Source organism: Hibiscus syriacus, unplaced genomic scaffold (genome assembly GCF_006381635.1).
Source record: "Hibiscus syriacus cultivar Baekdansim isolate YM2019G1 unplaced genomic scaffold, ASM638163v2 tig00004072_pilon, whole genome shotgun sequence".
Taxonomy (NCBI): Eukaryota; Viridiplantae; Streptophyta; class Magnoliopsida; order Malvales; family Malvaceae; genus Hibiscus; species Hibiscus syriacus.
The window spans coordinates 654958-727046 of record NW_024061998.1 but is presented as its reverse complement, the minus strand read 5'-3'; the positions used below and the strand labels follow the sequence as shown (position 1 = coordinate 727046).

At 33.1% G+C, this 72089-nt stretch overlaps 4 protein-coding genes and 1 long non-coding RNA gene across 8 annotated transcripts; 2 read left to right on the top strand and 3 right to left on the bottom strand.

Moving 5' to 3' along the window:
- Window positions 1–9248: 9248 nt before the first annotated feature.
- Window positions 9249–12068, bottom strand: LOC120188878. The gene is made up of 2 exons (XM_039192261.1): window positions 11847–12068; window positions 9249–9516 (listed from the first exon to the last, which is right to left on the bottom strand). The coding sequence occupies exons 1-2, from the start codon at window positions 12042–12044 to the stop codon at window positions 9379–9381; spliced, it is 336 nt and encodes a 111-aa protein (XP_039048192.1). The 5' UTR covers window positions 12045–12068; the 3' UTR covers window positions 9249–9378.
- Window positions 12069–12186: 118 nt separating this feature from the next.
- On the bottom strand, window positions 12187–17884 carry LOC120189870 (protein PHR1-LIKE 1-like). Its single transcript, XM_039193020.1, has 5 exons — window positions 17754–17884; window positions 16154–16471; window positions 15878–15954; window positions 15737–15773; window positions 12187–12362 (listed from the first exon to the last, which is right to left on the bottom strand). Exons 2-5 carry the CDS (start codon window positions 16467–16469, stop codon window positions 12187–12189), a joined length of 606 nt encoding a protein of 201 aa, XP_039048951.1. The 5' UTR covers window positions 16470–16471; window positions 17754–17884.
- Window positions 17885–30896: 13012 nt separating this feature from the next.
- On the top strand, window positions 30897–34745 carry LOC120188545. 4 transcript variants are annotated; one of them, XR_005522428.1, is made up of 11 exons: window positions 30897–31109; window positions 31569–31661; window positions 31813–31872; window positions 31948–32224; window positions 32297–32370; window positions 32455–32511; window positions 33006–33287; window positions 33375–33470; window positions 33728–33811; window positions 33971–34100; window positions 34187–34745. It is a non-coding gene; the product is annotated as an uncharacterized LOC120188545 (long non-coding RNA). The 4 variants fall into 4 exon arrangements; XR_005522426.1 differs by lacking the exon at window positions 34187–34745 and having other exon boundaries at window positions 30901–31109; window positions 33006–33106; window positions 33237–33287; window positions 33971–34167; XR_005522427.1 differs by lacking the exon at window positions 33971–34100 and having other exon boundaries at window positions 30900–31109; window positions 34187–34740.
- A 7465-nt stretch (window positions 34746–42210) lies between these two features.
- On the top strand, window positions 42211–43814 carry LOC120189199 (60S ribosomal protein L11-like). The gene is made up of 5 exons (XM_039192522.1): window positions 42211–42283; window positions 42393–42500; window positions 42593–42635; window positions 42731–42926; window positions 43402–43814. The coding sequence occupies exons 1-5, from the start codon at window positions 42281–42283 to the stop codon at window positions 43598–43600; spliced, it is 549 nt and encodes a 182-aa protein (XP_039048453.1). The 5' UTR covers window positions 42211–42280; the 3' UTR covers window positions 43601–43814.
- Window positions 43815–45945: 2131 nt separating this feature from the next.
- Window positions 45946–47573, bottom strand: LOC120188535 (receptor-like protein 51). Its single transcript, XM_039191937.1, has one exon. It carries the CDS (start codon window positions 47504–47506, stop codon window positions 46172–46174), a length of 1335 nt encoding a protein of 444 aa, XP_039047868.1. The 5' UTR covers window positions 47507–47573; the 3' UTR covers window positions 45946–46171.
- Between the last annotated feature and the right edge of the window lie 24516 nt (window positions 47574–72089).

Below are 72089 nucleotides of genomic sequence, written 5' to 3'. Positions count from 1 at the left end.
CTCGCAAACACCAAAGATGTAAAAGTACAAATTTGATACATGCGTATCACAAGGCTCACATCAAAGGAAGAAGTAATAACTCTTCCAAATGATCCACTAGTCCAAGCATTGGAAACGAAGACCAGAACAATAGCAGACTTGCGACGACTTTTTGAATGAGATTCTGATCTTATTTGGTCAACATGTCTTATGGATATACAACTTTCTGTCTCTTATCTTTCAACCGGTTCTTGAATCGCATCAATCCGATATCGGGAACTCAAGATACGTTCATTTTAGCGAAGACAACTCATGCAGAAATTCCTATACGAGACTAATGTGTAATTTTGTAAATATTACGAATTTTCAATATTTATATTGATTATTTGTAATATAATTTAATATAGGATGATGCATTATAGTTTTGGATTAGATTTATTATTTTATTAGAAATTAAGGTTAAGTTAAAATATTATTTTTTTTATTATTATTTTATTAGGAATTAAAGTTAAGACATGTTTAGTTTGTTATTATTTTATTTATTAGTTATTTAGAACCTTTAGAATTCATCCCCTATATAAAGGAGGCTTCATTCAACTTTGTAAAAAAGATTTCTTTGATTAATAATACAACGAGAGTTCGTTTTTGCAAGTGTTGATTGTCTTGTGTCTTCGAAGCTTCTTCTTCTGGAGTTCTTTCAAGTTCTTGCGAGAGAGGTTAATCTTCACACTCCAATTTGTATCTTCATCGCGATTATGAGGGTTGGTTAGAGCCATATTATTGAGTTTGCATTTTCATTGCGATTAGGAGGGTTCGATAGGACACTTAGGGCCATATTATCGAGTTTGCCTTTCCATTGTGACTAGGAGGGTTCGATAGGACACTTATCCATCTATTTTTCACAAATCCATCCTCACCATCATCATCTTTATCGTTCACCTTCATAAGGGAGCCACCTTCTACTATTTATCCCCTTTGTTCGTCATTGAGCATAGAGCTTTCTAGGTTTGATTCTTCAACAAGAGCAACGTTCATTAATCCGCCACTGCTTCCCCTATCAATTGGTATCAGATTTGGGTTGATTCTTGGAAAGAATCAAGCAATCTTGTTTGTTCTTGCACACAAAACCGCCAAGGTACCCTAACGGAGCTAGTTCATAGAATATTAATCATTTCAGGTTCTTTTTGTTTAAATTTAATTTAGCTTCAAATCATTCTTGTTAGTTAGTTTTTTTTTTAAAAAGGCCGAAAAATCAAAAAGCCAAAAAAAAGTCACAAAAATTGAAAACTTGTAAACGAAGGAATTTAGGGCTGATTTTATCCAGATCTCATATTTATCCTAAGAGTAATATCCAGCCCAAAATTTACTCCAATCAAAGTTCATTAGAGCCTTCAAATACATCATTCAAGTTTCATCGGCAGATTCGATATAGAATCTTGTCGAATTTCTTGAAAATTTTACAGGAGGAATTTAGTGGTGAAAATTTCCATATTGAAACTAAATATATTTAATATCATTCACACACAAAATAACAAATTTTGGAGATCAATAACATCTTCGAACAAAGAGATCACGAAAAATTGTATGATTGAGGACTCACCGTTAAACAGAGTCTATTGGATACTAATGAAGGTATTTGGTTCTAAAAATTTGCATGTAGTTTCTAAACACATTGAACGACATTCAAGAATTTTTCCATAATTTTTGAACTTCTTTAAACCCCTCAAAAACGTTTCTCAAGTTGACCCATATTTTCAAGGTTTTTGGTTTGGTTCTTTTTTTCTTTGACTCTTAGTGCTTTAGGTTCTTTTATTTTTCCTTTTTATTGTTCTTTTACATTATCTTCCTTGTGTTAGTAGGACTAAAGAGTTTGCATACTTCTTACTTCTTTGCATTCTCATTCTCTTGGAGTCTAAGCCTTGTTTGGTCTCTTAGAGCTTTTAGGTTTTCTTATCGCCTTTGCTAGTAATCAAACTCCGATACGAACTGTGGAAGACTACTTGGCAAAGTGAGTTTTAAAGAGTACAAGATCAGTTTACTTTCCTCTTTTTGTGTTACTTTCTTGGAGTGACTTGTAAGGTTTCTTGCTTTGTTGAATTTTCTTTCTTTTATTTTTATTTTACTTTAAATTTTCTTTTGAGTGTTATGATTTCAAGATGGGTGACAATAACAACGAGACACTTACGGTTATCTTAGCCGCACTTGAACGACTCACAATAACAAAAGCTAAAGTCCGCACCATCAAACTTCTCAATTTTCACATTCCCTTCGTCTGCAGCCATCGCTCCCACTCGAATCTGGCTTTGTTTGGATCATTTCTGGCAATTATTGCGAACCACCGTATATTAGAACACCTCCGTCGATAAATTCGTATCGCCGACAAAATTTTACTATTCATGAAATTCACTATTCACGTGAATAGTAATAAATAGTAACCTCGCAAAAAATTGACAAAATTCATAACCAAAAGCTCTGATACCACGAGAACGAGTAATTTCCCTATAACCAGATTAGTGAGAATGTAAAATAAAAACGGAAAAATAATACCCGAAATTGATAACGGAGTTTAATCAATTGTGCTTACGTCTCCGGACTGCTACAGATCTTTTACTAAAAGAGAAAATTTACAAGTGTTTACAAAACACTCATTACTCACAAGAAACTCTCTAGTATTGGGAGAAAGAAATGATTTGAGATTTTGGGATGATTTTGAAGCTAAATGAACTAGGATATTTATAGTTGAAACTTAGGGACTAATATTTGAAAATACCTTAAAATACAATGATTAAAGTGTGATTAACCCATTTTAAAAAATCAATAAAATTTATTGCACCTTGACTTCTTGCACATTTGGTGCCTACCTTTTGAAATCTTGCACTTTCCAATTTCGGTGGAAATCAATTTCCAACACACTGCTCATTTCCTTCAATTTCAAAGTGCGATGAAAACTTCTCCCATAAACCAACTGATTACAATTGCTCTATGCACCGATAAAATTTGACGCCACACAAGCCTCTGAAAAACAATGAGCTTACAAATTGACACTTGAGAAAATTGAATCGACCACCTTCCCTATCCCTCAAATCAGAAAATCTTTACGGCTAAAGAAACAATCATCAATCTGATTCTTACTCTAATCCCACCCCCACCCCCACCCCTACCCCCACCCCTACCCCGTTAATTATCCATGAAGAAATTCTCATAACCTACCTCAGCCTCAACGCTGCAAAATTGTGTCTATTGTTCTCCTTTAAAAAGCCAAGGACTCTCCAACCGAAACTTCCAACAAAGCTAACCCTCGTACCGCTTCCTCTTCTGAACCTAGAAATTGTATTCCCAAACATTTGCCTAATTCCAGCGTTTTTTATTCCCCTAACAATATCGACCTTCTGGCTAGAATATCAGAGTCTGATATGGACCTACCTTCCAATTCGGAAATTTCCTTCTCAATGCCTAATTACAGTGATTTTATATTTAGAAATGTTCATAAAAATTATTTGTGTGAGTGAAAAACGATTGTAGCGAAAACAAACGAAGGCATCAAAGAACAAAGAAGAAGTCGAGAGCCAATGCATGATCCACATTGCCGTTGAACGCAACCATAAACGTTAAATGCACGGTTATCTAAATTCCCTCTGCTCTCTTATGCAGAATCCATATTATATCCAAAGTGTATCTTATTCTAACCTTGAACTAAATTATAGGGGTTCAGTTGGCTTCGTTAAGGAGCGTGAGCAACTTTTTCAATCCCTGGAAGCAACAATATTAGTGATAATTCCATGTCAAAGTCCGCCATTGAATATGAAGATGGAAACCGTGGAGATGAAATAAAAGCAGAAAGCAAATCAGGTGCAGCTGAAGTTGAGGTTAATGTAGTACACAATCACGTCAACTTAAAGATTCAGTGTCCAACACGCTGGTCAGTTGGTGCCAGCAATTGTCACCCTGGAACGTCTTAGATTAAAAGTTTTGGACCTCAACATTGCCACTTCCCAAGCATCTTTTCTTTACTCAAGGTATTGTTCATTTTCTAAAAAAATGTTTTGCTTTTGCTCAAACCCTAGTTTCAAAATTTCTCAACATTTGTCTTGTTTTCTTTCTGGGTTGTTTTGTTATTTTCTGGGGTTGTGTTGGAAATGTCAATGGCAGATGGACGACGACTCTGAGCTAAGATCAGCGGATGAGATTGCACCAACAATTCATCAAATATTAAGTTAATTCAAAGCTACAATGTTAGAATAAATATTGTGTTAAAAGGATAAAAAAGAATTCTTATATATTAATTTACCCTTATATAAATGAATTCTTACCTATTACAAATTTTAAAAAAAATGAATTAAATTAGGTGACCAAAACAAAACAAAATTTTAAGTTTAGCGATGATTTTTTAAAAAATAACTAGTTGGTGATCAAAATAAAACCACTTAAATATTTGAGTGACTAAATATGTAATTTACCCTCATTGTTTTTAATAGAGTTAACGATTTGAGATAAAAGAGATAACGATTTAAACTTCTGAGTACAAAATGTCCAAAAATACTTTAAGAGCAACTCAGTACAAATGATAAATTTTGGGAGAAATGATGTATTTAAACCTAAATAAAAACAAAACATAAAAATTTTAAAAGTATTTATACAAAAACCAAAACTCCGAATATGATAAAATATAATTCAAAATAGCAATAGAGTTTATAGACTAAACTACTAACAAGTCTTATGAATATATATATGACCACTGCTGTTAATCAGAAGTAATACTTTAAAAAATGATGTTCGAATTCCTTTATTGACAGTGCTCCTCTAAATGATCACAATCTACAAACCTGCGGATAGAAATATTAGACTAAGTTTTGCAAGTCCAACAATAGAACACAACATCATTGTACCACAAATCAGGAATATCATAATATCAAAATCAAACGCATCACGCATTCCATATTCTTAGAAGTACAATAGCTCAAAATCGAATAACTATGTATTAAATGCAAGTGCGTACAAAAGCCCCAAAATCAGTCGTGCTAGTACATAATGCAGCTGTTATACTCCACCTCTAAGGCATACCAATTATACTAGACAATCTCAATGTACATACAATGGACACTTTTATCAAAATCATATATCATTCAATTAATAGAAGTATCCATATTTACTCATATATCAAATATCATACAACAGTGCATTGGACAGTTCATACTCGAAATTATTCAAATATCAATTAGCAAAACAGTATGAAAATATATAAAAATATATATTATAATCGATAATTATATCAAAATATCATAATACAATTTAAATATTTTTCTTTCCAAATCATTCGTGGTTGGCTTATCGCAAGTCTTCCTCATATGATATATATATAATATTAGTAAGAATGCATTCACCTATATACTTAGTTTTCAAACTTTATTTAACGATATAACTCTCACTTTTGCATTTTTTCCCTTAGCTTTTAGCTTGCTTTGTTCTCAATTTCAATCAAGATCGACCATCATTTACGAAACATATACATTTCAAAGTACATGTTAGTATCTTACTAACATAGGCGCATATTAGCATAAAATTTTTAAAAATTCTTTCAATACTTATTCGATACTAATTCTATTTCACACGATCAATGCCAACCTTTACACTTCAAAATACAACTTCAAGTCTTTCAATATTCAATTCAACCAATAGTTTGAATAACATTTCCAATTTCACAACTCAACCATTAAAATAATTTTTTTTAGAATTTGTCTCAACATTTCCATAATATTCAAAATGATCTCTTGCCATGTAACTTCAAATTCAAACTTCTAATAACATATTTAAACATGCCAATAATCCATTGAAACATTGCAGATCAACTCCTAAACATTTTCCACTTTAAACCCATATTTTTTTATATTATGTGTGGTCTCCTAACCTTTATAAACTTTCAAATTGGTCCAAATAATATTTTAAAGCTTGTAAAATCATTCATTCACCATTTCTAACGTTAGGAAATTTGAAGTATGAACATGAAAATGATGTACATCAATTTAAAATTTGCATTAGAAGAATCTATTGGATTTTTTTTTGAGACCTTAGGTATTTAGGGCATTAGGATTGAGTATATTCATTATTTTTAAACTTTGATATCAAGATTGGTGAATCTAATAAGAAGAAAGTGTTGTTGCTTGTGCATCGCTCTTTGGTATAACTGTTGTTGCTTGTGCACCATTGATTATTCAAGGGACCGAGCTTGACTCTCAGGAGTGTAAAACATTATTAATAAGGAGATTCATTTATTTGGTATGTATGTCAAATTTATTATGTTTCAAAGTTGAACAAAAAATGACAATAAATCATTAATGATGAACACTAATTGAACTTGATATTCGTGTATTAAAGCATATACATTATGTCACTTGGAAAGCATGACACATGCCATAAGTATGTTCATCTATGATTTATTCCTAAGTTTTCGACAAGTGCACATTACTTTTTCACTATGTCATTGTCAGTATGAAACATGTAAAAGGAAAAACAATTTGTAGGTTGCATTTGGGATGCTTCTACTTGGCCTTTTCTTTGTAAATATTTTTTATAACTTTAGGGATTCACTCAACTTATTTACGCTCCATTTTTAATTATACTTTTCAAAGAAATAAGCATTTAGAAACTTGTGATGAGTCCTTGATTGATCCTTGGCAAGGTAATTGTTGAAATACATAATAAGCCTTGGTTTGAAATCAGATTAGTGGCAATGTGTGCACATATTGGGAACTATACTTTTATTTTGGTTTGTTTTTATACTTTGGATTCTTAATAAGGATTTTAATAAGGTTTTTGGATGGTGTTTTACTGTGAGGGTGCATGTTTGATTTCAAGTATGCGTTATTGGATGATAGTTTTATCTAACTTTTGTTAGTATGCATGTATATGAAAAATTCTATAAAATTGGATCAAATATACTAAAACTAGTTATATGTTGATAATATGACTTTGGAAAGATACAATCATGTATGAAATTGACCTTATTTGACTTATATTGCCTAAATAGACTTCAATAGTAGACATTATAGACATAATTGAACCTTTGATTAATTAAGCATGGTCAAGTGTGAATTGGTTGTTGTAAATCATGATTACATTGTGTTTTCACTCGATTTGACGTTGCAAGCATATTGATCATGCATGCTCATTAACTTCATAGACAATTAAGAGTTGGTTTGCTGGCTCGAATATACATGTCCTATATGAATTTTGAGGTTTTCTAGGCAAAGGTTTGATCTATTTGTGTATAGGATCGGTTATTAGAATAAAAAGGATCGATCTTTTTGTTCGATGTAGCAATAGTGAGAGACCGATAAATGTAGTGAAATCTAGGGAAAATTCAAGGGTGAACACGAAAAGTTTGTTTATAGGGAAATTAAAGGGTCGCCTAGGGTTTGTCTATAAGGAAAATTTGAGGGCCGTTTAGGGTTTCTAAACACTACCCAACTCCCTAAAAATATATTTATAATTTTCATGAAAAAAAGTTTAAAAATAAACATGAACACTACATAATCATAAAAATGTAGACGTCAAAAGAAATCAAAGTATGTTTTTCACAAACATTTAATACTGAAAGAGTCGCATTGATATTTAAATCAATGTTATGTATTACTAATGAAAGAAATGGGTGTGTGACGGTCTTTGACGATTCATCTTTTTTGGCTTTGACGGAAAATCACATTCGATTGTCGATGATAAACAATAAAAAGGTCGAAATAGATTTTTTTTCAACCTTGTATGAGGACTTATATACATGCTCTTAGTGCAAGTATAAGGTTTAGGTGATGATGGTTATTTTTATGTTTGTAGGCTAAATAGATTAACAAATTAGATAGTATATTTAGTTGATTGTGTGAGCTGGTCAATGATCATGTCAATAGTATGTAGATTGTCGGAAGATACAAAATTATATATAGAATTTATAGAACTCGGGAGATTTTGAGGTTCCATAGGAGGAGGAGATTTAAAGGAGATTTAACACTTGTTCTTCGACGTGAGGGGATATTATAAAGTAGCTTGAATAAAGACTTGCAGAAGAAAGAATTTAGTGCATTAAATAACTCGTTTCTCAAACACCGAAGTTATGATTGACTTTGACCGGTTGGAAGCTTGTACGCGTCTCGCTCTATCATTGGCGTAGAATGGAGACATGGATTGTGATCGTTGTGAAAAGTTGCTTCCTTCTGCTATTTAAGGGGAAAGTTGGGGGATAATCACAAATTTCCTTTCATTTTCCAATTCTAGAAAAGTTTCTAAAAAAACACTTTTAAGATTTTTTTTTCTTTGAAATTTCTTCTCTACTCTTCTTGATACAACGAAGAAGGGAGTTGCGGCGGGAGTAAGAAATCTACAAAAGAAAGTAGCAAATCAGTTGCTTATGGTGGTTGGTGGCTCTATCAAGTGTAAACCCGACCAGAATGAGGGGAGGAAGTTAATCTTGTGTTATGGTTTGTTGTGGATGAACTATGAGTTCGAGTTCACAATCCCAATGGGAACTCGCTGTCGGATTAACTATGATGAGCGAGAAGATGGGGGTCGAGGGAGGTTCTAACTACCTTTCTTTGCATTGGAGGTTGGGTTCCATCTCTCGGTGCATGACTTTGTTAAGGAGGTGTTGATCACCTATGAAGTGGTTCCGGGTCAACTAATCGGAGTTTTCTGGTGGATAATCATTGGGTATTTGATCATGTGTCGGCGGAGAAAGTGGGAACCGTCTGTAGGTGTGTTGCAGAGCCTCTTTATCTTGAGTGAGGTGGCTCAGAAACTTTCCCAGGTCTTGTAAACTTCAATACAGAAGCATGCCAAATGGTTGAGATGAGAGTCCCTCGTAAGGTGGAGCAACAAGAAAAAATTTGGATTGGATCGCTAGAAATAAACAAAGGTGACCCGATTTTCTTTCCATGGCCCCGTCAATATAGCACTTCGCGATTTGCCGCATGAAAGGGTGTAGGTGTGTAGTTGACGAAAGGCATAATATCACATGTTTACCCTAAACTTTAGTCCAGTCATGCATGAATGCATATGCGTCAACATGGCTTTCAATTGGTAAAAAAAGACACCAAAGTCAATGCATGAATGAGTGAAGAACATGTATATTTGTGAAATCACAAACCTTGCAAAGGTTGACAGCTCTATCTCATTCAAAACTGGTTTAAGCTTAACAGAGAAAATGAATCAAAATGACAAACAAACACTATTGTTTATTAATTGGCTCTAGGGGAAGTACTTAAAAAAACCTCACTTGGTGTGCATTTACTTTTTACATGGTCAGATCCTTAATTAAGTGCTCACCCCCGTTCGGCCTTGGTGTGGGTAATTTTCTTTTTATCCTTTTTTCTTGTGGTGGGTAAATATTGAGGTTATGAAAGTGAAAGGTGTGTGCTAATTTCCTTGGGGGCTTTGCAATGGCTCGTTGTTATTGTCCTCCTCCTCCTCCTCTTCAATTGCAGTTCTTTGGCTCAGTCTTAACTGAAGATCCGGCAACCACTCGCTGTATTTATGCTTTTTATCTTGCTTCAACTACATTTCAAACAATGAAAACAAAGGAATTATTTCAAAAGCAACATTTACCATGCATTTGATAAAAGGTTTTATATTTGATAAGCTTACGATGAATAAATTTACATGTCCTTACTGAATTAGGTCATGCCATATTTTTTAAAAATAATTTTTATAATATCACATTCTTAAAAATAAATATTTTATTATTTTTCTTTAAATATTTAAATATCACATTGTTAAAAATAACAATTGCATCAGAGAAAATGAGAGATCAATATTTTTCCATTTCTAAATTAAAAAGGATCTAAATAGCAATTACACTCAAAACATATTTTTGGGAGGGGTCATGATTAGAGTCGAGCTCGAGTATTGCTAAGTTTGACTCGACTCAAAAAAGTTTAAAATTGAGTTTGACTCAAAAATTCACAAGCTTAAAATAGTCAAACTCAACTCAAACTCAAAATAAAAAAAAGTTTGAAGTTTGACTCAGCTTGAAAAAAATTGAATTCGAAACATTCTCAGACATAACTTATTCAAGCTCGAACTCGATATTAAACTAGAACTTGAATCTTAAGTACATAAAATCTTATATTACATTTAAAAAGCATTTGATTTAAAAAAAAATTAATATATTATTTATTGAGTTACTAACAAACATTTCAATTCGAATATTAAATAATTTATTTAGACTTATTAAAAATTCAAATAAAATTTAAATTTGAGTTAATATTATTCAATTTAAGTATTATTTAAAATTTAACAAAATCATATTCAAACAATTCATTATCAATCCCATATCATTTATATCAGCTCTTGTCAGGCCCTTCCCACCGTACATATGGTTCAATCTCTATTAATGAATTGAACCATGTCACCTAACTTCGCTGACCATGTGTACATCTATACGCTATGCATGTACATGGGTCAAATCGTAAAGAGAGTTTCAGAGGCCCTGGTCTGTCAAAACTTGGTAGGTTAAAACTTGTATCTCTTAAAATTTTAATTGACCTTTCAGAAAAAAACTTAAAATTTTTATTGTATTTTAAATATTCTTAATTAAGTCTCTTCTTGAAATTTTTAAAAAATTTCACTAAGCCTAATTTTTTTATATTATGTACTTATACTTTAATTTTTAAGAAAATAATAAATTAAATCCTATTATATGTATATGAAACTGCTACTTAAATAAATTTTAATTTAAAGGTTCAAAAATGTTATCCCGCATATTCATCAAGTAGCATCGGTGTTAAAAAGTGTTATTATTTTTAAAGGTCTTGATTTCAAATAGTTATATTGTGAGTGTTTGTGTGCGTTGTCAACTCAATCGTTAAAAAAAATCAGAATAGATACTACTCAAATACTACCCGTAATAAGGAAAGAGTGTTATCCTGCCATTGAAATAAACTAGCATCTACAAGACCATAAGAAGGTCTGAGATGACGTCACGTAAGGGAAGACGCATATCGTCATCTGCGTCTTAGCTGAACCTCTGACATATAAGGAAGACGTAGATCATGAAATGTGCCTTTCATATAGGTCCACATCATTTCTAAATGCATTTTAAAAAATCTGTTTTAAAAAATTAAAAAAGTAAAACTATAAGGACTAATATCATATTTAATACATATTAGTTCAATGAGTTGAAGAGTTTAATGGTGTTAGCTTATATAAGAATATTAAAGTGTTTAGGTTATGTTTTTTGACAATGTGGAATAAAAGTTAAAATGTATATTTTTTGACAACGTGTTTAGTTTATGTTTCCATGAGTTGTCTCCGATCGTTTTCATTATATTTTTATTTCAATTATATACATATAAATATAATAAGTTGATAAATTATTATTTATTTAATTTTTAAGTTACCTTATATCAACCCAAAAAATAAAAGTGAAAAAATAATTTATTAATTACTTAGTATTAGATCATGTTACTACTGTGTATTAAATTGTTAAGAAATACACCTTTTACCTTTTATCTCACATTGTCAAGAAACATAACCTAAACCTTAAACTCATAAACTAATATATATTAAATTACGATGTTAGTCCCTATAGTTTTATTTTTTTAATTTTTAAAGTATTTTTTTAAATACTTTTAGGGATGATATGAACATATGAAAGGTGTACTTCATGATCTGTGCCTTTAGTATGTGTTAGAGGTTCAACTAAGGCACGGATGATGATCCACGCCTTCTTTTATGTGGCGTCAGCCCGGACAAAACCTCGCGAAGACGCGGATCACCAAAAATTGTCTAAATCGGTAATATTAGGAGAAAGGGTGATTGACAGGCATTTTTTTGTAAAGTCGCCTATAAGCATCCTACAGTCGAAGTCCAGCGAGAGTTGTTACCTGGAGCAAAAACGGGGCCTCAAACTCTTCTCTCCAGCCATCGTATTTGTCCATGGAATCGTGGTTGCCCGGAACCAATCGCGACACAATTTTCTTCTTTCCCTCGGTTGCCCATGTGGAGAAACGTCTGCCATCGAAGCCTGGTCTTGTGCAAAGAGATTGCGAGAAAATGTTAGCAAAGTTGCCCAGCTTGTTCATATTTCCATTGAAGTACTCCCATCTATCGCCCACCCTGGTATTGTGAGTGGAAAAAGTTAAGTTGAGAGGATTGTGTTGCAGTATGATTTGGATTAACCGATAAATAGATCGGAAATGAGTGGTTAAACCGAAACTTGTAGGATCATAACCTGGAGAAGGTGGGTTTGAAATGTGACGGAGGATGGTAGAGGGGAGATTCTCCGGCTAAAACGAATACACCATTCTCCATTCTGAAATGCAAATGGGGAGTTGAGGACTGCTGCAACATGCTTTTGAATTCACCCCTTCCTTGAATTGATCTACTTCTTTGGTTCAAAACTGCACAATGAATGCAAGGCATTTGTTTTTGAATATATAATACTAACTATTTGCCCTAATTTCTTTGTAACTAATTAATGAAGTACAAATTGCAGTTACTGCTTTCTTTCCTTCATAAAGTGCGAACGAGCTTAATATAATAACTACACTTTCAAGATCAACGCCTCTCAAGTCACCATAATCAACAAAAGTTAAAAATATTTTATGAAACGTACATTAACATCAATAATTACGAAATTCATTTAGAAAGTTCAAATATATTTAACAAATGTCATATTTACGAGATATGTTGACGAAATTTGTCAAAGATTAAATCTTATAAGTTTTCATAACTTTTTCAATAACTTCAACTCATGTTGATGATTTTACGTCATTAACTGGATAACATACAACACTTGTTGTAGCTATGAGATATGTTAAAGGGGTTATAAAAATTTTGATTTTTTTTTTAAATATTATCATATATACTAAAAGAAAAATGAGTTCTTTCAAATTTGTACAATTTTTCAGTAGTTACAACTAATGTTGATATTTTTATATTATTTATTGGATGACATACAATGTTTTTTATAGTTTTGCTAAATTTTAATGAGCTCAATCAGAAGTTACAACATTTATCGTGGTTATAAGAAAAGGTTGTGAAAGTTCGAGAGATTTCATATTTAACAAACTCCGAGACATTTTCTGGTAATTACAACTAATGTTAGAACTTTTACATCAGTTGTTAGACATTTAATATTTTTGAAGCTAAAAAAAATATTAACAAAGTCACTAAAATTAACTCCGATTCTGACTTACGTGCAAGGTGACAGAGACAAAGGAAGGAAGCCAGAGAAATGCTTCAGGTGGGGAAAGAATTGGGCATAACTTTTAAAGGTTCAAAAGAAGATTTGATTCAGGAGATTGTAGCAGCGGAAGAATTAGAAGGTGAGTCAAATTCCCTTTCTATTGAATTTTAGTAGAGTTCAGCGGAAGTAGGTTTGGAGATAAGGATCTTATCTTGGAATATACGAGGGATGGGTTCAATTGTTAAAATTTCAGAATTGAGGAGGTTAGTTAGGTTGCATAAGTGAGATTGTGTTGATTCAAGAAACTAAAAAAGAGATTTTTGATGAGTCGGATATAGCACGGTTTTGGTGTGATGATGATTTTGATTTCAAATTTTCGAAAGCGGTGGGTAATGTTGGGGGTTTGTTGTCTGTGTGGGATAAGAGTCGTTTTCATATTGTAGATAGTATAATAAAGGACATATTTATTCTATTAATAGGGAGGTATGCTTCAGAGGTTTTGATTTGTTCAATGTTGAATGTTTACGCTCCCTGTGCTACTTCTGATCAAGGTACACTCTGGAATGAGATTATAGTAGAAAGAGGGAAGTTCAGCTACAAATGGTTCATGGCTGGTGATTTTTACGCCATACGAATCACAGTGAGAGTAGTGGATGCTCTTATAGACAAGCTGAGATTGCAGCTTTCATCAAGTTCATTGAAGAGTGTAATCTGTTTGATATGCCTTTAGCGGGGAGGAAATTTACATGGCTCGGACCGGAAAATCGAAGAAGCCGCCTAGATAGAATTTTTGTTGAGGAAGAATGGTTTTAGGGAAATAGTGACAGAATTATATGGGGGCTACCGAGATCAGTTTATGATCATATACCGATTCTGTTGGGTAAGGTGATAATTGATTGGGGACCAAGACCTTTCAAGTTTATTAACAGTTGGTTAAAAAAGGATAGTTGCTTGAAGGTGATACAGGAGACTTTACAACTGGATTACTCTTGTGAGGAAGATTTAAGTGTGAAGTTAAAAAGGGTGAAAGGAGCATTGCAAAAATGGAATAAGGATTGCTTTTGGAATGTCGATAATGAAGTTAAAAAATTAGAGCAGAGGATTAATGACTTAGACAAAAAAAAGAGATTTCTCTATCCTGGACGTTTGGTGAAAGGGAGGAGGTAGTTTGCTGCACAAGGAAATCGTGCGATTGTTTGAGACAAAAGGAGGACATTTGGCGTCAAAAATCAAGAATGAATTGGCTGAAACTTGGAGATGAAAATACTTCATTTTTTCATAGAATAGTGAAGATTCGAAGCAAAAAATGAATTGACAACCGTGGGATATGTAGTAGCGATGTTCTTTGGACCGGTTGCAGAGGTTAATTCTGACTTTGCAGAATTGACAGCAATAAAAAATGCTTTGGTGTTGTTTAGCGAATCCACATGGTGCGGCAAGGTTGAACTGATTGTGGAATCGGATTCTACAGTAGTGTTGAATTGGGTTCAAAATTGTTTAGTTCGACTTTGGAGGTGGGGTTCTTCCTTTCAACAGATTGATGAAAATGCCTTGAAGATTAGGGAGGTTAAGTATGTTTTTACGCCAAGGTTAGTAAATGGAATGGCAGATTACTTGGCCAACTTATGTTCCAAGCATGCTGGTGAGAGGCTCGTATGGAATTGTACCTTTTTAATTCTATGTCTGGTATAAGAACTAAATCGGTTAGATTTTGGGAGATGGATTGTATTGGGGATCCCTTCCCAGTTTGATGTACGGAGACATTGAATTTAGCTGAGGTGTTTTCTTTGTTGTTTTCCCTCAAATGTGGAGTACTCTTTTCCCCAGTTAAGTTTAGGGGATTTTTAATGAGACTCATATTTTGGGGTACGATACTTTTCTTCATTCTAAGTAATAAAATAAAATTATTGCTAAGCAAAAAAAATGAAAATTTAAAAGATTTCATCGATAATTTTTTTTTTGAACAATTTTTATCTAGGGAAAGAATAAAAATTATTCATAATGAATATTGAATCCACAATTTGTGGGAGAGAAATTTTTATTCCTAATGCGTGTTGAGCTCACAACTCTTATAATTATATAATTATTGAAAAAAATAACTTTTCAAGAACTACGTTAGAATTTTCAATAATTACTATAAATATTGATGTTAGTCTAATTTTTCTCATAATCATCTAACTTTTTTTATAGTAAATTTTATTTTTACCTCACGGTAAATTCTTTACCCTAGAATGAACATTGATCAATTGAATGAAATTAATTAGATTGAATGGATGGAATCGGGTCCAACGAATACGATAGTAGGCGTCAATTTAACATAAAGTTGGTCAATCTATGGGTAAAGTGAGTTAAAGGCTAATCTACTTAACCTAGTTATAAACAGATTTTATTTTAAATATTTATTATAAAATATTCTTAAAATTTAACCTAATCACTCGATTAAACCCACCTTATACATTATTTAATAAATTTAAACGACCTATCACCCAAATTATCAATTTATAAGATTTCTAGTGGAAATGAAATAATAATTTATTTATAAGATCAAATGATTGCAATAAATCACATAAGGGAAAAGAACTTCACCTTGTCCAACTTCATCAAGTTTCTTACTTCGATACATCTGAACACAAGAATACTAAAACTTTGGTGAAATAATTAATGGATCGAAAAGCTTATAATTAACCATTTGAAATATCAAATAAAAAAATGTTGTGTTCTTTTTACCTGCAAGTGGCTTTTTACATGGGCAATACTAAGTCCCTTCACATTCATCAATTGAAGAACTAACTTTGGAGTTGCTCCTGCAACCAAAAAAAAATATAGTAAATAAACCCTAAAACCCCTCAAAATCATAAGAAATTTAATTTAGAAAAACACATATATATGATTTAAAAATTAATTACACTCTTAACTTCAACCGGTTATTTTTATTCATCTTACAATTTTAAAATTATAAAACTAAAAAGTTTTACGTGGTATGAACGGATCATTTGAACTTACTCTCTTGTCCGCCAAGCCTTTCAACGGCGTGCACGAAAGAGCGATGGAGATCCGGAGTCCATCGAAGCCGTGGCAATTTCGACCTAACATATTGCCGTACCGTTCTTCTAGCATTACCGGAACTCCCTTCTGTCCTCTTCTCGATCTCATCATCCACGCCTTCTTTGCCATTAATGTCGTAATAATAATCCTCTTCGCTGCTAGCTTCTTCATTCAAGTCAAAGGAAGAACATTTCTGAGAAGAAATGGCCATCGCAGCAGATACATTTTGAGCTTGTTGATCACTGCACTCGACCCTCTTTTCTTCATCTTCCATCTCTATTCTAAGAGAAATGAATAATATAAATATTTACTATATTAACCTATCAATTCCAACATTAATGTAAAAGTTGTAAGATGCAATAAAATTAGTTTTACGAAATAAGTTTCCCCATTAGTAAACAAACAACAATGGCTGTAAAAGAAGTTAAAACTGAAACCAAATATTAAAAGATTCGTCAGCATTTTCATCAAACATACTCCCATAAAGTACATTTTTCCAAAGAAAATTCTTACCGTAGAGATGTTTGATTTAGTTGTCTTCTGGACACTAATGTTAGTTTTACATTGCGGTTTTTGTCTTAAATTAATGAAAAGTTAAGACAATAACCCTACAAGACATTGAAATGGTTTTAAAAGCAATAATTAGGGATCCCCAACATTTGTTGTGGGTTTAAAAGGTCTCAACTGCTCCCTCCATATTCGACCCTATGAGTGTAAAAGGACATATTTTAGGTAATAGGTTTAACTGCAACCATTTTCACTTGTCAGGGAAACATTAACCATTAGCATAAACATCATCATCCACCTTTGTAAATGGAAGTAGTTTCAAATAAAAGACATGTTTTTCTTTTTTTTTCCTCTGCAAAAACTTTGGCAAATCAGAACATTCAACAAGTTCTCTCTATTGAACTCATCAAATGGTCTCAATAATAAAAGAGAATATTATTTCTCCTAAGATCCTGAGTTCGAACAGTTGAATCTATATAGTGTGCACATGTTATCAATTAATTAAAAAGGTTTTAAACATATAATACTTTATAATTACCGATTCACCCACTATTAAAAAAAACAAGTTCCCTCAGTTACAATAAAGCAAAATTAATGCATGAGAGGAAAGAAAAATGGCATACTTGCCTATTAGTCTCAAGTTGGTCTAGTGAGACAGTGAAACCAACATCCAATGTTTCCAGTCACATTAATTATACGTTGTGTAGGTAAGGAAAAATACATAGCATCAATGGAGTTTGGATCCGATCTAATACTTATCGTGTATGAATAAAATTAAAGCAAAAAGAAGAAGAAGAAGAAAACTATGTTTTTCATTTTTATATAAATATGAACTATATAGAATTCTTTATCAATGTAAAGTATAGGTTAATTTCTGAAAACCCTTTCAGTTATTTTCCAGAATACTTGTCAAAAATCACTTTTATATATCAACTTCATGATTTGCAGGGAAAGAACACAAAGCAATCAGTACATAGAAAAATAAGAAATCAATTAAAACAGAGAAATCAAGGGTTTTCTTTTCTTTTTCTTTGTACTTAAAGATACAAACCATTGACACTAGAGATTCCTGAAGCCTATATTCATCCTTCCATGCTGTTGATCATCAAAATTGCAGAGAACTATGTATACATAGAGAGAGGCTTCAACTTGGTCTTTCTTTTAAACTGATGATCAAGAGAGAGAAAGAATAAGAAAAATAGGATGGGTAAAGGTTTTTCAATGTGATCTGACGATTATATGTAATTTGTTTTTCATTGAACCTTGAAATTTAAATCCAAAAAAAAAGAGAGAGAGAGAATCATCAACGATGGTTTGGAATATTATGAGATACAGATGCACTGTTGCACAATCATGTGACCATTATTCACTCATTTTATTTCTCCATTATTTCCACGAATAATGAATTCTCTATTGACAGATGTCTTCCTCTTTAAAAAAAAATCTAAAACCCTTTTTCTCTTTATTTTGGTGAATAAATTAATTGTCTGACCTTTGCTGATAAGGGCTTAAGTTTCCTGAATGTTAAATGTTAATTCAAGTATAATGTTGATTAACATTGTGGGACAACTGTAGGTATCATTTTCTTCATCAAAACCATCAATTTCTTCCTACCTAAACAAAGACTTTTTCGTTTAGAAAGAAGAAAAAAATGTTTCTTAAAGTAGCATATTCTTGTCTTGTCCCCATGTCTAGAGTCTTAAATTTTAGAATGACATTTTAGGTCTTTTTTAATTTAAATACTGGTCAAATAAGATCTTTTTCTCTCCCGATTTTTATATTTAAATAGTCAATAAATTCTTATTATTTTGTTATAAAAAAATTGTATTCCCTTCGACATTTGATTCTAGCTGGTCCCTCAATATAACCTATACTCCCACTATGATTTTGGCATTATATATATAGTTTCTTTTATTTTTTTAAATAGGAAAAGAAAATTAGCTATCCTTATAAGAATATTAGTCTATTAGACATTTAAATATGTTTAGTCTTACGTTTTTTATATAGTGTATAGAGAGAAAAATTGGATATGAAACGTGTAATTTTTCTTTTTATAAATGAAAATAGTCACAAATTTTAAATATGGTTAATAAAAGTATTTAAAATGTATGTTAAATAGTATTTATATATTTCATTATATGTATGGGTCAAAATAGTGTGTATATATATATATATATATATATATATATATATATATATATATATTGAGTTGGTATCTAGTTAATTTGAAGTATCCACTTTATCAAACACTTTACCAATGATATAGATATACCGTGTTAAAATTAAAAATATTTTATCATTTTAAATTAAATCGGTGCTATAGGTTTAAATTATATGTTTATCAATTAATAATTAATCTAATAGAATGATGATTTAAGTTTTTTTTTTTTTGTTGCCTTCCTGATTTCAAGATCTCACATTAATTATTCGGACCGACTCGCATTACATACTTAGCTTTAATTAAGTTTTTTTAATAGCATTAGGTTTTGCTAAATGACACAGAGAAATAGCTCGTTATTTGTGACAATTTATTTTTGTACCAAAAACAGAGATGGAGAGGTATGTTGTAATTATTAAATAGGTTTAATCCTTTCCACGATTTAAATTCTCATTTTTTTACGTTTATCTTAATAATTAAGAAAACAAGAAGCCTAGGTTACCAGAAAACACTAATATTTTTTTCTTGGTTTGCTTGGGGGAGTTGACGATGTTTTTAATTGCTTAAAACCCCACAGCGAATCTTTCAAAGAATTATTACATCTTTTTTTTTTTTTTGCATCATATTTTTGAGGATAAAGACATCCGACCTAGCAGCATCACTGTCCATCATGGAATTTAAAAAAAAATGTTTGGCATAGGGAAGCTCTTTCAATAAATTAAATTAAAGGTTGTGAAGAAAGAATCATGCTGATAAATCCATAAACCAACTTTGATATGATTAAATTATGTGGTTTTGTTTTGTTTGTTTCTTGTGATTGTTTCTTGTTCCTGTTTGGACCCTTTCTCTGTTCCAGAAATTGGATTCCATTGGTGTCATGAACCGGCTGATTAATCGCCTGCTTCCCCACCACAACTTGTCAGATTAGTTTAGTATTATAGATGACTAGAAAGTAGATGTTTAAAATGATTAAAAGCTCCATTTTATTAGGGTTTTTTTTTTTGATTTGGTGATTTTAACAGTGTCAATGGAACAAGTTTATCTCGATATTCATTGGTAGTTTACCCTTCAGATTTCGGCATAACACCGCAACCGGCGAGAGAATGACGTTGGCTGATGTTTTTTTGTGTGAGAGAGAGATGGTCATCAAGATGAAAATAAAGGCTGTATGGAGATTATGGAGGTTCCATTCCCCGTTTAAGCCTGTTGAGGGCCAGGGGATTTATAGTGGAAAGCATAATAATCGTCTGCTGATTTTGTTCAATTTTAACGAATTAGAATCGATGTTGTTGTGGAAAGTATAATTTTTTTTACTTTTCTTTGTAGTGAGGAAGAAAGTGGCGAGGATTAGATTCATAGAAAGTATATTTTTCGGTGTTTATAAGTTTTTTATTATTTCAATTATATAATATTAGTACATTTTTATCATAAAATAAATTACTTATTTCGATTAATTTCCTGGTGTATATTTTATACTTTGACATTTATTGTGGATCTTGATGCATAAAAAAATATAAAATATATTGCTAATATTTTTTTAGGCTAATGATATACGTAGTTCTCAAACATTTTCAAGAAAAAGAATTCACATCTTTTTCATCGTCAATCAAAATCAAGAGCTCCGACACACTTTAACCTACGTCTACAAAAATATTATTTCTTTAAATAGATTTTTCCAAAATTATTATTGTAATTAATTTTTAAATGAATATTATTCTCATAAATTAGTTGATAAAGTTAACTCTTCCTCCTTGCATCATTTGATGAAATCCAAAGTGTAGTTGCTAGATTAAACTTTTAGCTATATATAACAAGTAGGGAAGGAGATTGCAGGTGAAAAATTTACTGGCATGAGACCCTTGTAAGATGAAAGCAACAATTCCTACATAATATTGGTGTATGTATTTATGTAATAAAATTCAATAGGAAAGGAAATTTATGGTTGAGATATGAAATCCTTTCGAATGAGTGCAACACTTCTTATTCTCTTGCCTGCTAATACAGTATAAGGTGGGGGATACCTTTTCATGTTTTGTTAAAAGAAACCTAACCCAAACCCTTTTCCCTTTTCGCTTTTCACTGATTCATCAGCTCGCTTTTCCACTTTTTGAAGAAAAGTACAAGTAATAGAAATTATTGGTTTGATTTTAACTTCCAAGATATAGTATATGTTACACCATTTAATCAAAGGTATAATGACAACATTAGTCCCTAATATTTGCAGAAATTATCATTTTTGCCATTTTTTTTATTTTAGAGCATTTTAGCTGTTCAATGTTTCAATTTTTGATCAAAATAAGTTGTGTTATATCGAAACCATTAGTTGACTAATGATCAACACACGTTACTGACGTGATATTTTTACGTGTTTAATTATATCATGACATATGTTATCACTTTGGGTGACATAACATATGTCACATCATCACTTTAGGTGATATGACACATGTCACATAATTTATTAAACACATATAAAAATGTTATGTCAACAATATGTGTTGGTTGTTAGCCAACTATTTGTTTCCTTCCAATATGGATTGTTTTGACAAAAACTAAAATGTTAGGGATTAAAATGCTCCAAAAAAATAATAAAGAGTAAAATGACTGTTTATGCAAACGTTGGGGATTAATTGTCATTTAATAAAAATAGGTACACCTTTGCCTTGAAGAAGAGTTGGGCAATTTGTTAGATTTCTTTCATGGAAAAGTCTTCCAAGAACAGAAAAAAAGAGACAAAACAAGTATTAATGTATCAAAGAAAAAATGGTCCTCGAGGAAATTTTTTTCCTTGATTTAGACAAAAGAATAAAAATTCTTCATTCACAAGCATAAATATACACACACTTCATGACTACAAACCTAACTTTTTTGACATTCATTTCCATACACAAGTAGAAAACCAAATTCATCTATAAAAGAAAACAGGACCCAATTACTCAGAAACTGGCATTTGAAATAAATCTGCAGCAACAACAATGCAATTAGGTGCAACCGTGCAGCAATAAATAGAATTTTCTACAACCATTTTCCTATTTTATGTATTTGGGGATTTAATATCGTAAAATTAAAAAATATGAAAACTAAAATTTTAAAATAGAGAAAATAACTTGAGTGGCCGGAAATGCCTTATAATATATGATTTTAACCAACTTTTTTTGGGCTTGTAATAATAACCAACGAATTCGCAACTCAATTTCGAATTCGCAACACGAAAACCAAATTCCCAACACAGTTTTCGAATTCACAACAAAAATTTACATTTCGCAACACGAATTTACCAAATTTGCAACTCAGTTTTTAAATTCGCAACTCGAATTCGGATTTCACAACTCGAATTCGCCAATTTTGCAACTCAATTTTCGAATTCGTAACTTGAATATTGATTTCGCAACTTAAAAATCGAATTCGCAACTCGAAATTCAAATTCGCAACTTGAAAATCGAATTCGCAACTCGAAATTCAAATTCTCAACTCGAAACTCAAATTTGCAACTCGAAAATCGAATTTGCAACTCGAATTTCGAATTCACAACTCGAATTTAGCGAATTCGCGACTCGAATTTGGCAAATTTGTGTTGCGAATTCGGAAATTGTGTTGCGAAATTGGTTTTCGTGTTACGAATTCGTTGATTATTTTTGTAAATCCAAAAAAATGGTTAAAATAGTATATTATAAGGCATTTTGGGTCACTCAAGTTATTTTCTCTTTAAAATATTATCAAAATGTACCATATTTAACTTAATATTTTCTTCATATAAACCTAATAATTTTGTTTCTACCTTCGTGATGAATATTATTATATCATCCTTAATGCTTTAAATGAGACGAGACAGACTTGAGTTATTCGAGTTCAATTTGGTTAATACTTGAATTGAACGGATTTAATTCGAGTTTTTAATGAGTTAAAGCGAGTTACTTAATACCTGAAGCGAAAAGTTCACAAACAACTCAAAAAATATTAATTTTTTATTTTTAAATTAAATTATTAATAACATTAACATTTATGTATTATTTTAAAGAAAAACGCAGTATGAAGTTTTTATGTACTTAAGGTTCAGGTTCAAACTCGAGTTCAAACTTCAATCCAACTAAATCTGAAAATATTTGTGTTATTTCATGTACTTGACTGTTTTACAACTCTAATATTCATCCTTAAGGCTTCAACTACTTTCATAGGGCCTCCCCATTCCATGGTGTGATACCTTTTTATATATTTATGAGTGTTACAGATTTTACAATCAACTAAAAGAAGAAAAGTAACGAGAAGAAAAACATCTAAAAACGCGTTTTTCTAGGTTTTCAATGATTAGCAAACATGTTTTCTTAAATGTAAAATGGTTCTCTGCACATTTTTAACATTGCATGCAGCTTTTATCGAGTTAACATAGTACTTTTTACATGCATTTGTGGAGTTGTAGTTGGATTCAGTAAATTTATTGAAAAAGACGTGAGAGAGGCTTTATTCATAATGTGACGTACTTAGTAGCCTTGGGTTTTTATCTTAATTTATTTTCCCCCAACTATGACAACTACTCGTATAACAGCTCCTCTCAAATATTTCCCCTCACATGAAGTAAATGTAGGGGGAGAGGGCACCCACCATTTTACCCAAATATAAATAAAAAATTTAAAAATAACGTCCGCTTACTATTAATTTTTAAAATGGAATATTTCATAAACGGGGTATATGTTCTATTTTTTTTATAGCTTATAGTAATTATAAGATAGTATTTGTTTAAAATATTTCTTAGTCATTGACAACGCATACATATTTGTAAGGACAACTATTTGAACTCAGAATTTATAGGGAGAATATCATTCTCTTTTAACCATTGAAGTCATTTAATGGTTCGGATATGTGTCCTATTGACTATGCAACATTTCATGATTAAATGCTCATTGTTTATTCATCTTTATTGCTGATTTGGGTATTTTTATGTGATTTTTGTGCAGGACAATGAATTTTAGAAAATGTGCTTAAAAGGATTGAAAATTGCATTTTTTGTTCTGAAATCAAGGCTAGAACAGTGGGCATGAAATGATGACATGGCAGTGAATCAACAACTTCTAGAAGGTCTAGTCAGCAACGTCCAGTCAGCAGTTCTAGAAGGTGGATGGACGGCTGGAGAATTTCAATCATTTTAAAATTCAAGTTTAAAAATTGTCTTTTTAGAATTTAAGTTTAAACAATTATCTTTTATTTTTCAGCACATTTTTAGGGTTTTTAGAAGGCTACAAATACTCCCTTGGGATAAGCCTAATTGATCATTCAATCACATCTTGAATTAGCTTGTTCTTTCATTTCTTTAGTTTTATACAAAATTCTTTCTTTTTCTTTCAATATAAGGGCTAAAGTGATGACTCAATTCCAACGTGATAATCGAAAAGCACTCAAATAACTTCGAAAATCTCTCTCAATTTCTTTTACGCTTATTTTCAAAATCAAAACAATTTCAAAATCAAAGATTGACTTTGGTCATGGTGTTGTTGCAATTAAATGTGTGAGAGGAATGATCAACTTATTGAAAGTACATTCGACTTCCTAGGAACACACTTAGCAAGATTGCCTTGCAAAGAGGGAATTGAGATCGAAATTAGTAGTTATTGAAACAACAATTCGAGTCGGTCTTCCATGAATTTAAACGGTTATTGATCTACAACAATTGATGTTAATTAGATCAATTTTTGAAGCCGGAATCAAATATTGCCTTGGGTATTCGGTATACAAAGAAGAGTCGGAATGATTTTTCTTGTAGACAAAGTAATCGACGTGAATCCCAAAGTAAAAATCATTTTTCGATGATCCGAGAAAACTGAGTCAAAGTGAAAGCCTAAGGCTGATTTCTACATATTGAATCTACATATTTATTTCTCTTCATCTACAATCCCCCTCATTTATTTAAATATTGTTCAATCTACTCCTGGGCGCAAAGATAAAACAAAACATGGATAAATCAGGAAGTTTCTTCAGTCTATGTGGGATCGACTCTTACTTCTCTTTTACTACATTTAATTTCCTTTATTTATTATTTGAGAAGAAATATTATTTTGACGCGAAAAATGACCACGTCACCTATTTCAGGTTTAATGTTTAGAATTGTATGGTTTAAGAGTTGAGATTCAAATTTAGAATTAGAATTTAAATTCTAGAGATTTGGTGTAGGATTTATAATCATTTAAATATAACAATTAAATAAACGTATTTGATATTTTTCTACTATCAGTGGATGAAATTATTACCATGTTAAAGTATTAATGGATGATGGAAGTAAAGGGTAAGTACACCTTTCCCAAACAAGTTTTAATTAGAATCATATATACAATCACAAATTTCAATGGAGTCCAATATTAAATGCATAAAGATGATTTTAACCCTTAATGTTCTTTACTTTTATTCTTTTTAAGCTAAATTTGACTCATAATCTTTTTAAAATGAGTTGTAATGACAGATTTAACTTATAATTGGTATTGTGAGGAAAAAAAATATAAGGGACAAAATTGAATTATAAAAATTTTATGGGAGAAAAAACATAATTTTATCATAATCTTAGCTTAAATTTTATCGTAACTTTTCCCAACCAAAGAGTACAAATAAACAAAACGCGCATCACATGATAAAGTTCATAAATCAAACTGAAAAAAAAAACTGAAAGTTCATATACAATGCACTGATGATGGTCCCTCCTCAACCAATTCTTTTTAATCCATTCAACATTGCCTGGCAAGTATGGACCTTACAGTTCATAGTATGGACCTTAATGTCCTAAACCCAGCAAAGCCTAGTGTCTACCATGGTCCAACCAAAGAGACAACCACACAGTGACAGTGAATTCTTCTATCCCATGACATGAACTGTAGGTCAATTTTCATGGCTAGTAATTGGAAGCGAGGAGAACAAGTGTAAGAATTTGAAGTGATTTTATAGCTAAACAAAGCTTGTAAAGAGTTCATAAATCATAATCACATCCACTGGCCAACACTCATGGGCTGTTGCATGGGTCATGACATATAAAGCATTGGATAGTTAAGCCCACTAAAGAGTAAAGACATTACCAAGATTTAATTATCTCCCTGGGATCTTTTTTGGCGGAGAGTTGGTAGGTTTGGGATGTATCTTTGAAAATATAACAATATGAAATTTCTTGTATCACATAACTAATATATATATCCCAAAATTTGGAATATCCAAAAAATTATTTTAATATCCCTACAAAACTAACATTGTAACATAGACCCTAATAGTTATGAAAATCACCAAAAGAATATATATTTATAAAGAAAACAAAGTTAGTCACAAGAATTCTTACTCTATAAGAATTTTTACTTATAGGTATAGTGATTATTGAGAGAAGGGTTTAGTTATCTTAGATGTTGAAACTAGATGGAATTCAACCTTTTTAATGTTAGATGGTGTCTTTGAAATTTGAAACATCTTTTGATAGGTTAGGGCAGCAAGAATTGAAGTATAAAGATGAGCTTCAAAGTGCAAAATGAAGGCACTACCTACTGACTTAGATTGAGAGTATGCTTGTTCTTTATTGTCATTTTACCTACTGACTTAGATTGAGAGTATGCTTGTTCTTTATTGTCATTTTAAAGTCTTTTATGACGTTAAATCGAAATTGTTTGGTTCTTCGATGTTACTAGCCATTATTATTTTTATGTTGTATTTGGTATTAAAATGAGAATTAATGACGAGTTAAATGATCTAAACTTAAGTATAAAACTTATAACAAAAAATATGATGGAAAAAATCACATATACTGGGAAAATGTGAAAAATCTCATTCACTTTTATTCATTTTTATGATTTTAGATCCTAAACAAAAGATGGATTATGTAATCTCTATGATTGAAGAAGTTTATGAATAATAAGATAGCTGAGCAGCGTAGTGAAACTATAAAATAAACTTTAAATAAGTTATATGATCATTATAATTTGTTGAATAATGTATCTTATGGTAGACTAAGGTGGTGTTTGTTTTTGAAGAGGTAAAAGGTCTGCAGTCTGCGGACCATATCTGCAGACATCTGCAGCAGAAGAGGTGGACCAAAAGTCTGCAGTCTGCAAGAAGAAGACTGCTTGATTTTTAACGTCTGCAGACTGCTAAAATAAACTGAAATATAAAATAAACTGATTTTTTAAACTTAAAAGAGTTTTGCAGTACTGAAATTTAAATAATTTTAGTTTTATAATACTGAAATTTAAATAATCCATACAACTACAATAATAATTTTTTTAAAATAAATCAATCCATATTTTAAAATAAAATTTTCCATATTTTAAAATAAATCAATCCATATTTTAAAATAAATCAATCCATACTTTAAATTAAATCAATCAATATTTTAAAATAAAATTTTCCATATTTTAAAATAAATCAATCCATATTTTAAAATAAATCAATCCATATTTTTTAAATAAATCAATCTATATTTTAAAATAAATTTTTTCATATTTTAAAATAAATCAATCGATATTTTAAAATAAATCATTCTATATTTTAAAATAAAATTTAAAATATATTTAAATGATTTTAATTTTCCCGCAGACCTTTGAAGACCTTTAAAGACATAAAACTATGTCTGCACTAAGAAGAGCTCTCGTAGACGTTTGAAGAGCTTTTGTCTTCTAAAAAACAAACGGTCTGCGAATCCTAATGTCTGCGCGGCGCAAATATAAGAGATTTGAAGAGGTTGCACAGTAAAAACAAACTAAGCCTAAGGGTCTATTTGTTTCCCGTAATTCGAATTACGGAATTGGTTTTCCCCGAATTCCAGTGTTTGTTTCACGTAATTCGTTTTCCGGAAAATGTTTTCCCGTGTTTGTTTCACGTAATTCGTTTTCCGGAAAACGTTTTCCCGTGTTTGTTTCACGTAATTCGTTTTCCGGAATGTAATTCATTTTCCTAGTAACAGAATTTCCTTTGTGTTTTCTGTAAAATGACTTACGGATTCATTTTCCGTAAGTCATTTTCCGAACTTTTCACTTCAAACCAAAAATACTCAAAATAATTTTATTTTATGAATTTAATATTAATAAAATATTTTAATATCATTTTCATCAAAATATTAATTATTAAAATATTTAAAATATATTTATTAATATTTATAATATAATATTATATTTTTAATATTATATAAAATAATCAATTATTATAATAATATAATATAAGATATTATTTTTATTTTAATATATATAATAAATTTTTTTATATATTTAATAATGAATAATATTATTTATATATTTCAATAATATTTTAGTAAAGATATTAAAATATACTAATTAATATTTTTAAAATATAATATAGTACTATTACTTTAATAAATAATTAAATATAATTTATAAAATTTTATTTCACTAAAATATACCGAAAAAATGTTTAAATAACATCTTTCAAACATCATAAAACGTTTTCCAGATGTTTTCCAGAAATGTAATTCATTTTCCAGAAATGTAATTCATTTTACAGAAATGTAATTCATTTTCCATAATTCAAATTCCAGTAATTCATTTTCCAATAATTCAAATTCCAGTAATTCAAATTCCAGTAATTCATTTTCTGGAAAACCAATTACAGCTAAACAAACATACCCTAAGTGTTAGTTCTCAATCTAATATCTCTAGTGTTGAGAGTATTGGAAATATTACTACAAAACCCACATAACACTAACTAATAAATAAATAAAATAATAGGAAAGAAATTATTCGCAAATTGCTTCGTGGTAAACTAATACCTTTGAAATAAATATATCCCAATTGATGTAATCATTTCACCGGACGATGCCTTAGTAAACATAGTCTCTCTAGAAAATATACACCCAGAATCTAAAATGGACCAAAAGTGGTATTGTTTTTTTCTATCGTAATAATTAAATAGTAACAAAAACTTTAAGAGAGTGAATGCAAATAATGATTTTTTATTTTAGAAAAGCTTACTTTTAATTGTTCAAACTACTGAAAATGTCTCGGTTTTTACAGGGGAAGAGAACAACTTAAAATGAAGGGAAAAAATATTGAAGTTAAGGGGTTGTTTGTTTGTCTCTTAATGAAATCATTTAGCGCGTTTGTTTTGTATTTATGAATGATTCAGTGTTGACTGATTCAACAAAATAATATTGAATGATTCAACACAAAAATACAGTCTGAATGATTTATAGTCATATCCAAGCCTAATTCATACAAAACTCTTAAATCATTCAACATTTGAATATCATCTCCAAATAAACAATCAGCCCCTAATGCAACAATTACATTTGCTGAAATTTTGGCTAAAATGGCTGCATGACACAGGGATCAAAGCTGTCCAAATTTAAGGTTGGATGAAAGCTGAATCAGCCATGACCCTGGTCTATATAGGATGCTCTAGATACGAAAATAGGGCCTATAAAAAGTAAAAGATAAAGAGTAGTTACTATTTTTGACCAGATTTCATAACTTTTTTTTGTAATTGCAATAAATGACTTGGACTTGTAACTGATCCTACACCTCACGCTTAAGATCCCACTAATATGCTCTGCAGCCTCATCTTAATAGCATCCCTTGACGTCACTTCTTATACGGAAAATCTAGCCTCTGACGTAAGGTATTTTCTTCTTTGAAAATAAGCTCAAGAATAAAACAAGAACAATTATCAAAGTGTTTCAAATATTTCGTCTGAGAAAAGAACTGAAATCTAAACAAAACCATGATTAAGTAAATCCCAACATCTTCATTAGGAAAATGATAACGAAAGATAAGTCCAGAATTTGAGAATTCAAACAAACACATGCAAAGAAAATGTTTCCAATCAATTTTCAACCTTTGAAGTTGGCTTTTACTCCTATGAACTTGGTTACATAATTTGTCGGACATCAATATCGCTCGTATGAACTGTAATATGAAAACCCGTGTATACATTTTAATATATTCCTCAGAGGCGTCGCGACTCAAATGTTTAAAAGTTGTATACAACTAATTTAATGGCATTCAAATACTTTTGAAATTAGGTTGGACACCTCTAAGATACTCCTCGCGCAAAGAATGTCAGTCACCATCCGCCACCCCAGAAATCATATTCCCATTTACCGGAAGCCCAAAATGTATGAAAACATCTTCTAGCGTAATTGTCCACTCTTCAAACGGGAGATAGAATGTATGTGTATCTGGTCTCCACCTATCAACCAATACAGAAATAATGTTGGATTCAATGTTATAGCGTCCTTCATATTTCGCTACATAATCGAATCTAGCTTCGACTAAATACGACCATACACGAGTATGTATCTCTAATTTAAGGTTACGAATGAATGGATCTAGTATATGTTCTCTCTCCTAATTTAATAAATATAATACAAATTAAAATATAAACTAATATTAAAAATTAAATAAATAAAACATTCACAACAATTAAAATTACAACAGAATTTAAAATTATTACCGTATCAAAAAAATGCATTGAGATATAATTTTCATCTAAATCTAACAAACCACATCCTATTTTATAACTGTAAAAAATAATAAAAAATTAGTATAATAAAATTTAATAAAATAATAAATTATTGATTAATTATAATATATAAATATTTTACATTGTTAATAGAAAAAATAATACTTAAAAGTATGAGAGAATTTAATATTTGAGCATAATTTGAGGGTTGTGTTTGGATGTGATATTTATAGAAAGAAGGGAGAGGACAAACTCCCATAAATGTGGGAGGTAGACGGTTAAAGTATTGAAGGAAAGATGCGAATCATCATCTATGTCTTTCGTTCGTGTCAAAAACTCCATGAATGCGCGGATAATCATCTACACCTTTCCTTACGTAACGTCAGCTCAGATCAAACTTATGAAGGTGTAGTTGGTGATATGCGTCTTTCCTTATGTGACACTAGTTCATACAAAATTTCTCGAAGGCACTGATGATGATCCGTACTTTATTATCACCGTGTGTTGCTAGATCGATAATATTAAAATTGATAATGACTGACAGATAATTATTATCGGTACAGATGATATTTCGGTAAAAATGCCAGAGATGGAGAGGGAGAAAAGGAATCAATTGGGCATTGGTTTGCTGTCTCTCCTTGGGTCCTCCTCCCTCCTCTTCTCTTCTAACTTCATCGTCGTCGTCGTCATCATATCTTTTATCCTCTTTCTTCTTCAATGGCCTCAGCGTGATGTACCCTTGCACTTTCTGCAATTAGATCTGTGTGTTTTGTTTCTCTTTCTTTTTAAATTTCTGGGTTGCTCATCATGGCTGATAATAAGGTAAACTTTCTTTTTGACGGTTCTTTGAATTTGGAAGTGAATCTTTGATTTTTATTTTTCTTCATTTTGACAATTTCGTTCATGATTATGGGTTGTTTTTGTTCTGTAAAATGTTATAAGGCGATCTTGTTGGTTGAGCTAGTTAGGGAACCCTAGCTGGTTAAGTTTTGCTCTGTATTTGTTTCGATTTTTGTGAAATCTTCTCTACATTTTTTTTTTGCAATTTTGCCTTTTTATTTACTTATTTGACTCTTATTTCTTGATTTGTGCTTTTTAGCTTTAGACATTTTTCTTCAGATGAGAGTGAACCACGTAACCTCAAATTATTTAGGGTTTTGATTATAATTTCAATATTTGTTGTATTTTATTTATAATTTTCTTAGCGGGAACAACTGGTTTTTCTGGATCTCCATTTTTTGTTAAAAGATTTTTCTTACAATGAATTTCTTATTTTATCAGGAAATGTCTGCCCCTGTTGTGGATGGTAACGATCCAGTCACCGGTCACATCATTTCGACAAATATTGGAGGCAAATATGGAGAACGTAAACAGGTATGTGCGATGTGCCTTCTTGGCTTACCCGAGTTCTTTATCTGTTCAAATTCTTCTTTATCTATTGATTACTATGCGATTAATGTTAACTTATGAATGATAATCGGTTTGTTTTGTTTGCAATCTCATAATTTTTGTTTGATTATTGTAGACCATCAGTTATATGGCCGAGTGTGTAGTGGGTACAGGATCCTTTGGGATAGTTTTCCAGGTACCGAGTCATGGTCAAACTGTCACTGATGTTAACTTGTTGGCATTTTTCATGACGATGCATCTTTTCTTTCAGGCGAAATGCTTGGAAACCGGGGAGACCGTGGCTATAAAGGAGGTTTTGCAAGACAGAAGATATATGAACCGTGAACTGCTGTTGATGTGGTGGGTGCTGGATCATCCGAATGTGATTTCCTTGAAGCATTGTTTCTTTTCCACGACAGCAAAAAAACAAGCTTTTCCTTAACTTGGTCATGGAATATGTTCCGGAGAGCATGCATAGAGTCTTGAAACATTATAGTGGTGCAAACCAAAGAATGCCGCTTATATATGTGAAACTTTACATGTACCAGGTGTGAATGGTAGTCTTTTCCCTATTTGATTTCTTGTTTTCTTCTATATGCTAATTAGAGATGATTTTACAGATATTCAGGGGGTTGCATACCTCCATTTTGTTGTTGGAGTTTGCCATAGAGATTTGAAGCCTCAAAATATTTTGGTATGCGGTGTGCAGTATGTTTCTCTTACTTATTTTGTAGAATTTCTTGACAGTGTTTCTGATGTGATTGTTGGCTTTCTACAGGTTGATCCTTTGACTCACCAAGTTAAGATTTGTGATTTTGGAAGTGTAAAAGTGCCTGTAAGTTAACCCATCCATACTAATTTTGGAGCGCTCTTCAAATTTATGACTGGCGTTTTAGTCGATGAATAGTTTCATTTCACCTTAAGCTAAACACCATGATTGTTATTTGATTGTTTAGTTTTATACTGGCATAAAAAATGTTTTACTTCACTTTTCTCGCCTGCTTTTTCTCAATTGTGCAGCTCTTCTGCATTATGAATTTGTGATAACATGATAAGAACTGTACTGCTAAAACTTGTTCAACCTTTGTTCCCTCTTTTATTCATCATAAATACTTCATAAGTTTGAAATTTTAACTGACCTTGTATCGTATCTGGCTTGGTTCTTTACCTTGTTAGTGTCACCACTTCTATTTAGCCGTATTAGTGGCCTCTTTGTAGGAGGGAAGAAAAATAAGGATTGGACTAGATCTAATAGTGTAAAATGTTTATGATCGGTTTTGTTGTTTCTTTTTTCTGTAATGCTTTGTACTTACTATCATTTGTGGTCAGGTCAAAGGTGAACCTAACATTTCATACATATGTTCACGTTTCTATCGCGCTCCCGAACTTATCTGTGGTGCTTCTGAATACACAACCTCGATTGATATCTGGTCAGTGGGTTGTGTTCTTGCTGAGCTTTTACTGGGCCAGTTCAGTGTTTGCCTCCTTTACACACACAAACATACTCTTTATCTTTCTTGAAATTTTCTCTGCTCATTCATGCCAAATTTTCTTGTTAAGCCATTGTTTCCTGGGGAGAATGCTGTGGATCACCTTGTAGAGAATATTAAGGTTCGATTTTCTTATTTAGTTATTTATGCTTGAAGTTATTTGTTTTATATTATATCATGAACCTGTTTCTTACATCTTTTCCTACAGGTCCTTGGTACACCAACTAGGGAAGAAATTCGCTGTATGAATCCGAATTACACGGATTTTAGGTTTCCACAGATTAAAGCGCATCCATGGCATAAGGTTTGCCTCTTATTGTCCTTTTACGAGTTTTTCATTGAAATGATTGGTGAGTGACATGTTTGTATTGCTTTCTGAATATTATGCTCATTGAATATATGCTAGTTTCACTTTTTCTTGTTAAGTATAAAAGATTTGGGCGCTTCTCTGCCAAGGTCTAACAGCTGAAATATTTTGATCGGTTCCGTGTAATGCACATTGAACTATTGTTATAAATATAGTGGTTGATTGCTTTGACACTATAACTTTAATGTATATAGGTTTTTCACAAAAGGATGCCTCCTGAAGCAAATGATCTTGCTTCACGACTGTTGCAATAATCACCAAGTCTTCGCTGTACAGCGGTGAGTCGGTAGTTTCTCTCTTTTGATTGTAATTTTTCCTTTTTAGACTTGGAGAATGTGCACAATCCTTCAATTATTGATTTAGCTCTTCCAATATTTCTGGTTATTACTCCCTATCTCATGCTATTGTTATCTGCTCTTTATTGTGACATCTTGAAGCATGTGCACATCCCTTCTTTGATGAGCTTCAAGAACCTAATGCTCGCCTACCAAATGGACGAGCCTTGCCACCCCTTTTCAACTTTAAACAGGAAGCATGTTTTTCAATTCTCATTAAATGTTTTAGATGGTATTATTTTGTTGTAGCTAGAATTTTGTTCATCATTCAAGCCAGTGTGCTGTTAGTAACAGTCATTTGTGTTCTTTTGGTTACAGTTATCCGGGACCGCTCCAGAGCTTGTTAATAAATTGATTCCGGATCATGTGAAACGGCAAATGGGGTTAGAACATTTCATGCATCTAGCTGGGTCGTAAAACGTCAAAAGTGGTATAAGACTTGATATATCTCCTGGTTGATGCATGACAAAGATGAAGGAAAATCTTTGAATAACCACCATGGATCGAGTTCTGTCCAGCATAATTTTGTACCCTTCCAAGATGCGTACAGTCTCTGGCAGTCAGATGATCTTCTCTCTCCCTATCTCATCATCTTTCTACTTAAATTCCGTCTCTGCTCTCTTAATCTGAGTTTACATTATGTGAAAATGCCTTTTTTTTGGTAATGTATATGTATGTAACGCTTTTGATAGTAAAAGATGACTTTTAAGAGGGGGTGATATGCCAGAAAGCTGTAAGTGAAGAAAAAGTAAAGTGTAAATGCTGATAGATATGGCTGCTGGAAGATAATGGGGCGTGTGGCTAAAGTTGGTTCTTGGGTTGGGTGGTTAGTTACCGAATCAAAGACGATTATTCTTGCTATTTGTTCCAAGTAATGTTATTAAACTTCCTACTACAACAGTATTAGTTTAGTTTGATATGAAAGTTGAAGTTTCTGAATCTCAGCCATTGGAGTGGAATTGCAGTCCCACATATTGTCGGTCATTGCTGTGAAACTTATCCAGAGGAATGATATTTTGAGGGTTCATGATTTATTATTAGTTTGTCCAAATAAGATGCTTTTAGTCCCCTTTAAGGTTCTATCCCTTACGTTAATAATTACCTTTTATCGTCGGTCGTTAAAAGCAGCAATTCTAGGCCCCATCTTTTTTAAGAACATCCTCATCTTCACATTAACCGCCATTTAAGATTACTGATCATATTGGAGTTTGTCCGGGGTTGTGGTCGTTGGTGCCTCGTATCCGGAACCTCGTAACCTCATTGATTGTGACTGGAACCTGAAGTTTCTGTTCGTTTACCCGTGAGAGCAACAGATTGGCAGATAAAATGACAAAATCAGTGTGGTCTAGCTCTTTTTGCCTCCACACCACCTCGACGCGAACCAGGATGTTTTAATATCTGAAATGCGAGGGGTTCCTCCTTGAACGGCAGTGAAGATTAGCACTAGTTTGCTTTTTCTCTCCGTACTAAAAATAATACTGATCATGTTTCAGCGTCTATTACCGATAGCTTTGGCATGGAAGAACTTAGTATTCATCCAATCTGGTCTACATTAGTCTTTTCATAGCAGTTCTTGTTGATCAAGGATATGTTGAAGCACAAGTTGGAAGGCAAGACTCAAGATTTGACCCACCGCACAGAATTTGTCAATGCTCAAACATTGTTTTCCTTTTGAATTTTCAGTTTAACCCAATTAACCAAACCCTACGAATACTATAACCATTGAAGAAGATAACATGATAATATGGGACGAAAAAGGTGAAGCCCGAAGATCGACCGTTCTTCCATCAATCGCGTTTTCACAAAAACAAGAATAAACTGGAAAGTAAACGGGGTTGAGTTTTGAATTATTTTGGGACTTTGTTGCGTTGCCTCTCTTAGAACCACGTCGTCGTCTTTTTTTTTCAACCACCATCCAAAGACTAAATGGTTTATTGGACGTCGGAGTAGATGAGGGTTGTAAATGAGCAGAGTTGACTCTGGATATAGCTAAACTCAACTTGATTATAAGTGTAAAATTGAATCCAGATCGACTCAAAAGTTCATGAGCTTAAAATTATCAAACTCAATTCGAACTCGAAATAAAAATTTAAAGCGCGACTCAACTCCAATGTTCGCGAGCTCAAAAGTTTCAAGTTCGATTCAAAATTAAAAATTGAAGCTTGATTTGAGCTTGAATAAACTTGAACTTGAAAGATTCTTAGACTTAGTTCAATTGAAACTCAAACTCATACCTGAACCTTAATACATGGAAGTCTTATAACAACATATAAATGTTAATATTATTAGTAATTTAACTTAAAAAATCTAAAAATTTTATATATTATTTTTTTCAAGTTACACGTGATTTTTTCGAGTTGGATATCAAATAATTTGCTTCGAAATTCAAGTTGAGTGTGATCTTAAATCAAATTCATTCGATTTGTGAGTTGGTTGTACTTTAACCGAATAAATTATCATCTATCTTGTCTGGTCGTTAGAATAGACACGAACCGAGTAAATTCATTCGATTTGTGAATTGGTTGTACTTTGACCGAAATTCTGATTGTCCAGAGTTTATAGTTACGACATCAAAGATAACAATTCGTACTCAAACTATTTTTAAATGCCCATTAATATCAAGCTTGGAGATAACATGTTTTCCAGAGAAATATTTATGGAGTTTGGGACAGTTTTAAGAGGCGCAAACGGGTTCTTTATTGCAGCAAGATCATCGGTCCAAGTTGGCCATGTGGACACACTTTTGATAAGAGATGGGTAGACAAAGACACATTGATACCATTTCACTGCAATTATAATTGCAGGAATGAGATTTTTGTTGATTAAAAGTGATTCTCTAGTTGTAATTGGGTACCTTACAAAATAGAGCTTTTCTTTTGTTTCGAGTAGGTTCATTTTACCATTATGGTACCCTACAAATAGGTGTCCTACATATAGTGCTTGCAATTGTCAAGTTTTCAATTCTCTTGGCACTACATACATGAATTTTGTTTGGTTTTTCTTCTTAACTCATGTTTCTAATTGTGTTTAATGTTCATCGTTGACTGCATCATGCAGTCGAGATTCGCTCGACAAAGAGAAAGAAATGGAAAAGAATTTGTGATTTGACAGTGTCTTTTAGTCTTCTTCCCAATCCCTTCTCTAAACGCACTGAATGTTGTTTGCTTAGTGGTGTAAGAGATATTCTATGTAGTCTTCCATTTCCATTTTTAAAGGTCATGTTTTCTGCAGGAACATCAAATGATGAGGGGTACGGGTCGGATATATTTGTAAAGGGTGTTTCAAAGTCGGATAAAAGTGACCGACGATGGGAAAGATGAACAACGAAAAACATAGGGACCGACTATTTTTAGGCTCGGGGAGAAAATAAAAAATAGTCCCTAATATAAAAAAATTAAGAAATATGTAATATAAAAATTTTATTAGATTTTTTATTAAATTAAAACAATAGTAATTCATTCTAATATAAAAGATGTCAAAAAAATATATTTAAGAATACAAATACTTATAAAAAGTTTTACATTCGATCATTTTTTATGTAAAACCATTGATAATAGTATCAACATCAATGCTTTCTAATATATTTTTCTCAATACATAACATATCATTTGAAAATAAAAGAACGATCTTATCTAGAATTTGAAAATATATAAAATTAAAATAAAGAATTTGTAAATGTGATCTACCTAGAATTTTAAGAACAATCTTCAATATGATTCAAGTACCGTAATTGATAATAAACAATTGTGACTTTACGTGTGAGAGAAATATAATAAATTAAAAAATGAGAATAATAATTTCCAGATGAATCATGAAACATGAAAGAGAAAAGAAGCATGTTAATTATACTTAAATTTTTTCCTCTCAATAAGTTTTTAAAAAAATAATGTTAATAATTTTTTTTATTGATATGAAAATTCGGTAAAAAGATTTAGTGAATTGATAGTGGAAATTTGGAAAGACAAAAATTAAAGAGTTCAATTGATTTTTTTTAATTTTGAGAAAGAAATATTAAATTAGAATTTTATGGAAGAACAATTTATTAACGTTAATATAAAATTCAATAAAGATAATTGTCACCTTAATAAATTTATGGGCCTCATTATTTTATTGAGTAAATTACGTGTTTAGTACCTAAATTATCAATTTTGGTATGTTTTAGTACCTAAACTTTTAATTTTTTAAAACATACGTAAAGTTTAGTTTTTGTTTCATTTTAGTACCCACTGTTAAAAACTTTAGCCATTTTATTTCATTTTAGTACACATTCAAAATTTAATGTTAAGTTTTAATTTTTTTTGAAATTTTAGGTACTAAAACAAACAAACAAATGATAGTCAGGTACTATACGTGTTAAGTTTTTAACGACGGATACTAAAATGAAATGAAAATTAAACATTAGATATGATTTTGAAAAAAAAATTAAGTAACAAAACGGATCAGAACTAATAGTTTAAGTACTAAATTCATATATTACTCTATTTTATTTTACAAATTTTAATTTATTATCAAAAAAAATAAAAAAAAAATATTGTAATAAAAATTATATTTTGTGGGCTCCGGGCGGGCGTCCCTCCTGCCTGCCCTGGCCCAGGGCAGTCCCTGCCGACAGGGTATGCGGCACAAGTGGGAAAATTTGGGTTTTCATGTAAGAAAAGCATATTACAAGAAGGGTACATTGAACATTTACTCTTTTTTTTTTCTTTTTTGAAAGGAACGATATATTAATTAGCCAAAGACGGCATCAGTTAGTACAGTCGAAGCACGAAAATCCGAACATTCATAATCGAAATACAACGATGTATATAAAGTCGATGCGTGTTGAGCTAGGTCATGCACTGCATGGATTGCAGAACGTCAGACATATGCAACCGAGATATGGGCATGAGAGGATAAGAGGCTATGTGCTTCCTCGAGATGAAATGAGGCCACCGAAAGATCAATCCGACGACTGTGAAGTTGACGCACCAGATTTTGGGAATCATTCTCAACAATTATCCGATTGCCATCAAGAGTGATGGTAAACCAAAGACCGGCAACGGTGGCAACGATGGCGTTTGCTTCGACCACCGTTGCATTCCCACAGCCATGCAAACGTATGACTTGACCAGTGACCACCAGGCCTGGTAATTACGAACAACTACCCCCGCACCAGCTTTAGCAGGGGGCTGGACAAAGCACCATCAACGTTGATTTTGAGAACCCCCTGCGTCGGTTTACTCCATCGGGCTCCAGTTTGGACAGAAGGAGGATCTGAGTGTGCGTTGGCCTCGAGTAGCTGCTTGAGTGGAATGAGACTCCAACATGATATGCCAACCAGGCATAAGGCGGCCCTCATGCACGTATATATTCCGGCGACGCCAAATATCATATAAGAGGAAAACAATTCCGCAAAACGAGAAGGTTCAAGGATCATCAGCAAGTAGCTCAACCAAGCCCCAGTCAAAGCAGGTCGTATTGTAAATGTTGACCCAGGTAAATTCGACTGTTGCAGAATGGAAACTGTGTCAGGAAATTATTTAAAAGCATGCACAACCGATTCCGAGCAAACCCTGCAAAAAGGACATAAGCCATCCTCCCCGTAGCAGATCATGTGCAGTCTTTGTCCTACAGGCAAAGCTTCATGGGATAAGCGCCATCCAAACACGCGAACTTTGGGCATGGTTGCACAGTTGAAAGAGCATAGCATAACTTAGGGTCGACGATAATCATGTGTGACTGGCTCATTCACGGACGCGAACTTTCCGAATGGTAGCCGTACCTAGTGGAATAAACTCCTGAAGAGTGGCCACCCCAAATGAACATATCCCCAGCCAAAGGCGCAATAGCGATCGACAATATACGGGTAGCATCAATAGGTGAAAATACAGCCTGTACTCGCTACACATCCTATGTAGGTGAACCTGGCTGCAGGAATTCACCTTAACGAACTGGATTTATCCCACTGTCCACGTACTCTGAATCAAAGTGAATTGGAGTTGAGTTACCCAATCGGTCCTGGTGTAAACGAACACTGCTGTTAATACCCACTCTCCACAAACATCCGACTGATAACGAGGACATTGCATGATGAACACTTCTCCACGCATAAGACGGACGATTCCCTAATCTGGAATTCATCAAGTCACCATTCGGAAAGTCTCTGGCCGAAAATAGTTTGGATATCAAGCTATCAGGATCCCCGAAAAATCGTCAGATATGCTTCCCAAGCAAGGCCATATTAAAATGATGATAATCACGAAATCCACGTCCACCAGCTCGCTTCGGCATACAGAGGCTGGACCATGAGAGAAGGGGCCATCCACGTCGAGATGAGCTCCTAGTCCACCAATACTACCGCAAAATTCGACAAGGTCTCCTAAAACACCGTCCGGTATCATGAAACAACTCATCAGATAGATGGGCAAAGCCTGGCCAACGGCCGTGGTGAAAACTTCGAGTCCCCCATAGGACAGGAGCCGTTTCAACCAGCCCCTAGTGCGCCGTAGTGATTTATCTTTCAAGTAGTCGAATACTGCTTTTTTATTCCGGCCAATAAGTAATGGCACACCCAAAATATAATCCAGGGTCCGCAGTCTTGAATTCCCAAGATCTGAGAAATACCTAACCGCAAATCTAGATTCGTCCCAGTGGGGCTGAAATAAACACTTGATTTCGCCAAGTTTACTTGCTGCCCCGACACTACATATTACTGAAGGATGTACCAGAGTCTGTAAGCCTCAAGTTTAGATGGGCGGATAAACAAAATACAGTCATCAACATATAATAAGTGTGAAACGGGGGCGCCTCTCGATAAAATCGAAGGCCAGCAAGTCGACGAGGAACTGTTAAAAAAAATAGCAGTGATGATAAACCTTGCACACAAAAAGAAATAAGAAGGGCGACAGAGGGTCACCCTGCCGCAATCCCCGAGCAGGTTGAATGAAAACTTTCAGAAAGAGAAGTATTTACCCCGATACTTAACGAAACTGTCGATACACAGGACATAATTAAATCCACCCAACTAGATGTAAATCCCAACCGTAACATGATGGCACGGAGAAAAGCTCATTCCACTCGGTCGTATGTCTTCGCCATATCCAACTTCACAGCCAAACCCTGAGAAATACCCGTCGGAGCCGATTATAAATAGTGAAAAAGCTCATGAGCAATCAATACATTATTAGATATATGCAGGCCGGAACAAATGCTCTCTCATTTTGTGAAATACAATGCGGCATGAGCGGTTTCAACCGAAATACCAGAACTTTTGCCACAATTTTATAAATCACTGTGCAAAGCGATATGGGACGAAAATGTTGCATCAACGTGGGATTATTAAACTTTGGTAGAAGAACTAGGATGGTTTGATTCACTGCGGCCATGTCAGCGTGGCCAGCTAACAAATCGAGGTACAGACCGATCACCTCTTCTCTAAAAAGTGACCAGAAAGCTCGATGAAAGATGGCAGGTAGGCCGTCCTGTCTCGGCGTTTTATGAGGGTCGATTTGTTGGAAAGCTTGGTAAACCTCCTCCCTAGAGAACTCAACAGTAAGCATTGCATTTATAAAAACGTCCATTATTAATTTATCTAAAATACATGAATATAATAAAAATCAAATTATTTTATTAACGTATCATAACATTAAACTAACAATATTTAATAGTTAAATAGGGATAGACACGGGTTGGATTGGATTTATGGTCAACCTGACCCGACCTAAAAAATATATATCCTTCATTTGAAACCTGTCTCGACCCATGTTTAGGGTGACTTCACCCGATCCAAAACTCGATCTGTCTTTTTAGATTAAATCTAAACTCGACCAGAAACAAATATATATATATATATATATATATATATAAAAGGTATGAATTTTAATCATTAAAATAAAGACCTAATTGAAAAAGATAATATAGAGATGAAGATTATTGCAATTATCCCTAAATATATAAGGTACAATTATATTATTTGTGAGTCATATATTTTTCACCCTAAATCCAAACTTAAACCCGACCCGATTTTTTTTCTTTTCTTAAAACACCTGATCCAGTAGAGTTGGGTTAGAACGAGTCGGTCCGTGTTCATTCCTATATTTAAGCGTCCAAAAATTAATAAAACGCTAACATAAGTGAAAAAAATCAAAAATTTTTAATTTGAAAGTAAAAATATTCAAATATAAAAAAATAACTGATCATTTTGACAGTTTATCCTAAAGTTTTTCGTAACTATTTGGGCGTATAGTTATAGAATGAAAGCGATTATCTCATGGGCCTATTATGACATTTTAGGGCCCAAAAGCAGAGGGCACACATAGCAGATATAAAACCCTAGCCCTGAAATCTCATTTCCTTTGGTTTTTATTCTCCAATCTCCAACTCAATTGCCATCTTTGTGTGTCCTCCGCTGCTCTCAACCTTCTGTGTTTCACCATGGTACACTTCTTTCTCTCAATCTCATTTTTTGATTCACGCGTCTTTTGCTTTGTGTAAATTACATGTCTATTTGACTTCTTATGTTATTCTTTCTTGTTACTATGAAAAGGCATCGGAGAAGAAGCTATCCAACCCAATGAGGGAGATTAAAGTCCAAAAACTTGTCCTCAACATCTCCGTCGGTGAAAGCGGTGATCGTCTCACACGCGCCGCCAAGGTAACCAACTCAAGCCCTAACCAAAAATCGATTTTTTTAATATTTCAAATGGTTTAATTAGTATTAGTTTAATATATTTTGCTCTTGTTTAGGTTTTGGAACAACTCAGTGGTCAAACCCCCGTCTTCTCCAAGGGTAAAATGATGGAAGTCGAAATGATGCCTTTTAGTTTCCTTTTTTTTTGTTTTATTTTGTTAATGGAAGTCAAAATGCGGGTTTGATGTGAGTAGCTAGGTACACTGTGAGATCTTTTGGAATCAGGCGTAACGAAAAGATTGCATGCTACGTGACTGTTAGGGGAGAGAAGGCTATGCAGCTTCTTGAGAGCGGTTTGAAGGTTAAGGAGTATGAACTTTTGAGGAGAAACTTCAGTGATACTGGATGCTTCGGATTCGGTATCCAGGAGCACATTGATCTTGGTATCAAGTAAGTTATTCTTCTTTCTCTTTATCAATTTTTACTTGTTTCGATTGGTGTTTTTACATTTCTACTGCATTCTGGAGACTTGGGTTTGAAACTTTATCATTAAATAGAATTATCTTAATTGAGCTATGTTTGAATTTTTCTTATAGGTTTGGATCTTTTATCGGTTTTGGAACTTTATGATTAAATTAATATTTTACTTAAATTGAAATACATTTTTTGTATCCTGTAATGCTTTATAGGATGGGGTTGATGTTAGGATGCAACAACGTAGCTTTTTTGTTTGTTAGCATTACTTACATACCGCTCTTTATAGCATTACTTAGATGGCATGAAAGGGATGTGGATATCTGTTCCTTTATTCTCATTAAGGAGTTAATTAAAAGTTTTCGGTAGCTTTATTATGTTGTTTGTTACATTCAAATTCAATATTGATATGTTCCATGAAGGTATAAATTAACTATTGTTCACTTTCTAGGTATGATCCTTCAACTGGTATTTATGGTATGGATTTCTATGTTGTCTTGGAACGGGCTGGATACCGTGTTGGTCGTCGTCGCAGGTGTAAGTCACGTGTTGGAATTCAGCACAGAGTTACCAAGGAAGATGCCATGAAGTGGTTCCAGGTCAAATATGAAGGTGTCATCCTTAACAAGTCTCAAAATATTGGAGCTTAGGGATAGCAGTCGCAAGTTAAGTTGTTTTGGTTATTTGATTTTGACTATTTTCTGTATCAGCTTTTTTGTTTTTTCTGAATAGATTTATGATTGACTTGAAAATCCAAAGTACTTTCTTTGCTGGTTTAGCATTTGACAACAGGAGAAAAGGGGGGTTGGGGGGAAATTAGTTTCCCTTCTCTTTTTACCTCAATGATTGAAGTTCATTCTCCCCCATTTTGGAGTAACCCTTGATTCCTCTACTATTTGCTAGTTCTTTCAAATCTGGAAGATTTGGTTCCTCTATGTTTGCGAACTATGATCCATCAAGCAGTCGACACTGCTTCGATATTTCCCTTGAGATTCCTTGTTCTGGGGACTGGCCTTGATAATCTGAAATCCTCCATTTTATCTGGAACCTTGTCTGGTTTCTCCATGTTTGCCAACTGTGACCTTTTCATCACTCGACATCACTGTGATGCTACCCTCAGCAATGTTTGTTCTAGGGGCTGTTGGGTGTGGGATTGGCGATCTCTTAATAAAATTAGATGGTGGATTCGATAAATTGAAATCCGCTGTTGTTGCAGGAACCTACTTCCCTTCACCGTGTCTTTTCTTAGGGATGCGACTTGTCCATCTCAATGCTTTGACACCTTTTTTTGGTCTAGATTCTTCCAAATTTGTAAATTTTTTTTGGAGAAAATTTTCATATTTATATCCAAAGAAGCAGCAGATTCCTACAAAGGAACAAGTATTTTAGGATACTCAATACCGAATGTCCCCAAGCTATACAAAGAAAAGAATTATGAATAAATTCTTTCTATACATCTCCATGAGGTCCTAACTCTAATGATTTCAACAATAGAACTTGAAATTGACTTCCCCATTCCTACTAATGTTTTATAACAGTCTTCGATTTTTCTCCTTCCAAATAAAATAGATAACAGTCGCGGATCGTTTTTTAAAACCTTAATACATTTATAAATTTATTTTGTGATGACAATAAAGTATAAGCTAAATATAAATTTTTGTAAATCAATCACAAACAATATATTTAACCCAGTGGCCAGATGTTTACCTCTTACCCAAGAGAGCATAGGTTCAAATTCTGCTCAAATATATTGGTTTTATTGGTCCGAAAAGATCATTTAAAAATACTGATGATTGATGAAAGAGACTTGGAAATTAAAAGAAAATTATTTAAAAAATTATAAAATAAAGTAATAGGTTGGGTGACTCCCTTATTTCAATTGCACCGTAATTCCAACATAGGAATATCCAAGAGCATGAATTAATTAACAGAGGAGATACTGACAGTAAATCGTATTTGTCAGTTGGCAGCCTTTTGTATTATTCAATGAACTCCTTTTCTTTGAATCTTTGTAGGACGTAGCCGAGTGATATCTGGTATTGAGCATTTTGTCAGGAATAAGACTGCACTTATATAGGCACACTGAGCTTTGGCATTTGGGCTAAAACCTTAAAAATTAACTTCATTAATTGGAACGAGGCTACATCAGCTGGCAGGGTGGTTTTATGGTATGGGCAGTAAAAGCACTGTCCCCACTTGAGGTTGAATAAATATTGAAAATTTGAAGTGTCGTTGAATGATGAGCAACCCATGATGATTCTCAATTTTCTCTGCTCTTTTATAAAGAGAAAAAAGGGGAATGGTAAATATAATGGCCATAATGATTAACATCACTTGCTTCCTTGATCAACATGATTTCATCACATGCCTTCCTCCAAGAGCTTTCTTGGTTTCCATTTCTCCAAAATCTCAAGAAAATATGATATAAAAGTGTTTATAAGATGATAGGGTGCACACATATCACAGACATGGTTTCTCCATCTCGAGATCTCTGAAAAGAATACTACTCCTTCAATCAATGGAAAGATTTGAGGAAGCCTGGCCATTTACATGGTTGAAACTCCAATTTTAGTGAGAAGGAACCTCAACATTTTAAAACATCAAGCCAAAAACTATGACAGCATCCATCAACCAGATGGATCATTCATAACGATTCATCGTTTTTACCCCCAATAATTTAACATCTACAAGTTCATCCACCACAACCACCAACTTGGCCTGTACCCATTATCTCTTTCATGATAACAACAAATCTTTTCTTATTTATATATTTGAAAAATCTTTGGAGGCACGAAAACTTTTTGTTGGAACAACATAATTAGCAACAGGCGTGGCTGCATTACTAAAGACATCATGACCACGTGAAGCACAACAACAAAAAACACAACGAATTATCAGAATGGTTAACACTGTGAAAATGGTGTAAAGATTACAAATGCATGAAGATCAAGAAGAATAAAAATATATGAATTACTTTGAATTGCATTGCATGCCTTCACTTCATACAACAGAAAAATGGAAATCACTCTTGTTTTAACCATTCAATGACCAAAAACGCAGTAAAAAATTATCACAGTTCAAACTGATTTCTTTTTCCCCACAAAATTCCACCCATAGTCCATAGTCACCCTTTTTTCTCATAAATCAAGTGTATCAAATATCAATTACCTCTGCTCTAAGAACCTGTTCAATAATCAAAAGTTCTTGTTTTTATCCCTCTTTCAACCACACCATTTTGAGAGAAGCAGCAAGAAAACAATGAGGAAGACAATTGAAGACACCCCAATAGCAACACCCAGCACAACCTTGTTTGGTCCGTGATGATGTTCCTTTTTCTCACTTGTATTGTCGGCACTACCACCACCACCACCACCACCGTCGTTGTCGTCATCGCCATAATCCGAAGACTCACTCCCACTGTCTCTCGAAGACTCCTTAGAAGGCAGCGGCGATATCGGCAAGCCATGCTTATCACAAGGAGCAATCCCGATTTTCATTTTCAATGACAAAGAAGACTGATTGTAACACAGATTACCATTCCCGCCAAGCTTGAGAACATCCAATCTCTTTATGAAACTAGCGTTGAAAGGTATAACCCCATGAAGCTCATTGTTCTCAAGGTTCAAAACTTTCAGCTTTTTCAACTCAGAGAAAAAACTCGGAACAGTGCCTTTTAGCTGGTTGTTACTCAGATCAACGTGAATCAAGCCTGGAATAGCTGACATGGAATCCGGGATTGTCCCGGAAAACGAATTGGTAGCCAATGATATATTTTTCAACGATATCAAGTCGCCGAACTCGGTGGGAATCACCCCGTTTAGCCCATTTGAAGAAAGATTCAAGAATTCGAGGTCTTCAAGAAGGGTAAGGGAAGTTGGTATCTTCCCCTTGAGCTTGTTGTTGGATAAATCAACATGGGTAAGATTCAGATGGAGGTGTCTCGGAAGGGAACCGGAAAGATTTGCGTGGGAAATGGTGAGAGTCTTGAGCTTATGCATGTTTCCGAGGATTACATAAAGACCGCGAGTGTTGATTGGGGTATAGGAAACTGTAAGATCAGTGAGGTTGACGAATCGTGAGAGCCAGACGGCGGTGAGGTGGCGGAGAGAGTGAATGCAAGAGAAGGAAGTCAAGGAGAAAGAGAGATCGGAAGGTAAGCGGATGGGGGAGGCGTGGCAGTTGGTGAAGGAGAGGGAGTGGAGGGAAGAGAGGGACTTGAGAGCTGCGGAGGAGAGGGAAACGTTGGAGGAGCAGTTGGAAAGGTGGAGGGAAACGAGGTGGCGGAAAGGCTTGGAGGTGTCGCAGACGGTGGCGTTGTTAGGGGAAGGTTGAACGCAAGGGTCTCTTGCGGTGGCGATGTTGAGGGATTGAAGTGCTCGAATTTGCTTGGGGTCTAGAGTAGAGGAGGAAGAAGAGGGACCTTTGGTGGTGGGTGGCGTTGGGGAGAGTGTTGGAGTAGCAGGTTTGGTGACATTTGTTGTGGAAGCGGCGGCAGAGGTGGTGGTGGTAGAAAAAAGGAAAAGGAGGAGGAGGAGGAAGAGCGGTGGTGGCTTCATGTTGGAGAAAGAGAGCGAGAACTGAAGTGAGTTTGGAAGCGAAGTGAGAAGGCATATACAAGATGAAAGTTAAGGAGGGGGTGGGGTATGACGGTGAGGAGCTTCTTTCGTACTTCTGATCATGTTCGGGACCGGTTATTGACTAAGGTTTAAATTAAGGTTTAATAAAAAAATAAATTTCTAAATTATATTTTAAAAAAATATTTATTTAGATATATAATATTTTTTTCGTTATGTTTTTAAGCGATTATATTAATAAGTTTTTTTATAAAAAAATTTAATAATAAAAATATTATTTTTTATTTTTAAAAATAAAAGTATTAAAAACAATAATTTCTTTAGGAAGAAAGGGTGGATCCCACCTCCCACCTCCCCCCGTCTCCCTTTGCCCCCCCCCCTCGTAGCAGCTTTCCCTCCCTTTCCTCGATCTGTTAAAATGGTGAGAAAAAAAATGGCTGCAAGAACGACGAAGCTCGTCCATGGTCACCGCCGCTGCCGAACCCCCTTCCCCAGTCCGAACCATCGGAATTATTGAGATTAAATCTCAGCCAAATCCCTCCTTCATTAAATTTAGGGTTAGGGATTTTTAGTTTAGGGATTTACAGATTTAAGAAGTCATGCGACGAAAGGGCGGCCATTCAATAATGGTAAAGGTGGCAGGTGGTGGTGGCGACGACTGGTACGAGGGTTGGAATGAAGAATTTTAAAATTTATGGGATTTTTTTAATTTTTCAAAATTTTGGATTTTTTAAATTAATAATATTTTTAATTTAAAAAGAACTTAAAAAAAAGAGTAGTACAACGACCAAATTTAATAATCGTTACGATTCAAGCACCTAAAAGTTCCAACATTACACATTTATTTTTAGCGAAAAAAAATTTAAGCATCAAAATTATATTTTGAGGTATAGTTTAGACATTTATTTTTATATTAAACCTTATATTAAAGGTAAAAGGCACTTAAACCCCGATATTTTTTTAAAGAAAAACCCCAATGTTGCAATCATATTATTTTTCTCTCAATGTGACCCTTCAACTCAAAAAATAAACTCAACATTATCCTCTGATCAACGTTTTTCGTCGTTGACTGTTATAATGTTGACGTGGCGATTTACGATGATGATGTGGCAGATGAACTAAATTGTTTTTTTGTTCGAGAGACAAATTGGTTTTGTTTAAGTTCAAAGACTTATTTAATTTTTTAATATTTTATATTATAAATATAAAATTTTTAAATATTCAAAAAATTAAATATACAAAAACTAAAACTAAAAATTAAATTATTAAAAAAATGAATATCAATATTAAAAATACTAAAAATATTATAAAAATTTAATTTTTGAACATATATTATAAAATGATAACTTATAAATTATCAAAAAAATAAAAAATGTTTTTAAAAAGATATATTATACATAATATATACATGTAATATATATGCATATCATCATTACTTACAAAAATTATTTTTACTAGATTAATCAAGATTTACAAATTTTAAATAGTCAAGATCTACAAATTTTGGATTTGTCAGAATTTACTATGTATTCTATTTATATTTTATTTCAAAATTTATTATATAATTATTTTTTAAATTATTGGAGACTTACAAAAAAAGTAATTAGAAAACATAATTAGTTTAGACTAATCCAAAAATTATAAGTCTCAACTAATTTAAATTTTATAATTCTCTATTAATCCAGTAAGAATTCTTTGTATAAATGTTTGATAATATGTATATATGTTACATGCATATGATATGTATAATATATCTTTTTAAAAAAAATTTAATTTTTTTTGATAATTTATAAGTTATCGTTTTATAACTTATGATAAATATTCAATTTTTTTAATAATATTTATAATATTTTTGATATGAATATACAATATTTTAATAATTCAATTTTTATTTTCACTATTTTTATTTTTTTGAATATTTAAATATTTTTATATTTATAATTTAAAATATTTTTTAATTTTTTAAATAAATAAAATAAGCCCTTGAACTTTTTATAAAAAAATCAATTTGGTCCTCGAACAAAATTAAAAAACCAATTTAGCTCATCTGCCATGTCATCAGCCACAGTAGTCTGCCACATCAACATCGTGGGCTGCCACGTCAGCACTATAACTAGGGATGGACGCATGGTTTTAAGTTAGGGGTGAACTTGGAATTATAAAAATTTTGGGGGCGAAAACGATTTTCAATTGAAAATACAAAGAAAAAAATCTAATATTTATGGTAATTTAAGATTTTTAGGGTGGGCAATTGTCCCCACCCGCCTCCGCCTATATTCGAAAGATTCAACAAAATAACACTCTATTATCGGGGAATATTTGTGTACTTTACCCATTAAAATATTAAAATTGAAAAATAAAATATAAAGTATTATTTAATAGAAGGATATGATTGTAATATTTAAATTCGGGAAAAACAATTATTAAGGTTTGGTGAAAAATATAATTTGGAAAAAAATCTATTTATACTCCATATTTGAAGAAATTCTCTTATAGTTGTTAGAGATTTCATGAGCTAAGTTGAGTGGAATTTATGTAAAATTAATATATTTTGTATATACTTTTTTAAATTTGATCAAATTTATAATATGAGTCTTAGATTTGATAATCTCTATGGGAGTAAGATTATCAAAAATACTCTTAGTATATCTAATTAAGGATTAAAGGGCCTAGTATTGCTGTAAACACATTCGATGACTTGTGATTACACAATCATATTGTGGTAAATTCTTATCGGTAGTGTCTTAAAATATGATAATGATTTTATGAGATCGGTATAAGGTCTTAGGACCTAAAAAGGGGTTAGACACTTACTAAAATTGGACAAATGATGAAGAGAGTGTCAATACTCATGGGGTATCAATATTGTTTTTCGATATTAGTACTTAATCTTTGATATCGATATCAAGATGAAATGTTAGATTTTAATGTGTCAAATTAGTATCGATACTATCCAAGAATATCATTATTTATTGGGTATTGATATCATCTACTTGATATTGATACCTAGGATTAGATTAAGCTTAATTTATATTCTAAATTAATTAAAGAAAATTGAAAATAATTTGTAATGATTAAATGAGCCTAATAAGATGTTTTCATGTGATGATTTATCGAAATACACTTGAGAGGAATAAATTTATTACGGCGTCTTTGTACGAGTAAAATTATGAAAATATTTACGAGTTAAATGATAAAAGTCAGAGTTAAATTGATACAACAACAACAACAAAACCCTATTCCCATATGCAATGGGGTAAGGGGGAGGTGGGGATAGTAGGTTGTCCCCAACGCCAGGTTGGAGTAGCTTCCGTGGAAGACCTTCGGCAGTGAGAAAATAAAAATAAAGATAAAATAAAATGCATGTATAAATAAATCAATAAATATATAGTTGAACATTCTTCATATGCAGTCTTCATATGCGCATCTGTAATGGGAAGTAATCCCTGCAAATAAATCCTTGCGTAAAATCTCTGCTTATAGACAGAAAACGTTAGAAGGATACACAGAAGTCAACGATAGCAAGCTACGAGAAGGAATATGGTCAAATGGGTTAAAACCTAAACTAAGGCAACACTACTCCACTACCCTAGTTATAAGCCTTCATAAATTCCAATGACAAAAACGTATAAAAAGTAAAAGTCCTAGAAATTAACTACAAAGGCATTAAAAAGAAGACATAGATGCTACACCCTATGGTTGTGACCAACACTACTCGGCTACCTTGGTCTTAAGTCTTCATACTTTCCTATCAGAGGTCAAGTCCTCGGTAAGGGCTAAATCTTTCAAATCAGATCTCAAGCAGTCTACCCACTTCTTCCTTTGTCGTCCTCTCCTTCTGGCACCGTCGACTGTAATCAACTCTACCCTCCTAGCCGCATCCGACAGTTGTCGCCTAAGGACATGCCCAAACCACCGTAGTCTTCCATCCTTCAATTTTTCAGATACAGGCACCCCTCATGGACATCCTAATTGCAGAGTTTGGTTTCATGTCCCATAGAGTCCTACCACATGCCCATCGAAGCATTCTCATTTCTGCGGCCTCCATCTTCCTTACGTGATCATTATTGATTGCCCAACATTCTGATCCATACAACAGCGCTGGTCTTATTGGCATTCTATAAAATTTTCCCTTAAGTTTTAGAGCCACCTTCTTGTCACACAAAACTCCAGTTGCAGCCCTTCACTTTAGTCATCCCACCTTTATACAGTGTGTAACGTCATCATCTACCCCCATTTTATGTATCATAGACCCCAGGTACTTGAAACAATCCTTTGAGGGGAGAACGTGTCCTTCGATGCATACTTCTACATCTTCATCGTTTTGGTTCCCACTGAAGTTTGAACATAAATACTCTATCTTTTCAATAATGATCCTTAGACCTTTTTCTTCCAAAGCAGTCTTCCAGGTAGACAGTCTACTATTCAACTCAGATTTTGTTTCAGCAACTAGGACAATGTTGTCAGCGAAAATCATACACCATGGAACACCGTCTGGTGTCGCACAATAGATGTCGTGCATAATCAAGGCGAAGATGTAAGGGCTAATAGCTGGTGGAGTCCGATTTCCACCGGGAAAGCCTTGGTGTCGCTAACTGTAGTCCTGACGTATGTAGTAGATCTACAGTACATATCACGAATCACCCTGATATAAACAGTTGGGATCCATCTCGTTTCCAAGGTCTTCCAGATTGTATCACGGGGAACGCTATCATACACCTTTTCAAGGTCAATGAACGCCATGTGAAGATCTCTATTTTTCCCCCTATATTTCTCCATAAGTCGTCGAAGTAGATGAATCACCTCCGTAGTAGACCTGCCTGGCATAAAGCCAAATTGGTTTTCCGTAACCCTAGTAATTTGTCTCAACCTAGCCTCTATCACCCTTTCCCATAGCTTCATGGTATGACTGAGTAGTTTAATACCTATGTAGTTACCACAACGTTGGGGATCTCCTTTATTCTTATAGATTGGTATCACCGTAGACTCTCTTCACTCCTCTGGCATCTTGGCAATCTCTAAAATAATATTAAAGATATTAGTCAACCACTTAACTCCATCTTCTCCTAGGGCCAACCACACAATGATAGGAATTTGATCTGGACCGACAGCTTTGTCCCTTCCCATCTTTCTAAGAGCCATTTTGACTTCCTCAATCCCAATCTTGCTTGTAGGAAAGTCATTGGCCGTAGTATGATGGTCGGCTGACCCATCAACGGTACTATCTCTACAGGGAGATGCACCGTCATTAAATAATCCGAAGAAGTAACTAACTCAAACCCTCTTAATATCATGATCTTTCACTAAAAGAACATCATTGTTGTCCTTAATAAACCTAATGTTACTTAGATCATTTTTCCTATTCTCCCTGGATTTTGCAAGCCTGAAGATGTCATTTTGTCCTTCCTTGATGTCTAATCTCTTGTACATTTCCTTGTATGCCTTATCATTTGCTTTAGCCACTGTTTTCTTGGCTTCTCGCTTTGTCTCCTTGTATCTTTGTTTAGCTCTCGATCTTTCTTTGTCGTCATTGCATTGTAGAAACTCCTTGAAGCAAGTTTGCTTTGCCTTCACCTTAGTTTGGACTTCGTCGTTCCACCACCACGATTCTTTATGTTCCTTGACCTTTCCTATCGACAACCCGATAGTGTTTTTTCCCACCTCTCTGATGGAATTTGTCATATTTTTCCATAACATATATGCATTATTTGAGTTTGTAGTTCCAAAACCTGTATGAGACAAAACCTTACTCCTAAAGTCATCAACTGTCGCTCCATGTAAGTTCTTCAAAAGAATCCTAGGTTTACCTAGTTTAGCCCTCCTATGAGTGCTCCGCTCGTGGCGTACGCGAAACACCAAAACCAACAATCTATGTTGTGATGTACATGCCTCTTCAGGGAACACCTTACAGTCAATGCAAGCTCATCGATCCTGATTTCGAACCAGGATGTAGTCGATTTGGGTACAATGTCCCCTGCTATAGAACATAATCAAGTTCACATCTCTCTTGTTAAAGAAAAAGTTAGTGATCACCGTATCGTATGCAGTAGCGAATTCAAGCAACGTGCACCCCTCCTCGTTCCTACTACCAAAATCGAAACCCCCATGAACACCGTCATACTCGTCGATTGCTCTACCTATATGGCCATTGAAGTCTCCCCTTATGAAAACTCTTTGGTCCTCCGGAATGCTCCTAAGTACATCATCTAACGAATACCAGAAGCAACGTTTCTCCCCCTCCCCTAAGCCAACATGTGAGGCGTACACTGAAAAGACATTCACCACTTTCTCTTCTATAATAACCTTAATCATCATGATCCTATAATTGTATCTATAAAGTTCAACTACATTTTTCTTGAGCCTAGAGGATACCAAGATACCCACCCCATTTCTAGTGTTATATACGCCTGAATACCACAACTTGTACTTGTTACACTCTCTAGCGCGAGCCCCTTTCCACCTAGTCTCTTGAATACATACAAAATCTATTTTCCTATTACTTAGTACGTCGGTCAGCTCCAGCATCCTAGCATTCAATGTGCCTACATTCAATGAACAAACTCTAAGTCTAGTCTCCTTGCCACCCTCTGTCGAGCTTGCCCCCTATACGCCCTATGGGATCTAGAAGAAAAACATGACCTCAAGTAATCATCTATAGTAGAAGCTATGAGAAACTATGAAAAAGGAATCCAAAGAAGACAGAAGATGCACTAATAAATGCTAGAAAATTGAGGGGTACTAAGAAGCCTAGTTGGTTACTTAATAGGATTTTAATTTATATAATACTATTGTTATTATTATTGCTAAAAGTCTAGTGTTAAAAGGGAAGAAAATTGAATAATATTGATTTTACTATGTTGAGATCTAGAATGAAACTTCAATTTGATATGGATCTATAACAGCTAAAAGAACATATAGTTAGCAACAAAGATAAGGCACATGCAACAACAAATGGTTGTTGAAATTACAGACCACTAAAGATCGAAAAATAGATGAAGAAACAATGATTGTTGAAATTTAACCAATGAACAAGATTCTCTCTTGACGAACCCAAGACAAACATACGAGCAACAGAAACCAGCAGTGATGAATTAGATCTAGACGAGCAGATAAAAAAATGAAGCGGTAGACGAAACAAGTAGAAAGAGAATAGTTTGTCTAAACAAGCTAAATCTGAGTTGAAAATTTCAACCTTTTGAAGGAATACAACAAAAAAAGAAACAAAAAGGTAAAACACACATATCAAACAAAGATGGAAACAAAAAAAGGGGGAAATTTTAGTTGAAAGATTTGGAGTTAGATCTACAACTTTTAAGTAAAAAAGAAAAATTGGATATTTTGGGGAAGAAAATACAGAAGAACAAGAACAAATTTAAAGATGGATATAGTTTGAAGAAGAAACAAATAACGATTTTTTCAGAGTTTTAAAAACTTTCTGGAAGAAGATTGAAAATTTGATGAACTCGCTCACTCTACAAATTGGGAGAAGAGAGAAATAGAGCTGACAGTGCTAAATTTTGTAAATCAATAGATTTGGAAATTTTGTGATCGAGCTCAGAGTTAAATTGATGAGATATGTAAACTTTCATTAGGACTTATTAATAAGTTATAAAAACCCTATGTGTTTGAAAATGTATTAATTACAATTTAATTTTGATGTAATTCTTGGAGAGGAACCCATCCCATCATTTATAGTAATAATACATGCTTTGGGATCTTAGCTAAGCTTCCTCTCTTTTTACAGGTCAAGATTATTAGATTTAAATCATTGGTAGCAAAATTAGTTATCAAGATTTAGCCACAATCATATCATTGCCAAATCTGCATATGGTAAAGATTGCATGTAGAGTTGGATTCAATAATTCATTATCAAATATATGTTCTTTTTCGTCCGAAGTATTAATTCATGATCTATCAATTGATCATGAAATAGATTGAATTTTAGGGTTTAAGGTTTAGAGTTAACAATATTTTCTCTTCTAATTGAGCGGCTGCTGGTTGGTAACTAAGCCTTCTTATTCAGATAAAAATGAAGAGACATGTTAGCTACCATTTCCTCAAGTTTAAATGCATGGCTCTATTATCAAACAAGATAATTTCGGGCAGAATAATATTACAGAGAAACAACGGGTATGAATTATGTAAAGGTCAAATAGCTAAAGAGCTCCATGTAACAGAAAAAAAAAGGTGATAATTGATGCGAAGATCTTTCTGACGTCAGTTTTGGTACGTAGTTGGCTCCATTAATGAGATGTTGTAGGCAGGAAAAATGCTATGAGGTCGGACCGTCTCTTCAACCAGACAACTCTACCATGAACTTATAAGTCATAACAAAGTAGTTTACTTTGCTCATGACATCTACCAAACTTACATAAGATGAACATGGAAAACAAACCACATATTCTAAGAAATAAAACAAGAACAGAGTTAACAATCATGAAGATGAATTGCATAAAAAGAAACATAAGGGGTCAAAATACAACCGAGCATATAATTGAATAAATTGTTCAAGGTTATAGCTTGAAGTAAACAATAAGCAGGAAACTGCATAAGTGGCCTTTAATGGAAGAAATTGGTCAGAGTTATGTTTACTTGACAATACAGGCAACAGTATAATCCCAGGATTTAAGGTGCTCTTTCATGGCGAACCCATCATCATTCAAAGAAGGCATTTTAGTATAATGTGTGGTTTTAAAGTTCGTGTGTGCAATATTTTCTTCAGAAAATTTGGCATAGAACCCCAAACCTGTTAGGATATAGTCTCTGTTATGTATGTAATATTTTTGTTATAACTAATCTTTAGTTTGTTGGGCTGTTGTTATGTGCTAGAATGCTCAAGTTGAGAGGAAACATAGGCAAATTATTGAAGTAGGCTTAGCTATGTCTCAGGCTTCAATGCCTCTTACGTTCTGAAATGATGCTTTTGTTAATGCCATATTTCTTATTAATCAACTTCCAACTTCAGCTTTAGGAGGTATGTGTCCTTACACTAAACTGTTTGGGAAAATTCATGACTTAAGTATAGTAAGAGTTTTTGGATGCTTATGTTTTCCTTTTCTACGTCTCTTTTATCAACATAAATTTCAGTTTAAATCATATCCATGTTTGGGTTTGGGCTTTTCTCCTAGGCATAAAGGTTATAAATGCTTAGATTCTACTGGTGAGGTATATATCTCTACGTATGTTCAATTTGATGAACTTGTTTTCCCTATAATGCTAATATTAAAACAAAAGGAGTTCAGTCATCTTTGAGTTTTCAGCTTCCTGATGCTCATCTTCCTCGATGTAATGGTGTTAACAAGATCAATTTTACCTCTCTCTCATTTCTTTGTGATCTGCGAGGTTATAGAATGCCTACTGTTCCATAACAGGGTAATGTTTCTTCTACTTTTGCTGGTAATTCTTCTCAGTCTCATTCTTCACCATCTCAAATTCCTGTTTCTCAGTACTTTGCTTCCCTTTTTGTTCCTGATCAAAATTCAGCTTTACCATTCTCACAACATCCATCTCCATCTCTACCTGCACTTGCATCCATTTCATCTTCATCATTTAAACAATCTACTTCATCATCTCAACAATCTACTTCATTATCTCCACGACTTCCATCTCCATCTCTACATGTCCACCTCCACTCAATCTACATTACTACAATAATCTACTTCATCATCTCCAAGACTTCCATCTCTATATCAATATGCACCTACCTCCACTTAATCTCCATCACTACAACAATCTACTTCATCATCTCTATAACTTTCATCTCCATCTCTACCTACATCCATCCCTATTCCATCAAATCATTTGGTTACTAATTCTCACCTTATGATCACCAGAGATAAAAATGGAATTGTTAAGCCTAAGGTGTTTAGCTCCGAAGTCAAAGACGATGAACCTGCAGATGTCTTTAAGGCTTTCCAACATTCTTCCTAGAATGCTACTATGGAAGAAGAATATAATGCTCTTCTTCAGAATGATACTTGGTCTCTTCAGCCTCTTCATCCCAATCGAAAGCCAATTGGTAAATGACTTTTTGAGACCAAAAGGAGATCTAATGGCACTATTGACATTTTAAAAATCTAATTGGTTGCAAACGGGTACTCTTAGAAAGTCGGTACTGATTTCAAAGACATTTAGTCCTGTTGTTCGAGCTGCCCCGATTAGAACTGTTCTTTCTATGATTTTCATGCACAAGTGGATCATTCGACAGATTGACATCAATAATGTGTTTTTAAACGGTGAACTAACTGAAGAGATTTTTATGACAGCCTCATAGTTTTGAACAAACTATTTTACTTGGGAAAGACTTGTTTGTAGACTTAGGAAGGCCTTATATGGTCTTAAGCAAGCCCTTCGGGCCTGATTTGATTCGTTGAATGTATTTTTGGTGTCTACTTTAGGCTTTGTTGCTTCTCGGGCATAGTCCTCTTTGTTTATTAGGAATTTTGCAACTACAAAGCTTCTTCTTATGGTGTATGTTGATGATATCATCATCATTGGGAGCAATCAAGATGAGGTTAATAAGACTGTTCGAAAACTGAATGTTGAATTTTCCCTTAAGGATTTGGGTGAACCTGAGTTGTTTCTTGGAATGGAGGTTCATCAATGCTATTAAGGACTGTTCTTGAAGCAAAAAAAAAATGTTTAATATATGCTTAGTAAGGTGAACATGCAAACTGCTAGATCCACACCAACCCCAATGGTTGTAACTTTTATGGAGAAGGTGGAGGATAGTCAGAGGTTTTCTAACATTTATTTGTATAGGAGTATCATTAGGGGATTGCAGTATGTCTACCTACAAGGCCAGATATTGCATATGTTGTAAACAAGTTGAGTCAACATATGAATAATCCTTATGAGGTGCATTGGAAGGATATTAAGATAATCTTCGATATGTGAGTGGGACATTGGATCATGGTCATTTTTAAGTGTTCTGATGAGTGTAATCTAGTCTGCTGCATTGATGTTGATTGGGCATCTTCAGTTTAGGATAGGAGGTCCACCGCTGGCTATTGTATTTTTTTTAGGCCTAACCCTGTGGCTTGGTACTCTAAAAAGCAGGTTGTTGTCTCTTGATCGTTTGCAAAGGCAAAATATCTAAGTTTGGCAAATGCTATGTCTGAATTAGTTTGGGTAGAACAACTACTGTTTGAAATTGGTATTTATTTGGTTAGCAAGCCTATTGTTGGTGTGATAATATTTCTACAGTATATATGGCTACTAATCCAACGCATAATGCCAAGATTAAACATGTCGAAATTGATTTTCATTTGTAAGAGAAAATGATCTTGCTGGAAAAATGATTGTCAATTATATTACCTTTTCTAAGTAAGGTGTTGATGTCCTCAGGAAGGTTGTTGCTCCATCCTCATTTGAGGTTATGCAAGGAAGGTTTGGTTTTTTTTAGGGAAGAAGTTTTTCAAAAAGAGTGAACAAGAAAATGTTAGGATATAGTCTCTGTCATGATTCTGTTATATTTCTGTTATAACTAATCTTTAGTTTGCTGGCAAGTTGTTATGTTCTAGCCCATTATAAATATGTTTGGGATTCCTCTTTTGTATTCAGTTGGTTTTAATAAAAAGTATTAATCATTCAGGATTGTTTTCTTTCTCTTGGTCATCTTATCTATTAGGGTTGGGTTTTATCTTTCTCAATCACCGATCACCGGATTTTCACTTGGATTCCTCTCAACTAGATCATTCTGTTCAGATGTATGTGGGGAAGAGATTCCATGAGCAATAGCCTGACTCTTAAGATAAGAAAACAGACTAGAGAATTCCCCACCATTATTAGTTTTTCAGAGTCAGCTGTTGCACACCGAGCTGTCTTTCAGCTGCCCTATGAAAGTGAACAATTACCTCTTTAACCTTAGATTTTTATTTCAAAAAAGAAATCCAAGAATAATGAGAGAAAGCATTTGTAAATGCTACATAATATCGAAATCCATTAGAATAAATAGGTGATGGACCCTAAATATCAGCAGAAAAAAGTTCCAAGGGTTTAGTATACATCGTAGTAGAATTAGCAAAAGCCATTTTATGGGATTTAGCCAACTATCTCTTCTTGATTATTAACAAAAGAAATAATACAATCTCTCAAGAGAAACAGGTTTATTGGGGAATTAGTATACATCGTAGCAGCATGAACTATCTCTTCTTTATTATTAACAAAAGAAATAATACAATCTCTCAAGATTTGTATCAACACACTTTTATTGGGGTGACCCAATCGTTTATGCCACAATTCCAAAGAAACAGGTTTAACAGCAGAATACAACAAAGCATTCGAAACTACTAAACATTTAGGAGAAACACAAGAACTATTATTATTAAAAAAAAAGTAACATCTTGTAGAGGCTTGGCAGTCTTGTCAGAAAAAAATTATTTAAAAGAAGAACCAACTTGTACAACCTTCTAATTTCACATCTTTCAAGCAGAATCTTCCTAGAATCAAGATCCTTCACTTGGCAATAGGTAGGAAAGAACTCAAAAGAAGCTTTATTGTCCTGATTGAATTTAGAGATAGAAAGTAAATTCCTAGTAATTTTAGGTACATAAATTAAGTTTCTAAGCTTGAACTTTCTAGAATTAATGAACAGATTAGACTGACCAACACAGTTAAAAGGCAGTATATTACCATTTCCAACTTGTACACTCCAAAAGTAGATGTCATAGAATCAGTCTGTAATTATGGAAATCATCGAAATATGATGTGTGGCTCCTGAATCAGGATACGAAGCATTATCATCTAACACATCAGAATCTGCAATAAGAGCTTAAGGAGAGACATTAGTAAATTGAGATTGAGTACAACCATATTGAACATCATACTGAACAGGTCTGTTAGGAACAGTTGAAACAATAAAAACAACAAGGATTACAATAAAAACAACAGTTAAAAGGAGGGGTAAATACTGAGTATTAGGAACCATTGGAGAAAAACTAAGAGTAGTCATAACAGAAAAAGGATTACAATAGAAAATAGTAGGTTGTGTTATGGTAGGAACAATGTGAGTAGAAGTAAAAGTGCTAAAGTTAGCTTGACCACTTCTATTTCTCTGTATGTTTCTAGTGGACTCATTTTTATATCTCACATCAAATCTGTAGTAGAACATTTCAACAAGGTGGCATATCCTTCCACATAACTGATAACTGAGGTATGGAAGAGTTAAATCAATCTATACCTCTCCCTCTGTTATTATTACCACTATCCATAATATAAGAGTTGTTAACAATATTATCCAAAGAGGAATAAGAATTCAACTCAACACTATTTTTATCAGATGATTGATGAGCAGAGAAATTTTCCGAAGTACTGATTTGATTACTAAACCCAAATTGTTTGGCAACAACATCAAGCAAAATAGTTCTAACAGTTTTAAGATCAGTATAAGAGGCACCAACAGTAATGACAGCCTCATACTCAGGAGGAAGACCATTTAATATGGTTGTAATATGCTCATGCTCAGAAATCAGTTCACCACAGCTAGTCAAATTATCACACACAGTCTTAATAGACATTAAGTAATCCCTCACAGACATTTTCCCTTCTTTTGAGAATGTAATAACCGCCTAAAAGACATTAACCTGGATGTTGTTTTACCACAATACAATCTGTGCTGGGTGAGCCAGATTTCAGAAGAAGAATTAAGCCTGCCAGATTTTAGAAGAAGCATTAAGCCCAATCAAATGAGACAAAACAGACTCACTTACAGTAGATAGCAACCAAGAGGCTAGAGTACTATCCTGCTCTTCAAAGACCTCAAAAGCAGGATTAATACTGACTTGACCATCATGAGTTACATGAGAATGAGGAGGAGTGACATCATTATTAATATATCAAAGTAAGCGATGAGTTTTAATAGTGAGATACATTTGTTGATGCCAACGTAAGTAATTTTGATCATCTAAGGTAACGTTGATTTTCTTAGTAGAGAACAAACTATTAGAAAAACTAGAAGGTCCTACATCTAAATGACTCTGATCAGATGTAGTATTTTACATAAAATGTTAAAGCAAGAAGAAGAACACACATAAGAGAATAAGCACATAAATATAGGTGAACAATTAGTCACACAACCAAAACAGAAGAGATATGAGAAATCAACACAAGAGTAGACAAAGCAAAACACACAAAGAAGTCGGAAGAGATATCACCAGAGAAGAAGAGTAAAAAATCACAATGGAGAACACAAATGACAACTGTAAACGTCAGAAGAGACAACGATCTCGCAAAAAAGCAGAGTGAAGAACCTCAATGAAGCGTATTTTGACTAGAAACATAACTCTGATACCAAGTGGAAATCCGATGATCGGTGATTGGGAAAGGTAAAACCTAATCCTAAAGAGAAGAGGAACAAGAAAGAAAATAATTCTTAAAGAACTGAATGAATAATACTTTTCATTAAAACCAACTGAATATAAAAGAGGAAGCTCAAACGTATTTATAATGGGCTAACACATAACAACAACCCTATATTGGATTGGGTTGTTTAGTCTTTCCAGAAAATTGGCCCTTCAATCACCGTGGTGTTCGAGGATTTTAATTTTTAGGTAAACTACACAAATGAACCCTCAACTATAGGGTATTATTTTTATTGAGTTTCTAACTATTAAAAGTTACGGAATGATCATTTGACTATAGGCTATTATTTTGTTGAGTTGACGGAAAGTGAGAACTCCAAAGAAATGTTGAAACTGCTTGTAACTGCAACAGAGAAAGAAAATAATCGTATATAAAACGAATTTAAATATGGAAAGTGTCAAATGTCGGACCAATAGAAAATGTCTAAAAGGTAAAATAATTTTATACGTCCACGTAGTTTTCGACTGTTAGATGAAATCCTTTCCACTTTTAAACCCATAAAAATTAAGGGTGAAGTATATAAATAATCCATATTATTGGGTGTTACTTTGTTGAGTTTTTCGATTATTAAAAGTTAGAAAATGATTCTCTGATTATAGAATATTGCTTTGTTCGAATACTCAATAAAGCAATATCCTATAATCAAAGAATCATTTTTTAACTTTTATTTATCGAAAAACTCAACAAAGTAACACCCAATAATAAGGATTATTTATGTATTTTACCCTTAATTTTTATGGGTTTAAAAGTGGAAAGGAGTTCATCTAACAGTCGAAAACTACGTGGACGTATACAGTTATTGTACCTTTTAGACATTTCCTATTGGTCTGACATTTGGAACTTTCCATATTTAAATTCTCTTTATATACGATTATTTTCTCTCTTTGAAGTTACAAGCAATTTCAACATTTCTTTGGAGTTCTCACTTTTCTTTTGCGTCAAGGGCAGCGATGATGGCTTTGCCCCGCCACTCCCCTGCCATTTATGTTTTCCTTTCATTATTTTCTAGTAGATAGTTGTTTGATTTTATTAGATTTCAGATATTTTTTATCGCATTTTTAATAATAGACCTTTTCTCTAATAAAAGGTATCATGTTTACCTGTACCTTCGAACTTTCGGTGCAATTTTCTTCTCTTGGTCTTCTTTTTGATCTATAATTTTACAGGTTTCTTTGATTGATTGCTTTCTTGATGCGTGGTCGTTTATATATGATTTGGCTTTCGGATATAAGTGTCAGAAGAGATTACGATTAAGGGATGATTGATTTTTTATTGGTCCACTTTGGATACTCTTCAAGTTCTCCTATGTATGTCTAGTGTTCGGGGACATCAGAATGATTTGTCTCTGGATGTCATTGTCTCAACTATTTACGATTTTGCTTATCAGACTGTCATGAGTCACTCATCGTTATATTTTACTTATAATTGTCCTGAATGTATGTATGATATTATTCTGCATAATATCTTTTATAGTTAATGCAATCAACGTATTTTTTGAAAAAAAATCACTTTATAGTATTCTAAATGCCAATTTTTTTAAAAGACAAAAGGTTATTATAAAAATAATGTCACATCTCAATTTTATGGCTCAATTGTTTTTAGTGTATAGGGATCAATATCATAATTTTTAGAAATTAATAAATTATCTTATAAATTAAAGGAAGTTGTAGAAGACTAAATTGATAAATATTGAATTCTGAGTTCCAAACTGAAAGGGAATTGTAAAAAATAAGGATCAAATTGAATGCAGGGTAAAAGCTGATACTTAAAGAGATAACTGTAGTGAGAGTAGGGACTCTGGGTATAATTTACCCATTTTATTTTGATATAGCTAAAATTTTGGTTTTGGGTCGTGGGGACAATAGAACTGATGGCCCATAAGTAAATATACTAGGGCTACAGCAATTGTGTTGTTATATCCTTAAGCTATAGGTTGCTTTAAACTGTTTTCCGAGTTAAACCGACTTAATAGAGGATATAAAAACCCAAATTTTCTATCTTGGAAATCTTTTTGTTTCCCAGATATCTTTCAAAGCCTCTCTCTATAGCATCAAATTTTGATCTCCTTTTTTGTCGTACAAATCGTCCGAGAGTTATACCGTTAATAGAGACAAATACATAATTTTACATTAAGAGGTGAATTTAAACTTTTAAAATTGAGGAAGTGAATTTAAACTTATAAAAATTTATGATGATGAAAAATAGATTTTTAATAAAAAAATACATAAAAAATATAAAATATATAGTAAATTTTAATTTTTTAAAGGTCAATTGCTCTCACATGCTCCTTCTCTGGTCCATCCTTGACTGCTAGCGTCCTCGATTTCAACATGTCTCCCCCAATTGATTTGTGCCCTTGGGTTCTGCATCGGCATCGTGCTTGAAGAATTCGAACGAAAGAGACATCGATCTTTTGTGATAGGTGTCTCCTACGCTCTTGTCCCGAAATAAGGTTGATAAGAGGTTCATAAGTCTTTAAAATTTTCTGAGCTCTAGTGGACGTCGCATGCCCCCCGTCCCTACGTGTGAGCTTTGTTCACCCATGGCACCATTCTGCGTCTGACGCGTACCCTACCTATGTTTAACCCATGGACTATAAATCTATTGGGCCCGCCTACTTTGCTCAGTTGGACTATTGAGCCTACATGGCCCGAGTTAGACAGTCCAACCAGATCAAACCGGTCTAATTTGAACTGAATCGGTCCATTTCAAGCAAGCACAAACCGAACTGAATGATCCTGTCCAAGCCAATCCAACCAAGTTGCACTGAGGCATGTTAACTATTCACTGTTGATCATTGACTATTGACTTTGACTATTAGCCAACGTTGACTCTTTGTATTGACCTCTATCTTAATTTTTCGAATGAATTTACTTTTGTAATTCGTTTCGCTAAATTAAAATTTACAATTAATATTTTTTTCACGAAATACATTTATAAATTGTTGAATTAAATATTACAATTAATATTTTTATAACCATTGTTGATCGATTCATTGATTGATTAATCTAAATTTAATACTATAAATGTTCATTATTTTGGTGACTTTTCCAATCTAATTTAGGGTCACTTTGGTATAGTTTTTGAAAAGTGACTTTTAAAAGTGATATAAAAACGAACTTTTAAAAGTACAATACAAAAATACAATTTACAATTTAATTACTTGAGATTTCTGTTAAAAATTGAGTTTGAAAAATCAAAATATCCATTATAGATGTTATGTTGTAAATTAAAAATATAACACTTAAATTATATTTATACTTATGTATGAATCATATCAATTTAAACTATAATAAATTCAAAAAAATATTATTATATATGAATTATATCAATTTAAACTATAATAAAAATATAAAAATATAAATAAAAAAATATAATTATAATAAACATATATTTTATATAACTCACTATTAATATTTAATACATAAATCATGAATTTTATTTATTTTAAATAATTAAAATAAGTTATTAAAAGTAATAAATTATTTTTTAAGGATGTTAGTATTAAATTATTAAAATAGAATGTAAATACATAATTAAGTGGAGCTTATACATTAGTAAGGGTAAAATTATAATTTATTTCTAAATACAGTTGAAAATAAAAAGCTAGAAATCATAACTTTTGCGGTTGGTTTGAAACCACCGTTTCCACCACAATTTTTTTTCCTTTTTTATCCGTTTGGCATTGATTTTGCGGTCAAAATATACTTTTTAACTAAAAGTGCTTTTAGAAATTGCATTACCTAACAAGCTCTTACTTTATTCACAATGTCACGATTTAAACATATATTCATACTTGAAAGATCTAATACCCCGACCAATTAAATCATTCAACTAATTAATAATTTGTTAACACTAAAAAAAATTAGTTTTGACATATTCCAAAGGGGAATTTTAACAACTTTTAAGTAAACCAATTGTATTGGCATAATTTAATTTTTTAACAATATATTTTGTAAGAAAATTGTTTTTGGTGTTCATATAGTTTGACCATATTGTATTTTCATAATTTAGTTGGTTTAGTCGGTTCATATTATTCAAGCTCAATTTATTTATATGCTAAATATGAACCGATTAAATTTAAAATCAAATAATATGCTATTAAATTCAACTTCCAAGTAAAGCAAAGGGCGTTTGTGTTGGTTGAGGAGTTAACGTCACATGCTGTACAATATTAATTAGACATTTATTGGCACAAAACTTACATCAACACTTAATTATTTATGGGCACCATGCCAAATATCAATTGCTATTTACAATATACCTTCATTTTCAGACAAAGATGTGAAACAACAAATTGATATTTTTTAGTGGAAAGTTCATGTCATGTACAAAAGAATAAGATACTAATCAACTTTCCACTTTGATGGGCGATAACATCGACCTAGACTTATTCCATCCTTTGGTCTACTATATTTTTATACTCAAATTATCACATTTTAATGGAATCATGTTACTCTTTAGGTTAGTTTTAGGATTTAGGAAGAATTTGATGGATTTTAGCATTTAAAACAATATAATTTCAAATTCTAATATAAATTTTTAATATAAATTTTTAAATTCTCATCCATATGATATAAAATCATACGTTCCCTCTTGAGTAGGACTTAGTAGATTAAATTGATTCTAATTTGAAGCCCCTAATTTCATTCTTGAGAATATTCAAAATCAAAGTTACCATGCGCATAAAAAAATAAAGGCACTGTAAATCATGGTCGTTGCCCTAACATGTAGTATTTTATTTTACTTTTAGGGTTTAAGTAAAATTAATAAAACAGATAGATGATGAAAATCATGTAAAATTCCAATGAAAAATAACCAAAACTTGGGACTAAGAATTCAATGATCTTCGTCTTATTGTTATCATCTGACAGTAGAGGCAACAGTATGAGCCCACCATCTAAGGCTGTCTTTCATATCAATCTCGTTACCTAAATCAGGAACTCTCCAATTCATCAAAGGGTTATTTTCTTTTCTTCTCTCTGAAACTTTCCACGCTTCTGAAAGATAAGGCCTAGAAACTTCAGGAACCTTATCAGCATCTTCATCAGCTTCCTTTTCTTCTTCTTCTTCTTCTTCCTGCTCTTTCTTCCTTAATCTCTGCAACCCTGGGATTATCTTTACCAACCTTGAATCCTTATTATCTTCCTCTGAGAAAACGAAGCCAAGATCCATAAACCCTTTTAGCTCTTCAAATTCCAAGTCCGACAAGCTCTTACTTTCCCCTCTCTTTCTTCTCGTGATCTTCATATCACTATGACTTTCCTGTGCATCTTCTTCTGTAATGCCTTTGCCCGACATGGTTTTATGGAGGTTCGGTGAGTGGAGAACCGAGTCAGGCGAGAAAGAATCGCAGGAACTTATTATGAAACTCGTTCTGATTAAGCTCAGCTGATCGCTCATGGATCTTGAATGGTGAGAAACCACAAGTCTCGTCGAGTTTTCTTCAGTTTGGAGATCTGGGTTCGGTTCGAAGCTCGTGGATGTCAAATGAGATGATCGTTTCTTGAAAATTTCCATCTCGAACCAACACGAATCGAAGAGATTCATAATCTCTTCTACCTCCATTAAAGTCAGCTGAAGAAGCAGAAAACAAGATACTCACCCTTAAAACTGTGAGGTTTTGGTTTAATTTCAGACCTCAACCCTAATATAGACCAAGAATGTGACCATAATACCCTTGTACACGTATATGAATAAGAAAAAAATCAAGCAAAGAAATGGGTAGAATGGTAACAAAATAAAAATTATTTAACGTTGAATTGGTAAATGTTTGGTATAACAATTAAATTGTCGGACCCCAAGTGAGTCGCTTTTTCGTGGAAGGCAAAGTGATTTGTAACCTGCGGACTTGACGTGGCTTTAAGAAGAAGCAGAGTCAATCAACTTTGAATTATTGCGTGTGGTGAAACATATTATCGAAGATTTTTTTTGGAAACCTTTATATATTTATGTAATATATAAAAAAATTTAAAAAGTAATATATTGATATTTTTTTTTATTTTTTTAAAAAAATTATTTGATAGAATAATAAAAATTAAATAAAAAATGAAGTAGTAAAAAGAACAAGAAGAAGATAATATTTAACATTACACAGTGTTCTAATCGTAATAGACATTCACATAAAAAAATATTCGTAACACTCTCATTTAAATGTATAAGAAGATAATATGTCTGGTTAAAACTTTATTAAGCTAAAAAATTGTCTGAAAAAGAATCTTAATTAAAGAGAAAAAAGTGCACATATATTTTTATATATAACATGTTGTGTAACGACCCAAATCTCGGGTTAGTAGTTTCAGGCTAACCCAAAAAGATTTGAATAAGCCCACTAGACTTGTAAGAAAGCTTAGACCAATTGAGGATGGGTTTGGGCCTAGGTTTGGCCCAGATAGTAGCATAAAAGATACATTTTTAATATTGGAGTGAAAGAGGAAGGACTAAGGGAGTTATTATGCCAACTTTCAACCAAAGGTTGAATTTCTTTAATGGCCACTCCCCATTTTCTCTCATTTTCATCATTTTTTGTCTGGTATCCATTCTCTCCATCTCGTTCTTCTTCTTATTCTTCAAGTAGGATTAGTAAATGCGAGAACTTTTTCAACTGCTCTCAAACTCTCAATCTTCTACCCTACAAGCTTAGTATGAAAATACCAAGGTAAGAATCATAATCTCCTTACCCCAAGCTTTCATTCAAGCTCTCAAACTCAAAGTTTAACCATGATGGCCATAGGTGGGGGTTTAGTGGTGGTTTAGGAAACTAAAGACTTCTAGCTCATTTTTGGTAAATTCGAGTTAATAAAATGTTTTAGCTTTATTTTGGTCTTTTAAATGAGTTAGTGACTCATTTTCATTATATATGATTAGTGAAAAAAGGTGGAGAGAGTTCTAAGGCAAGTGACAAAGAGAAGTTGGTACTTGATTGAGGAAAAACGTTTTTCAATAGCTTAGTAACAAGGTAACACATTACTAACCTCTCTATACCATTTGTGAGTCACTATGTGTTCTTGGTTAGTTTGCATTAGTTCATGGATCTTATTAGCATGCTCATGGTATATTCTAGTTTATGAAGTTATTGATTATGAAAAATGACTCTTTATGACCCCTAAAAACTTTCATAAGACTTAAACACTTTTTAATTGTAATACCCCCAACCCATACCCGACCCGAATACGAGTCTGATGTGTCACATTGACTTTTCAAACTTTGACTCTTTACAAAATTCAAGGAAAATTTAAAACTTTCATTAAAATAAAAGTAATTTATTTCATAAATTGACCAAAATAACCAAAATCGATCAGAGCATTCATAACCGACACTTTTCTTACATGCCAACACACTATACACAACAAAATACATAATTTATCAGTTACTTCTGATATGATCTTCTAGCAGTGTTGCTGTTCTACCCACTCCTATCTATGTTCTTCCCGATTCCTGGTACCTACGTGTAAATCACTTACACGTTAAGTCACAGACTTAGTGAGGCATAGCATAAATATATGTATATACATATATAACAATGAATTCATGAACATGCATTATTACCATTGATCATGGCATTTCAACTTGCATGTATCTATTACACTATAACATATATGATGATAATATGCATATATATATAACTTGTATTCTTATGCTAGTTTCACTTTAATTTATCTTTGGATCACTCATGTACGTTATTGAGAACAGAAGGTACGCGAGTACACTGAGGTATTGCACAATGCTGTCACCACAGCTCGAATAAAATCCCAATAGGGGCACTGAATATTTGTCCCGAAGGACCACTGACAATCCCTCGACTCTTGGCATGCCAATTATACCTACAACTCTCACATTAAGTAACATGGGCTTAATTATAATACAATTCTCATTTTCATATCTCTTCTATCACTTTTCACATAAACACATAATTCACTTCATATGAGTACACATGATCATTTTCATTATTTCCCATACCTGAATGGATTCTTATATAATTGCATTCATTCAAATAAGTTCATATTAAAGCATGAATAAATTATGCATGAAAGCACTATAACATTAATACATATATAAATATACATGTACATGAATGTGAAATCATAAGTTTAACTATAAGAGATAGACTCATCGCAAGTCTTATCTCAATTCAAATTTATATAAGATATGCACTCACCTTAGCCTTGCTTTGAGTCAATTCTAATCCTTTGATTGTTCTGGAACAAGATTACATTCTATATCTACATAGTAATACATTGGCACATATCAATATACTAATTGATATATTCTAAACTATCACTCCTTAGGCTAAAAAGAAAGTTATTTTTATCTTTTAATTAAGTTATGCATCGATGCACTACACAGTGTATCGATGCATCCCTTAACGTGTGCATTGATGCACTATCTATGTATCGCTACACAAATCCCATTCGATGTTTATATTTTAAGGGGGTGCATCGATGCACTCCTCATGCATCGATGCACTAATTGCATTCGATGTTCATTTATTTGAGAGTGCATCAGTGCACATTGAATGTGTATCGATGCACACATCCCAGAAATATTATTTTGAGCACGAAAATTCCTTCATAATCCTCTCAACACTTCCTATTTTACCTCCTTCTATGCCTCTAACTTGCATACACCTACTTAAACTAATTATTATCCATTCAATACCTTTAAAACTTAAAAATCCAATCCTCCATATAAAATTCAAGAATCTCACTCAAATTCCAACATATTCTAAATCTAATTCTAACACTTCGTATCCCTCAATCAAGTTGGTGACATGTCAAATTCAACTTCCAATTCTCATTATGAACTTTATTTCAAAATTTCATTCAAGAACTCCTAACCTTTAATTCTTCCTACAACCTTTATCTTGTTGTTTTAAAGCAAATTAAACTTTCCTTAAGCTTAATTAGCATTTAATGATCAAAACTAAACTTAAATTTCAACTAACAATCAGCTTATAAGAAATCTTACCTTTGATATGAGTCTTCACGTGTGGAGAATAGAAGAGAAGAAGAGAACTCTGGAAGCTTGTGTTTTACTTCATTCTCTTCCACGTGTAGCTAATATATATCTCTTCTTTAATTATTTTCCATGCAAATGAATATTCTATCCTTCAATTCCATCTTCCTTGCAATTTAACCCTATACCAAATTACAATACTATTCAATTATTCTGCTTTAGTCTCTAAATTCTTAAGTTTTACAATTTAGTCACTAACCCGGTATTGAGGATGTTACAAATCTCCCCCTAAAGAAAATTCGTCCTCGAATTTTCATTACATGAAGAGATGGGGGTACTGATTCCTCATATCCTTTTCACGCTCCCATGTTGCTTCCTCTACCTTGTGATTCCTCCACAATTCTTTGACTAATGAAATAGTCTTGTTCCTTAGTTGTTTAATCTCATGAGCTAATATTCGAACCGGTTCTTCTGCATACGTCAAATCCGATTGAATCTTGATCTCTTATGGAGTCACAATATGGGAGGGATCAGATCGATACTTCCGCAGCATTGAGACATGAAGACATCATGAATCTTTTCCATCTTAGGTGGCAAAACCAATTGATATGCCACTGGTCCAACTCTCTTAACGATCTCATACGGTCCGATGAATCTAGGACTAAGTTTTCCCTTACGTCCAAACCATGGAGACACTTTTAAAAACACTTTATCTCCCACTTGAAACTCAATTCCTTTTATTTTTAAGTCTGCATAAGATTTATGTCTATCATATGTAGCTTTGAGGTTATTCTGTATCGCTTGGACTTTTTCTTCCACTTCCTAGATCAACTCAGGACCAAGAACTTCTTTATCTTTAAGCTCGAACCAATTTAGAGGCGTACAACATCTTCTTCCGTAAAGAGCTTCATAAGGTGCCATTTTAATACTTGATTGATAACTGTTGTTATATGTAAACTCGGCAAGTGGCAAGTGCCTCTCCCATGATCCTTTGAACTCGATAACACAAGCTCTCAACATATCCTCCAAAATTTAGATTGTTTGCTCGGATTCCCCATCGTTTGAGGATGAAACGTTGTACTAAAGTTCAACCGAGTTCTCAACGCTCTATGTAATGATTTCCAAAACCGTGAAGTAAACCTAGGATCTCGATCCGAAAAAATAGAAACAAGTATACCATATAGACGTATAATCTCCCTGATATACAACTCAGCATACTTATCCATAGAAATGTCAACTCGTACCGGAA

Bases quoted from the DNA above. Each gene is read 5' to 3' on its own strand.
- LOC120188535 (XM_039191937.1), bottom strand. From the start codon at position 47,506: ATGAAGCCACCACCGCTCTTCCTCCTCCTCCTCCTTTTCCTTTTTTCT.
- LOC120188878 (XM_039192261.1), bottom strand. From the start codon at position 12,044: ATGAACAAGCTGGGCAACTTTGCTAACATTTTCTCGCAATCTCTTTGC. The intron at 9,517-11,846 runs GTAACAACTCTC...TTTGAAATGTAG, and splicing joins AGGCCCCGTTTTTGCTCCAG to TTGAAGCAAGATAAAAAGCA.
- LOC120189199 (XM_039192522.1), top strand. The intron at 42,636-42,730 runs GTAAAATGATGG...TGATGTGAGTAG, and splicing joins AACCCCCGTCTTCTCCAAGG to CTAGGTACACTGTGAGATCT. The intron at 42,927-43,401 runs GTAAGTTATTCT...TTCACTTTCTAG, and splicing joins CACATTGATCTTGGTATCAA to GTATGATCCTTCAACTGGTA.
- LOC120189870 (XM_039193020.1), bottom strand. From the start codon at position 16,469: ATGGAAGATGAAGAAAAGAGGGTCGAGTGCAGTGATCAACAAGCTCAA. The intron at 15,774-15,877 runs GTAAAAAGAACA...TCTTGTGTTCAG, and splicing joins ATGTAAAAAGCCACTTGCAG to ATGTATCGAAGTAAGAAACT. The intron at 12,363-15,736 runs GTGAAGTTCTTT...TTCATTGTGCAG, and splicing joins ACTTGATGAAGTTGGACAAG to TTTTGAACCAAAGAAGTAGA.